We start from the raw sequence: 72089 nt of genomic DNA on the forward strand, positions 1-72089 counted from the left end.
TTTCCCCATCCCCTCCCTTCCTTCTAAATAATGCATAAATAAAATTTCTGCGATAAAAAAGCATGTTATCTGTTAGTGGGGGGGGGGGGGCGGGTGGGGGGGGGGGGTTGTGGTGTTGAATTTACTTATAAAGAAACTTTTCCAAAAGATTTGACCATGGACCTACGAAATATTGGAACAATTACATTTTCAACAAAACATATCTGCACTCTCACGTAGGTAATTTCAAGGGAAAGGGATGAGAGAATGGCCGATAAATTGATGTACATTGTACAGTACATCCACAATAATGAATCACAAAATTATCCCCTTTAGTAAATTAAAATTAGTTTGAACACTCAACTTAATGAATCAATTAATACAAATTCACTGGAGTCCCTAAAGTTGTTATGCTAACGAATAAGAAAACGTTAATAGAAAACTTTTTGGACTAGTCAATAAACAGTCTATTGTCCCCTCTCTCTATAAATAATTCCACAAAATTGCTTTAAAAAATATTTAGGTACTAAGCATATATAAATATATTTTATCACTAACGGCTACGCCCTTAGAGGCATCAAAGAGGTTGTGGGGGGTTGAATTCGACCAATATTAGATTTTAGTTCCGAAAAATGTAGGAGGAGATTTTTTTTAACCTTCCCAGTAGAGAAGCTACACTGTAAAGGAGAACTGTATCGGTTCAGTGGTTAGCTAGATCCATCGGTAAACACACATAAAGATCATGTTACTTTTATTTAGGAATTCATTATTTCTCTTATGATGGTTTGATATCCCTAACAAATTATCAAACTAATATGAATCTTCGATGAAATTTGTAAAAGAAATAAGAGAAATACCTAATTATTGTTCTGATAGCTGCACTCATAGCCTCTAGAGGCTGTATATTCAAAGATACAGGGAGAGGGAAAATGGCGTCAAATCATCCCAAAGAATTCATAGTCTAGAGAGAGTGGTGGTACACTCCCCAAAATAGTTATAAACCTTCCCCGGACCTATGTGAAACTAAACTGTAAAGGAGAACCATATCGATTCAGCGGATAGCGAGATTCTTTGGTACAGACTGATGGACATCCTATTACTTTTATAGAAAGATTATATTTTCAGATATAAAAATGAAAACAACGATAATGTGTTACTTGCTTTTATAGAAAGATTATATTTTCAGATATAAAAATGAAAACAACGATAATGTGTTACTTGCTTTTAATTTTGTTTCTTCCAGGTAAGATTTTTAAGGCTTTTGATTCATAAAAATATCACACTGACTTTCATAAGAATATTACACTGAACATAATATGAGGCTGATATTGCTTTTTTAAAGCAAAGTTTTGGAGGAGGTTAAATTTCTCTAAACAGATATAACTTATTTAGTACATTCAGGCCGACTAATATAGTAAGTAATATCAACCATAGCCCAAAAAATTTTATGTTCTATCTACAGTATAATCACAGGCGGCTACTTAAAATATATAATTTGAGAAAAGGTTGTCTATGTTACGATCACCCGTATCTATGACACATTCGCCGCCTGGTGGCAATTTTATTTGTATTTTTGAAGATTTCTCTTGGGAGGGTGGAGGTAATCTCCCACAAAATAGTTATAAAGCTTCTAATGACCTATGAGAAGATACCCTGTAAATGAGAACCAAATCAGTTCAGCGGTTAGCGATATCCTTTGGTACAGACAAACATAGATCCTGTTACTTTATTATCGGGCCCCAATTCCCACCTTAATAGATCGGGGGGGGGGGGGGGGGCTCAAAGAGCCCCCCCTCTATCTCGGCTCCTGGTACAGATAAAGACGTGATTTTTTTTTCTGGTGGTTCATGTGTATTTTTAGAGAAAATTACTTTTTCTTGTCATAGCAGTCAGACCGCTCCTTAGCCGCTTTTTAGCGGCCAGCCGCTAAATTTTAAAACAGCTGTAGAGCGGCCAATTTTGCAGCTAGGATGACCAAATTTTAGGACGAACTTTTATTTTTCATAACAAAAAAATTACTTTTTCTGATCATCGCCGAAAAACGGCAAATAACGGAAACCGCCATTTTCGGCGGTTACGGCGGTAAAACGGCGATTGGCGGCGCAAATTAATATTTTTATTTCTTTATTATTGCTTAAGGATTTACCAAAAAAAATTATAGGTCTCTAGCTGTAATAGAAGCCACGATATTCATGATATATGTCTGTAGTAAAAGCCGGACAAAAATCGGTCATAAAGTCGGTCAGGGAGCGGTCAAACGATCATAACACCACTTTTCTCAGATGGTCATTGATATCTAAGTATTCACCAAAAAAATTTTAGGTTTCTACCTTATACACAAAAGTCATAATGTAGAAATTAAGATTTATTTAGAATTTTTTATAATTTTTTTTGCTACCCAACCGACTTTGACCGGACACCACGACCGACACAGACCAGATATCCTAATAAAATCAACTCTTGCCGACGTATAATCACTAAACTTAAAAAGTCATGAAGTTACAGCTCTCCATCTTACCTACAAAAAAAATGAGATTGAAAAAAACTAGAGGGGGGGGGGGCTCTTTGAGCCCTCCCCCCCCCGATCTGGAAGGGTTAAATAAGGAATTACTTAAATAAATAGATAGATCTAATGTTATTTTTTTTCAACTATTGTTTATTAAAAGAACTCCAGTTAAAGAAAAATCAAGGTGAAGGAATATTTTTCCAGGATTTATAGGATAAAGTTATTAATATTTTTTTTCTTTTTGGACATTTTGTGATATTCTTCTTAATCTTAAATAAGGCTAGATCTAATAAGATTTGAGGAGAAATTGTTTTTATGTATTTTTTCTTCTAAATGATTCAAAAATGTCTAATTTGGTGAAAAAACGAGAAAAAAGAACTTGGTGGATTTAGGCGGAAGCAGCGGTTCATCCGCCGTTTTTCACAAATCCACGTTATACTCCATTAAAGCAACTGCCATACCAAATTCTAGAGATCTACTCCTTTTTTAAAGTCTTAAAAGTAAAACGCACACGCAAAAAGAAAAAATTCTTCATTTTATTTTTAAAATAATTACTCCTTAAATTCCTGATTTTTGCAAAGAAATGTTAAAAAATTCTAACTATCAATCAAACAGAAAACAATAATTTTTATCGCAAATTATTTGCAATTTTTTTTTACCAAAGGTTACACAATTCTTAAATCATTATTAACAACAATTTGCATTTTATGTTCAATTTTAGTAATGAGGCTACCCTATAACAGTAAGTGTCCGTCCTTCTGACTGTCTGCTGGCAGATAGAGAGAGGGGAAAATGAGCTGTTTATTTTACTGGTCCCCAAAGTTTTATAATAACGATTTCTTATTACTTGGTTTAAACAACTTTGGGGTCTTAAATCAATTTTGATTGGTTGTTTCATTTAGTTGACTGTCCAAACTTTTCTACCACTAATTTTAATCTACAGAAGTGGTAATTTTATGTATAATCATTAAGGCAAAGAAAATGTGCAAAATAATAGAAAAATAAAAATGTATAGGACATGATGTCTATTTATTGTAAAATTTATGTCTTTGTCAGGGATCTAAAAGGATAAGATAATGACTGATAAATTGATGTACATCCCCATGATGATTACCCCTTCTGTAAATTAATAATTAGTGTTTGAAACGTTTGGACACATAACTAAATGAACCATCCAATCAAAATACAATAGAAGTCCCCAAGGTTGTTAAGCCAACGAATAAAAAAAACTTTGGGGACTACTGTATAAACAATTTAATGTCCCTGAGTGATTGTATGGTTTTAGGATACGTATCTGCTCCCCATTATTCAAATACAAAAAAAAAAAATTAAGCTAAAGGCGTGGCCGCGACTACCTTTTATAAGCCTATTGAAAGTACTGTGTAAAATTATAAATAAGGAAAATATGAAGAATGTACCCATAGTTGGTGACTTGAAATAATAAAACAGGACAGACATAAAATACAAAACAAGGATGGCAACATCCATAAAAGCGAAGCTCTAAAATGGTAGAACAAACGAACATAATCACTTGAGAGAACTGAATAAGCAGAAATTAATTGTATAGATCTAACAAAATTGCAAGTAAATTATTACAAAACTGTTTAAATACAGAATACTATTTGTTCATGGACATACTTACATTTTTAGATGTTTTTGTTTTGAATTCTTAATAAAAAACATGAAAAATATCATTACTGCACTGTTTTTGTTTAATATCCATACTCTAGTATGTTCATGGTTTAAGAATGGTTGTCATTGTTATACATACATAGAGTCCATAGAGATATAACTAAAAGAGGGGGATATTTGATAACACAGCTAAATAATGTGGTCAAACTATGGTTGTCATTATCCTATTTTATATAGAAGTAAGCTTTTTTGTCTGTGGCAAAGGATCTTGTTAACTGCTGAACCAATAGGATTCTCCTTTAGAATGAAGCTTCTTACAGGTCTCTGGATGGTTTTAGGCTGTTTTTTTGCCCTTCTATATATCTATATAATAGGGATGCTACGGGCAGTTGTAGAATAATATACATGTATACTATAGTTTGTGTGGATATTTCATACAATATTAATCCAATGAAATTTTTTTTAAATGCTAATTTAGCTCTAAAGATGATTAAAATGCAAAACCATACTTGGATATTCAACCAATAACGCCAGCTGCACTGTTTTCAAACATTTTGCTGCCACAGCCACCAAAATTGGTGGTTAAAAGAAATTATATAGAAAGTTATCTGCTGCTGTAATCGATTAGGCCTGAATATGTATAACTTCCAGGGCTTGGCAGCCACATGACAGCTGTGAATAAGCCTTAAATTTACACCTGTTGGGATGTTTTGAAAAGAGGGATTTCCATATTTGGGTCAGGTTTTTGCTTCCAGTTTTTTTTAAAATTGTAATTGGTTGATTTCTATGAGGCTTACAGGCTTCAGCAAGCTGCTTCTGAGCTTTGAAATGTTTATAGATGGGAAAAGATAATTCCTCTATGACTAATAAGTCATTTACATGATAATAATAAACTATGCAGTATCACCATACAAATATGTAGACAATAGGAAAATATGTTTATCATATTTATACCTATCAACTATCAATGAAGTCTTTTCCTTCTAAGGATGTAAAGCAACCCATATTTTATTCTACCTGTAAATTGTGAATATACAAAAAAATACTATTAATATTTGACTAGTGTAATTGAAAATGAAATGATTAGTGAAATGCGTTTATAAAGATAAAAATGGACCTCTTGTCTGAGATTTTTAAAAATACCAATATTACATTCAACTATGTCAAAGCTTTCTTTACCATAGGGGTTATATTGTCCTGGGGTTTATTATCACCCTCTGACTTTTTCTGCACAAAGGCAAACAAAGGGTAATAAAACTTACCTATTCAATCCGGGGCATCCAAACTTTTTTATTTGGGGGGGGGGGGGAGGGGGGTAATTACCCTTTTACCCCCTCCCCCTTTGACGTCCTTGTATCCAATAAAATCTTTCACCTTGGGGTTATATTGTCATATGGTTTATAATTAACACTGTGGATTTTGATATTCAACATTCCCTATATTGACAAATTCTTCTCATTATCTAGTTGAATTTTTCATTTAAATCTACAACTATGTCACACTAATCTTTGTAAATATTCAAGCAATATTGGAGAAAAATTTAAAACCTTTTTACCTCTTAACCTACATAGTCATGTTAACTTATTTAAAACATTTAGGAAATTCTAAGAAAAGTACAACATTACAAATAGTTAGGTTTATCTTGAAATTAGAGAAAATTGGAATACATGCTAGTGTCGTATACTTTGTAGACATGTTAATTGTTGACAAATTTTTAGGCAACATTGGAGAAAATTTGAATACCAACTAGTATCTTATACTTCTTTCTTATTTTACCTTTGACAAATTTTTAGGCAATATTTGAGAAAATTGGAATACCAATTAGTATCTTATACTTGGAGAAAAATGGAATACCTGCTAGTATCTTATACTTGTTTCTCATGCTAACCTTTGAAATTTTTTAATTTAACCTACATAGTCATGTTAACTAATTTAAAACATTTAGGAAATTCTAAGAAAAGTACAACATTTCAAATAGTTAGGTTTTTCTTGAAATTAGAGAAAATTTGAATACATGCTAGTGTCGTATACTTCTTAGACATGTTAATTTTTGACAAATATTTAGGCAACATTGAGGAAAATTTGAATACCAACTAGTATCTTATACTTCTTTTTCATGTTTACCTTTGAAAATTTTTTATATTTGAGAAAATTGGAATACTAATAGTATAGTATCTTATACTTGTTTCTCATGCTAACCTTTGACAAATTTTTAGGCAATATTGGAGAAAATTGGAATACCAATTAGTATCTTATACTTGGAGAAAAATGGAATACACGCTAGTATCTTATACTTTTTTCTCATGCTAACCTTTGACATTTTTTTGCAATATTTGAGAAATTTGAATACCAATTAATATCTCATACTTGTTTCTCATGTTAACATTTGACAAATCTTTAGGCAATATTTGAGAAAAAAAGGAATACCTGCTAGTATCTTATACTTGTTTCTCATGCTAACCTTTGAAAAATTTTTAGGCAATATTGGAGAAAATTCGAATCCTCTGGACTTGAGCAGTCTTCTTGGTAATTCAGGTCATACATCTTCTCATACACAATATAGATTCAGGGATATAAAGAGATAAGACAATGGCCGATAAATTGATGTACATCCCAAAAATTAACCCTTGTAGGTTAAAATTGGTGGTTGAAACGTTTAACACTCAACTTAATAAATCAACCAATCAAAATTCCATTAAATTCCCCAAGGTTTTTAACTCAACAAATAAGATATTATAAGTTATTATAAGACTTTGGGGACGAGTGTAATAAACAGCCTAATGTTTCCTCCCTCCCTTTTTTTTATCTTTTATCCAGTTTTTATTTTACTACGTCAAAGGTTGAAAAATTTGAAATTCATGTTAATTTAGAGCAACATCATTTTGAATGGCACACTAATAAAATAAATAAAATTTTGATATAATTTATTTTAGGTTACCCAGGGGTAAAGATAGAGAATAAAAATCGTGAGATTGGACAGCCCTACTTTGATCTGGATATGAGAACTAATGTTACCGCAGAGGTATATTTATTTGGACAGCCCTGCTTTGATCTATATATGAGAACAAATGTTACAGAAGAGGTATATTTATTTGGACAGCCCTGCTTTGATCTATATATGAGAACAAATGTTACAGAAGAGGTATATTTATTTGGACAGCCCTATTTTGATCTATATATATATGAGAACAAATATTACAGAAGAGGTATATTTATTTGGACAGCCCTATTTTGATCTATATATGTGAGAACTAATGTTACAGCAGGGGTATATTTATTTGGACAGCCCTATTTTGATCTATATATATATGAGAACAAATGTTACAGAAGAGGTTTATTTATTTGGACAACCCTATTTTTATCTATATATGTGAGAACTAATGTTACAGCAGGGGTATATTTATTTGGACAACCCTACTTTGATCTTTATATTTTTTATTTTTGACGATATCTCTTTGAAAAGAATGGTACCCTTCCCATAAATAGTCATAAACCTGGTCCGGACCTATTAGGGCTACGCTGTAAAGGAGAACCGTATCGGCTGAGCACTTAGGAAGACCCTTCGTACACACAGACAGACAAACAGAGATCCTGTTTTTACAGCTGTTCCTATAAAATTGTAAAAATATTATATTTTCAGCATTTTCTCATTTTTCTGAGAATAGTAATTTTTCGCATCGTATTATAAACAGCTTTCTGCTTACATTAAAATGAAAAATTATAAGATTAAAATCAGTTTTGTAAGCCACGTGGTGCCGAAGGTCCAGGTTAACAAATTGGTATTAATTTTTTGATTTTGATTTTTAAAATTTTTTTTTGTTTACTTTTGTTAGAACACTAAAGATCATATCATTACTTTAATCCTATTTTAGATTGAAGTAGATACTATAATTTCTTAAATCTTTCTCTCAAGCCTTGAATAATTTCATAAACATTTATGTGTCATTCTAGACCTGCGAATGTGGTTCAACACGTAGCGCAATCGCTCGTCGTCAGAGAGGTGATAGGTTCAATTTTTGGCCGGACACCATCTCATCACTAAAGACGTTAAAAATAGTTTCTACTGCTGCTATGTCATTCACGTGACATAAATACTTAGAAAATGCTTTGGACCATAAACAGGGGCAACTCATTGCCATGCACAGTTAGGACTTCTCAGACAAATGTCGCGCAATCCTTTCGTTGTCTCTAGGATCCCATTTATCATACAAGCTGATGATGCTCTGGATCACTTTAAAATCGAAGGAGAATCTATGTCTAAATATCTTTATATCTATTATCTATCTATCTATCTAGATTGGAGAGGATGCTATAATCTCGTGTGTAGTGAGACAGATAGGATCAAAAACGGTAATTTCTTTTATTTTTATTTTAAACATCACCAATAAAAGCCTGGATTCAGGGATCCTTGTCATAAAGTAACAGGATGTGTGTTTGTCTGTCTGTTTGTTTGTACCGAAGAATCTCGCTAAAATATAGGAATACTAGAGTTGGCTCGATATAATTATCTCCCTATTGGCTAGTTTTCTATATGCATATCTATTTCTCAATAAATCTATTTTCCTCACCCGGCATTACTATCTAAAAGAAAGTAAATATTTAATAATTTAAATGATTTTAAAAAGATTTTTTAAATTATATTTTTTTCTTTACATTACCATCACTAAAGGGTTAATGATGCTGATTACAATTTTAGTTTAATATTTGACCACACAAAATGTCGCCACAATCGAATTCTTTTAAAACAGAGTTTTCTTAAATTTATTATATTATAAATTTAAATTTTCTCTTTTATGATTAGAAATTAAATACATCAATATAAGGTAAATAGCTACATGAAATAAAAAAAAGGAATTTATTTTTTATAAAGTAAAATAATGAGTCTTATCGTTCTGGGCAATGAGAGTTTATTATGGATTATTGGAGCACTAAGAGTTTTAGTCATATATTCCTTGGAAAACTTGAGCTTGTTTGTAGACATTTATTTCCTATATAGATCTGACATGGATCTTGAAGCAAGTAAGCAGGCCGTTTTGTACATGTTAAAAATTGGAAGATTTCATTAAATAAAAGTTATCGCAAATATACTTAGTAAATAAAAGGATAAATATTTTGTATTCGTATTGGCAGTTAAATACACTTTGAAAATAGTTTTACAAAGCTCTTTACAGTACCTATAAAAAAATGACACCATACAATACAAATGACTAATGATAGGGCAGTACACAGACTAAATTACCAATAACCTGCCAGAATACATTTATGACTTGACCCGCTATCTCATGAGAGCTACTCATTATTACCTCACCCTCGCCGAGTATGGCAGGTGTCCCAAATTTAATGAATGACGCTCTCCGCAGAGGAGCTTGGGATCAGCTCATATTAATAACGAAATTAATTCGTAAAAAAATCACGAAACCTATACGTGTTTTTCAGCTGTCGTTGGGGGGCAACATATCGTAAAATTGACGACCTCTCCATTTGCCCCCCAAATATTATTTTAGATTTAATTCCCTTGTTGATTATACCTTATTCCTGGCTTGGGATAAGGGTAGTACTGATATTATGTACGTGACTATTGAGTATCCAAACTTACTCAATTATCCCTTTCTTACACAACCAGGGGAAGTTGCGTGAATGTATTCAACTGAGAAATTCGAGTTGCCACATGGGGACTAGAACTCGAACTCTCATCACCGTAACTCAGTGCGTTACCACTGAGCTACGACGCCCCTCTTAACTTTCTCCTCTAATTGTTTGGCTATTTAAAGATCTTACTGGGCATACAGATAAACGGCCACTATAAATTTTACAATTGGTCAATTACAGTGTATACTAGCCTCTCATTGCATAGACGTCCAAGGGGGGGGTAATGGGGCGATTACCCCCTCCCCCCCCCCATTTAAAATTTACCCCTACCCTGGGAGTGCCGTAGGCACCCCAAACCATTTACCAAATCTCTTATAAAAAAAAAATTTAATACTAAATATTTAATAAAATTTAAATTACCCCCCCAAAAAATTTTACCCGGCGTATCAAAACTTGTATTGATTTTATTATTTTTATTTCAATATTCATGGAATATTGCCTTTAATTCGATGCTATACATGTTTTTTTTCAAGATGGCTAAAAATCGGTTCTAATCCACCGGATATTAATCGGTTTTGAAGCCATAATGGAAAATTTATTATTGATTTTCGTCCTTGTCATATTTTTGCACAAGACAAGACAAATTCAATTAATTTATCCAATTATAAAACACTTATATCAGCAGGAAATTGATAACATTGAAATTTATATCTCAGTTTGTCAGAGATAAGACAATTGCCGATAAATTGATGTGTATCCCCAATAATGCAACACAAAATATCCCTTCTGTAGATTAAAACTTTTGAACACTCAACTTAATAAAATAACCAATCAAAATAAACTTAAGTCCCCAAAGTTGTTAAGCCAACAAATAATAAAACGTTATTATAAAACTTTGGGGACTAGTGTAATAAACAGCCCATTGTCCCCTCTTTCTATGTAATTTTGTACTTTTTTGCCAATAAATAATATGTAATTTTTAAATAAAAAAATATGAAGCTTTTAATGGCGCCTACCATTAATTAATTAAAATGTATACTGGCCTGCTATTGGTAATTTTGTCTGTATATTGGCTTATCAATGATCACTTGTATGAAGTTATTTTTCATAGGCACTACAAAGAGCTTCATAAAAGAAGCTACTTTATAAGCTAACCTAAATATATATAAAATTAATTGATATACTATTGAGGTAAAGAGCAGCTTCGCTTTTGAAACTGTACAACTTTAATAAGCACATATTTCAATATCACAGGGATCTAAAGGGATAAGACAATGACCGATAAATTGATGTGTATCCCCAATAATTGCAACACAAAATTATACCTTCTGTAGATTACAATTAGTGGTTGAAACGTGTAGAAACGTGAAAAGTTGTTGAGTTAACGAATAAGAAAATGTTATTATAAACTTAGAAGACTAGTGTCCCCTCCCTCCCATATACCTGGGACAATATTTTTATAATTCATAACTTCTACAATTAGGGTCGATCCGTCCGTACGCTCAGAACGGATAGTCTTTTCGTTAATTTAGGCCTGTTAGAATTGTCCTATCGATTTCAAACTTTGCATGATGATTCTTGTAGTAGTTAGGTACGATTTAGTAGCAACTCTATAATCGTTACCAGAATGTCCGTACGTCCAATTTAAACATGTTGATTTTTAACTTTGTTAAAAAACATTTTTTATGTGATATAATCATCTGATTGATCTGTTTTTTTGGTTTACTGATTCCTATTTCAATAAGGTACAATGTAATAAGCGAAGCATCTCTATAATCAAGTCCTAAAAATGTTAGTATGTCCTTAACAGTATTCTGTTTTTAGGAAATTTTGCAACAAATTTGCTCACAATTTTTTTTTAGACTTAAGCATTAAGTTTCTCCCTCTTCAGTTCTGTCACTCTAGAAGTTTAATTGTTCGTGTGTCCTACCATTTCAGAGGTTCGCTTTTAAGGATGCTGTCATCCTTGTTTTTTATGAAAAATCCATTAACTTTAGGTAATATTTTCAAATTAATGAGAATATTTTGAAAATGGATATTAAACATAAATCAGTCTCCTCCTGTATTTAGTTATTAGCAGAATAAATTTATAGTATAAATGTATAACCAGACAACTACGTGAATCCCCCTGTTGGAGACCTTTTTAGTCTGTTAGCAAATTTATTTCTGCTCTTTTGTAGCGACTTGGCTGTGTTACTATTCCCAACGCTATTGGTAGTTTTTCAAAGACCCAATTGAAAGACGGTACAGGGTCCTCGGTAAGGGGAAATACATTTAACCGCTTCTCTCTTTATTGTTTTACTCTAATATTAGCCGAATACTTTTCAAAAGCACAGTTTTTTTCAAGCTTTTTCACTTTTGGAGTATTGTTTATCCATAACCAATTTTGAATTATTTTTCCCCATTTAAATGTAGTACCTATTTGGACCACCACCCTGGGACCTATAAAAAGATTTACTCTAAAGGAGAACCATATCGGTTTAGCGGTTAGCGAGATCCTTCGCTAAAGACAAAAAAAGCTTACTACTTTATATAATAGGATATATCAACTTTTTTGCTCACGGTTTACGAGCTTCTGGCACCTAGTACCCACCACTCCCCTTTGGGTACATACTACAGAAGTTTTAATCATTTCAAATATTTTATTTAGGTGTCTTGGGTAAGAAAAAGAGATTCCGCCATACTCTCTGTTGATAATGTAGTTTTTTCATCCGAAGATAAGATAGCCCTAGAAGTTAACACTGAATACAACGCCTGGAATATTATCATAAGGTAGACAATTTTATCTATTTATCTTTCTATATATATATATACATTTATCTATCTATCTATAAAATAAGATAGCCCTAGAAGTTAACACTGAATATAACGCCTGGAATATTATCATAAGGTACACATTTTTATCTTTCTATAAATATATATTTATCTATCTATAAGATAAGATAGCCCTAGAGGTTAATACGGAATATAACGCCTGGAATATTATCATAAGGTACACATTTTTATCTTTCTATAAATATATATTTATCTATCTATAAGATAAGATAGCCCTAGAGGTTAACACTGAATATAACGCCTGGAATATTATCATAAGGTACACATTTTTATCTTTCTATAAATATATATTTATCTATCTATAAGATAAGATAGCCCTAGAGGTTAATACGGAATATAACGCCTGGAATATTATCATAAGGAACATAATTTTATATTTATCATTTCCCCCCTCTATTTTTTAAGGTTTATTAATGGATAATGTAAATCATTACACATAGCCTGTATTTTTGTCTGTAGCGATGGATCTCTCTAACCGCTGAACCGATACGGTTCTCCTTTACAGTGTATGCTTCGCACATATCCTGGGAAGGTTTATGGCTACGTTGAAACTAAAAAATAGCTTAATCTATCTATATATCTATCTATCTATCTATCTATCTTTCTTTCTATCTATCTATCTATCTATCTATCTATCTATCTATCTATCTATCTATCTATCTATCTATCTATCTATCTATCTATCTATCTATCTATCTATCTATCTATCTATCTATCTATCTATCTATCTATCTATCTATCTATCTATCTATCTATCTATCTATCTATCTATCTATCTATCTATCTATCTATCTATCTATCTATCTATCTATCTATCTATCTATCTATCTATCTATCTATCTATCTATCTATCTATCTATCTATCTATCTATCTATCTATCTATCTATCTATCTATCTATCTATCTATCTATCTATCTATCTATCTATCTATCTATCTATCTATCTATCTATCTATCTATCTATCTATCTATCTATCTATCTATCTATCTATCTATCTATCTATCTATCTATCTATCTATCTATCTATCTATCTATCTATCTATCTATCTATCTATCTATCTATCTATCTATCTATCTATATATCTATCTATCTATCTATCTATCTATCTATCTATCTATCTATCTATCTATCTATCTATCTATCTATCTATCTATCTATCTATCTATCTATCTATCTATCTATCTATCTATCTATCTATCTATCTATCTATCTATCTATCTATCTATCTATCTATCTATCTATCTATCTATCTATCTATCTATCTATCTATCTATCTATCTATCTATCTATCTATCTATCTATCTATCTATCTATCTATCTATCTATCTATCTATCTATCTATCTATCTATTTATCTATATATCTATCTAGAAATGCTCAAGAAGGTGACTCTGGTATATATGAATGTCAAGTGAGCACAGATCCAAAAATGAGCAAACTCATACATCTCAAAGTCACAGGTATGTATCTTAGGGAGGGAGGGGACATGGGACTGTTGATTACACGAGTCCCTAAAGTTTTATACCAAGGTTTTCCTTTTTGTTGACAACCCTGGGGACTTTCATTGAATTTTGAGTGTCCAAATGTATCAAACACTTATGCCAATCTACAGAATTTATCGGCCATTACCGTATCCCTTTAGCTCCATACGAAAAAGAAGCGTTGTTATAAAACTTTAGGGACTAGTGCAATAAACAGCTCATTGTTATATATACCACTTTATTTATTTAGGTCATATTATGAACTACTTGTTACAATGATCTATTAAACACTTTGCAAAAGTCAAACTGTATGAAATAATGGCTTATTTAAAATAGGTTTTAGGTAATGAGTAACCACGAATTTGTGCAAGAATTGATAAAATAAAAGGTCAATATAGGTTAACTAAAATTATGTCAATTGAAATAAACTCTGCACTGTTTTAACAAAACATGTCAGGTTTGACTTTAAAAATATTTTTTAATGCATTTTTTAAACAAGGTAAAATTAACATTCCCCGTTAAAAAAATACTCGGTTAATTTTAGAGTTGGTTATTTGGGATGTATTTAATTTTTCTTCCTCTATATGTTTAGAGGCGAAAAAATGTCTTGAGTTGAGTTAAAAGTAACGTTGATAACACGATGCAGTTTTTTAGTGAATGTGGTAAAATATTTTACTATTTCCCTTCTTGTCCAACATAGAAATTCTATAGGATAATAGCAATGTAAATTATATTTTACAACTCACATGCTAAGAATCTTTTTAAGTGCTAGTGGTCCGTCAATGAAGCCCCATACTTCATTTTTTAAAAGCAAAGCTTTTCCGTCTGTCCGTCACTAGCGGATAGCTTTTTTAGGCATGTTAAAATTGTCCTATCGATTTCAATCTTTGCATGGTGATTCCTGTAGTAGTTAGGTACGATTTAGAAAGCGTAACAACTCTATAACTTTTACAAGAATTTCCGTACATCCATTTTAAACATGTTGATTTTTTAAAACTTTTTTAACAACAAATTTTTATGTGATCTAATAATCTGATTGATCTGATTTTTGGTATGTTGATTTCTGGGACAACAAAGTATAATGTTATAAGCAAAGCAACTCTATAATCAAGTCCTAAAATGTAAGTATGTCCATAAACATTACCCTGCATCAAGCAGTTTTTCAACAAATTTACTTACAATTTTGCTCCAATTCTTATACATTTATATTCTGATTATTCAGTTCTGATACTATATAAGTGATAACGTCCGTTTGTCCTACCGTTTCAGTGCTTCGCTTTTATGAATGTTGTCATCCTTGTTTAAAAACGTTTTAGCTTTTGCTACCAACATACAATGCTAGGTATTATTTAACCTTATCGGAAAGAAGGATGACAACATTCATAAAGCGAAGTCCTGAAACGGTAGGACAAACGAACATTAATACTTATAGAAAGCCAGAACTGAATACGCAGAATATTAATGCATAAGTCTATTTTTTTGCAAAACGTCTTAAATACAGGATACTGTTAAAGGACATACGTACCTAATTGTTATAGGAATTATCATGCAAAGTTTGAAATCGATTACAGAATTCTAACCTGTTTGATTTAACAAAAAGAGGACGGACGGACGAACAGACCCCTATAATAGAAAAGCTTCACCTTTAAAAATAAAAGATATGTTTGTTTAAGTTTAAAGAAATTTTTCGTATTCATACGAATCCGGTGGATAGGAACCGGTTCTCATCCATGATTGTAAATTCTATATCCGCGGAAAGCCGTTTATAATACTATGCGAGAAATAACCATTATTACGATTAGTCAACTGGTTAAATAAGAGTTTTTGCCAATTTTTTACATGCATATTTTTTCATCTTAGCTATTTTGGGGAAGAGTAACACCACCCTCCCAAGATACATCGCAAAAATATATAACTAACCCTATATAGTGGCTGAAAAAAAAAACAGTTTGCATGCCCCTACAAGCCTCTAGGGGCGTAGCCACTAGTATATCAATAAAAAATTACATCTGCTATCCATGAGTTTATCTCCTTCCAGGATCTGTAAATAAATTGTTAATGTGAATTTAGAGATTAATGAACGTTTTAACCTTTGCTTTACATTTAATTATATTTTTTTTCTCAGAAGAATGGATGGAGTTATGTAATGCAAAATTTCTGCAAGCGGAAATTTGCGTGTTTTGTAATTTTCTAAATGTTGTAAATCTTTTTGTTGTTGTTGAAAATGCAAATATTGTTATTTAAAGCTTAGATTCACTTCAGAATCAATTAAGCAAAAATAGTTAGAAAGGGGCTGAAAGCTAAATATTTTACGAAAAGGGTTCAAAAACAATGTGTAATCATTTGTATTTTCAAAATCAGCAAAGGAATCTTTTTGATAAATTACTTTTAGAGTCTGTAATAATGACAAATTGCACTTCGTGCACAATTTAATTATGTTAATTATGTAGAAAGTGGACATTTAAGGAGGGTGTATACATTTTTCAAAGATTTACAACAACACCCCCTTGTGGTCTATAATACAACCACTTCGATTTGGGATTAAGGAAGAAAGTAAAAATTTTCGCGTTCGCTTCCTTCACCCTGTGCACGCCACTGCTCTAAATCTTTCAATGTTCCTCCATATGGTTTGTATCCTCCAAGGGTTGTATCCTCCATGGGTTGTATCCTCAATGGGTTGTATTCTCCATGGGTTGTATCCTCCATGGGTTGTATCCTCCATGGGTTGTATCCTCAATGGGTTGTATTTTCCATTGGTTGTATCCTCCATGGATTGTATCCTCCGTGATTGTATCCTCCATGGGTTGTATCTTCTATGGGTTGTATCCTCCATGGGTTGTACCTCAATGGGTTGTATTTTCCATTGGTTGTATCCTCCATGGATTGTATCCTCCGTTATTGTATCCTCCATGGGTTGTATCCTCTATGGGTTGTATCCTCCATGGGTTGTATCCTCCATGGGTTGTATCGTCCCTGTTTTAGCTAAAAGCGCTAACCCTGCATTTTAATTTTGTCAAGTACCTTTAATGGCTCTTTAAACAAGGATAATTTAGTACATTATGAGCACAGCACAAATATATGGTAATAATTTTGAACTAGTTTTTTATCGCATTGCATTACAGACAGCTTTCCGCGAATATTAAATAATAATTTTAAGATTTAGCCCCAACAGGCTAAATAAATTTTAACTAACTATTTTTAATTATATGATTTTTATATTAATATTCGTAAAAAATTGTCTGTAATGCGATGCTATTCATGATTTTTAGTATGGCTGAGAACCCGTTCTAATCCAGCGGATATTTATCGGTTTCGAAACCATACTAAAAAATTACATACTAGGAATGTTGTAGCGTTGAAAATAGTATATTAATAGTAATACGCATAATTTATTTTGATTTATTAAAATCAGAATTCCTCAACATTTTCCCCCCATTTCTTTTCTATTTTCAATATTGAAATAAGATTTTTTCTTTACATTAACACATGATGATGATTATGGGCCAAGGCATTCCCTCTTATCTGACTGTTGATGTCACGCGCCTGACAGAGCAGCAGTAGGTATTTTTAACGTTTCTAGTATGTCTTGGTGAGGTCCAGTCTCGACACCTCCCCAAACGTGACTAACTACGTTAATGCCCTTTCACATACTAATTAATATAAAAAAATATTGATATTTTCTTTTGTTTTGTAGATTGTGTTCATTTTATGCTCATTAAGTTAATCAAGAAATATTTATCATTTTTCATTTACAGAAGGATATTTGGGTATAGTCCCTTTCGTGACATCGCACCTCAAGGGTAGGTTTTCTCCTATTTCTAGCCCCTGCGGGGCCAATTACCTAACCCTGTGGTGCAATCACCTAACCCAATATAACCTAACCTAAAATAACCTATAAAAAGCCATTTTAAAAATATGAAAAATCGCCCCTTGAGGTGCGATGTCGCGAAAGGGACTATTCCCGGATATTTTAATTAAAACGTACATAAGAATCTAATCTTCATGAAAATGCGATTTCTATTTTTATACTTTCAATTTTTAATCAATCTTCTCAACGTTTAGGTATCGACATTTTATAGCTAAGAATATTTATTAGCCTGATCCAAATATATAAATTATGATAATCTCAAACCTAAAAAAACATATCTTGAATACAAATAACACTCCGGATAATTTTAATAATAATTTTGTTTTGTATCCAAATAACTTAAAGTTTGATTTCTAGAGTCAACCTATTTCTTTTTGACTAGCGGATTGCTTTATTACAAAAACAATGCATTTCCTTTAGGTAGCTTATAATAACACCTTTCTTGATGCCCCTTCAAGTGTCATCAAAAAAGTATAATCTGATTTAATAGTAGAAATACTGCATTGTCTACGTATAAGAGTAGGATGACGGTCTACAAGTTTTTATGTAGAAAAATAATAAATATATACAATTTATATTTTAAATAAAATTGATCACTTACTTTTAATTTGTCTTTCTGAGAAAACCTAAAAGCAATATATTTCTTATTTCTTATTTCCGTATGCGAATGCCATGCCAAACTAATAATTACTATTCAAACATATCCTACCCTCCACACATTTTAACAAAATCAATAATTTGAACTAAAAATAAAAAGGTTTAAACTTTTAAGTCTCAAAAGGCTCAAAGTAATCAAGTATGCCAGTGACCATAAGTCATGGTATTCTAAATGTTAAGTTTGGAATTATTAGTGAAGTGTTGATTAAAATTTGAAATTTAAAGTCACCTGGGAAAAAGATTGTTTTAATTTATCACAAGTATTTAATTTAGTTCACTCTATGTAAACACTTTCGTACATATTCAAATTATCTTAAAAGGTAAAAATATCTCTAACTGGCTAAGTATATGACCCTGGAGACTATTAAATATTCTAGATCTCACATAATTTGTTTTAAGGTTAAATGTTCTTTCCTTTTGGAAAGCTCATTATTTCTTTTAGGATTAGATATACATTAAAAGAAAGGATATGTGGGGAAAAATTTATTTGTTTACTTAAAATTTCATTCCCATATAAACAACCCCTTAAATAGTGGATGTAAATATTCATTCCCATATAAACAACCCCTTAAATAGTGGATGTAAATATTCATTTATTTCCCTGGTATCTCATTTATATCCCTGGTATGATTTTAGAAGATTTTTAATTTTTTTTGGAAGATTTTAGAATTTTTATTAATTACTAAAAGAAAGAAAAATTATACCAGGGAAATAAATGAAATTTAAAAACCAAAATTAAACCACATTTTACTAGCATAAAAATGAGTTTTTGTTTAAATGAGAATGATATTCCTGTCCAGTTTTTTGTTTAGGAATGAATATTTTTTACCCTCGTGAATAAATGATGACCTATCGGTCCATCATTTATTCCCTCGGGTAAGAAATATTCATTCCTAAACAAAAAACTGGACAGGAATACCCCATTTATTTCCCTGGTATCTCATTTATATCCCTGGTATGATTTTAGAAGATTTTTTATTTTTTTTGGAAGATTTTAGAATTTTTATTAATTACTAAAAGAAAGAAAATAAATATATATAAATCATAGCCGGGAAATAAATGAAAATTAAAAACCAAAATTAAACCACATTTTAGCATAAAAAAATGAGTTTTTTGTTTAAATGAGAATGATATTCCTGTCCAGTTTTTTGTTTAGGAATGAATATTTCTTACCCTCGTGAATAAATGATGACCTATCGGTCCATCATTTATTCCCTTCGGGTAAGAAATATTCATTCCTAAACAAAAAACTGGACAGGAATACCCCATTTAGAACTATGATGGTTATTAAACTTGTTATTTTGGTGTAACCTTGTTACAATTGTGTGATTATTTGTGTGCAAATTTGAGAGTTAGGTAAAATACAATAATTTACAAATGTTCCCCCCCAGCAGTGTCCTTCGGGTTAGTCAAGTAGGTAGGTTTTTCATAAATCTCAACCTAATTCCAAATCTGAACTGAATACATTAGAATTGTTCATAGAATTATGGGAAATCTTGGGTCAAAATTGTAGCTGGATAAAGTGTCCTAAAAATCAGCCATGTGACGTCATAAAAATGAGGGAGATGAGAGGAGAAGTGTGAAAGAAAACCCCTAAAAAATAATGAATAATCCCTCATTTTTATTTAAAATAAAAGCGAAGCACTGAAACGGTAGGACATTAACACTTGTATAGTGTCAGAACTGAATAATCAGAATATAAATGTATAAGAGTAAAAGCAAAATTGTAAGTAAATTGTTGAAAAACTGCTTGATACAGGATAATGTTTATGGACATACTTACATTTGTAGGACTTGATTATAGAGTTGCTTCGCTTATATTATTATATTTTGTTGTCCCAGGAATCAATATACCAAAATTCAGATCAATCGGATGATTAGATCACATAAAAATTTGTTGGTAAAAAGGTAAAAAAATCAATAGTTTAAAATGGACGTACGGACATTTTGGTAATGATTATAGAGTTGTTACTCTTTCTAAATCGTACCTAACTACTAAAGGAATCACCATGCACGGACCGACCCTAATTAAAGAAAAGCTTCGCTTTAAAAAAATATGGAGGGGGAATGTGTGGATAGTCTGAAAGTGGGGAATTGATTGTAACTCTTCAATTGTGTAATTTTGTTCATAATTTATACAAATTTGAAATTACATGTTGGCAGTACTTGATAAATTGCCAGGCTATTTTGCAGTTCGATCCTTACAAATTTTCAGACTTGTCTTAAGATTAAACCTATCAAGAACGAACATTTGATAATATTTTTAAAGATCAAACTTTGAAAAATTAGTTGAATTGGAAAATCCTACTTTTTAGCTAAAATATATATTAACAGAATAATAAAAATGTATCATTAAAATAATTAATACAAATCTGTTACAGTAATTACTGTGAATTTTGGCGTTTTTTTGTTGTAAATTAGGGGGAAAGAATGGGATGAAGATTATTTCATCTCACATTGTCCTAAACAGTCTTACTTTAATATCTTATGTTAAACATAGACTATTAGGCAATCAATTATATTAGTTGATGAATGAAAGTACCATAAGTACATCAAAACTAATTGAAAACTGAATACTAATAAGTAACATTTATGCTAAAGGGATATGATATAAGAGGTCTTCCATTTTTGTGTTGTGGAAAGTAAACCCTCAAGGAGTCTTACTTTTCATAAGGACAATTCTAGCTGTTTATTGGATACACATTTAACTATTTTATGAAAATTTTCCCAATTCACTGTTGATATAATTTGACATCCTACATTGTAAAAAGTAAATAATTGCCTCTACACTAAAAATGAGACCTAACAATGTTCATTTGATTTACAATACAAATTATATCCTCAGGGGTAAATGTACCAACAAACTTATTTTTTTATGATATACTGATTCACTGGAACTATAAAATAAAGAAATTTTTTTTGTCCAAAGCTAAAGATCTCGGAAATTGGTGGTCCGAATGGGTTGTGATTTTTATAGATCCTTTATTAAAATCTTGAGTAGGTTTTAGGTTATTAGTTGCTAGGGGCGAAGCAACTAGTTTTTAAGAAATGGACATTATGTTTGTTTCTTCGAGATTAAAAAAAATAAATATGTAGGTTTTGAAACCGTATACTAAAGTGTGATACCTTTTTTATGTTTTATTATTATTTGGCCACAACTTGGTCAAAAACGCTCACAAATCAGACCTTTTTCGACCGAAGATACTCAAATGTTTCCTTTACAAGCCCAATCAATCAGTTTTAAGATATCTTTATATTTCAAGAAAAATTTATGAAAATACTAAAAAACAGCAAATTTGGGTGTTACCTTTTATATGCACAGATACCATAAAATCAACAGAAAAAATATTTATTTTTACTTTTCTGTCATTTTTAAAGTTTGATTCTGTTAAATTGGCTATTCTTGAAGGGATTTATGGATTGAAATATACTGAAGCATAATATTGGACAGAAATTAATGTATTTCAAAGAGAGAAAATTTTGAAAATAAGAAATTCAACCTCTATCACTTCAGAGGACAGCTGCCAACCTCCAGTTGACAGGATATAGTTAAATACTTGTTAGCAATAATAATTATCCCAAAAAGTAAAACAAAAAGTTTTTTAATATGGTAAAAAAATGATAATCTAAATCTTAATTTTGGGGACGATGATCTGAAGGACGCTCTTACTGGTGGTGATGATGACCCTGATGGTATCCAAGTACATGAGCGTTATGACAACTCATCTATTGAACTATGGTCCAATTTTTGTATTTGTAGCAGCCTCCAATTAAAAGTTGTAACAAGAAATATATCCATCTTTTAAAAACTACTATATTTACCTTATGAATTGGAGAATTTAAAAACCATGATTGTATGTTTTGGGATTTCTCTTGATTGGAGAATGCTACAAATACAAAAATCGGACCATAGTTTAATAGATAAGTTGTCATAATGCTCATGTATTTGGATACCATCTGGGTCATCATCACCAACAGCAAGAGCGTCTTTAAGATCATCATCCCCAAAATTAAGATTTAAATTATCATTTTTTTAACATATTAAAAAACTTTTTGTTTTACTTTTTGGGCTAATTATTATTGCTAACAAGTATTTAACTACATCCTGTCAACTGGAGGTTGGCAGCTGTCCTCTAAAGTGATAGAGGTCAAATTTCTTTTTTCCAAAATTTCTTTCTTTGTAATACATTAATTTCTGTCCAATATTATGTTTCAGTATAATCAATGCATAAATCCCTTCAAGAATAGCCAATTTAACAGAATCAAACTTTAAAAATGACAGAAAAGTAAAAATAAGTATTTTTTCTGTTGATTTTATGGTATCTGTGCATATAAAAGGTAACACCCAAATTTGCCATTTTTTAATATTTTCATCAATTTTTCTTGAAATATAAAGATATCTTAAAACTGATTGATTGGGCTTGTAAAGGAACCATTTGAGTATCTTCGGTCGAAAAAGGTCTAATTTGTGATCATTTTTGACCAAGTTGTGGCCAAATAATAACAAAACATAAAAAACGGTAACACACTTTACAATTGCACCTATTAAAAGCGAAGCTTTTCTATAATTAGGGTCGGTCCGTCCGTCCGTCCGTCCGTCCGTACGTCTAAGATGAATAGCTTTTTTCATTAATTTAGGCATGTTAGAATTGTCCTATCGATTTCAAATTTTGCATGGTGATTCCTGTAGTAGTTAGGTACGGTTTAGAAAGCGTAGCAACTCTATAATCATTATTAGAATGTCCGTACGTCTATTTAAACAAGTTGATTTTTTACATTTTTAACAACTAATTTCTATGTGATCTAATTATCCGATTGTTCTGATTTTTGGTATACTGATTTCTAGGACAACAAAGGACAATATTATAAGCAAAGCAACTCTTTAATTAAGTCCTAAAAATATAAGTATGTCCGTAAACATTGTATCAAACAGTTTTTCAACAAATTTACTTACAATTTTGCTTTAACTCTTATACTGATTATTCAGTTCAGACACCTACAAGTGTTAATGTCCGTTTGTCCTACCGTTTCAGGGCTTCGCTTTTATGGATGTTGTCATCCTTGTTTTAAATGATTTCTATTGGATAGTTATAAAATTAAGGTTCTCGAAGGGTTGTGGAAATTTAATGGAACACATTTACAGTATTTTAGATAAAAAAAATCAGTCAAAATAAATATTTTACATTTATTTTATTCCTGATTTTACGAAAATATTTGCAATGTACTGGTATAACAAATTAACAATGCTTTAGTTTGCACATACTTACCTATAAAACAAAAGACATATTGACAAGTTCAAATATAACAATATATAAAGCAGAAATAATAAGGTACTATATAGATAAACTTTGACAGTTTTTTTTAGTAGCGAAGCTACTCTATAATTCGAAATGTCCGTCTGTCTGTCCGTCCGTCTGAGACAAAGTGGGGAAACGTGATTTTCTTGGCTCACATAAAAGACAGACAGCTGAAATTTTTAGTGAAGATTCTCATAACATATGCCCATCTAATCTATACATTGTTTTGTCCACCTGACTGTTATTTGGGATGCTAGATCGATTCCTAGATTTTCATTTTGTCTCGATTTTCTCAACTCCTTTCTAAGATAATGGGCTGAAATTTTCAGGGATTGCTTAGATATTCTACATAAGTTCCTTAAGCTTTATTGCGATTTATTTAATAATTGTTGTGCTAGATTGATTCCTAGATTTTTAGGTTTTCTATGTTTTTTTTATTCCTATTCAGGATTGGCGGCAGAAATTATCAGGGATTGAATATGCTCATATTCTACATATTTTTATCAAGTTTCATTAAGATTTGTCTATAAATTGCGGTGCTAGATCGATTTCTAGATTTCCCTATTGTATCAAGATTAATGTTTATTGTATGACACTGCTTTATAGTAATTTTTCCCGATATTCATTCATAATTTTTGAGCTTCGCTACTTATGGATGTTGTCATCCTTGTTTATAAATAAGTATTATCTAGTAGATTTTCAGGAAAAATCTTTATTGAATTTGAAAAATTTTAAAAATATTTTATATTAAACAAAACGTAGTAGTTTAGAATTTTGTACATTATAGAGTAGCCTGGCTACTAGCAATATATACTTACAATAAAACAAGGATGACAACATCCACAAAAGTGAAGCTCCGAAACGGATGTACAAAATCTAATCAACAAAATATATATATTTACAAGCACATTATTAGTAGAAGAAACGCAGCCATTCTTCATATAGGTCTGTCCGCTACTCTTGGATGCAGTGGAATTGGTTTGAAGCTAAATTTCATATTTAAATGCAATATACTAGGCAAAACAAATTGTATGAATTAGTTAAAACAGTTAATTGTTTTATTTTGTTTTTTTAGTTCCACAACTGCGAATCCATGGGGAACGAGAGGTGTTTGCCAAGAGTGGGAGTGACGTCATCTTTACCTGTACTGTGGACAGTAATCAACAACATAGATGGAATATTCAGTGGTAAGTATGACGTCATCTTTACCTGTACTGTGGACAGTAATCAACAACATAGATGGAATATTCAGTGGTAAGTGTGACGTCATCTTTACCTGTACTGTGGACAGTAATCAACAACATAGATGGAATATTTAGTGGTAAGTGTGATGTCATCTTTACCTGTACTGTGGACAGTAATCAACAACATAGATGGAATATTCAGTGGTAAGTGTGACGTAATCTTTACCTGTACTGTGGACAGTAATCATCAACATAGATGGAATATTCAGTGGTAAGTATGACGTCATCTTTACCTGTACTGTGGACAGTAATCAACAACATAGATGGAATATTCAGTGGTAAGTGTGACGTCATCTTTACCTGTACTGTGGACAGTAATCAACAACATAGATGGAATATTCAGTGGTAAGTGTGACGTCATCTTTACCTGTACTGTTGACAGTAATCAACAACATAGATGGAATATTCAGTGGTAAGTATGACGTCATCTTTACCTGTACTGTGGACAGTAATCAACAATATAGATGGAATATTCAGTGGTAAGTGTGACGTCATCTTTACCTGTACTGTGGACAGTAATCAACAAAATAGATGGAATATTCAGTGGTAAGTGTGACGTCATCTTTACCTGTACTGTTGACAGTAATCAACAACATAGATGGAATATTCAGTGGTAAGTATGACGTCATCTTTACCTGTACTGTGGACAGTAATCAACAACATAGATGGAATATTCAGTGGTAAGTGTGACGTCATCTTTACCTGTACTGTGGACAGTAATCAACAACTTAGATGAAATATTCAGTGGTAAGTAATCTACCACCCCCCCCCTAAAAAAACGAATTTGGGGTTGCCTACACAAGCATATTTTATCTGCCCTTATTATTATATTTGATGTTGAGTTTTTATAAACTTCCAACCCCTCCCAAAAAAAATATACAATATTAGATAAAAAGCCTAGACGTCCTTATCGACTGTACAAGTTTTGCAAGTCTTCATGTATCTTCACAAAATCTTAGAGGAAAGACTAGCTAAGTTAAAAAGAAATATGTTTTAAGAGCAGTGTTTCAAACAAGGGCGGGCTATGTATGTTTTATGAGGTCACTGTCACATAAAAGCAATGCTATCATATGTATAAACTAGCGGCTACGCCCCTAGAGGCCTCTAGGGGCAGTTGAGGAGGGGGGAGTCGAATTTGATAACCCAATTTCTTATTTTAGATTTTAAAAGAAAAAGTAAAAAAAAATATTTTTTTTTTGTGGGGGAGTATTTTTAATATTTTGGGGGATGAGGGTGTCCCAACCCCCAAGAAAATAGTTAAAAACCTTCCCGGGACCTATGAGATGCTACCCTGTTTAGAAGAACCCGATCAGTTTAGGGGTTAGCAAGATCCTTTGGTACAGACACACAGATACACAAACAGACAAACATCCTGTTACTTTAGTATAGGGATAAACGAGAGTTTGAAAGATGTTATAATGAAGAATTTACATTCAATCTTTGGTCTAGGTTGACTATTTCTACTTTTCAAGGCCTGGGCTGTCAAAACTGGAATTAATTCTATGTGTGTTATTTAATATTTAATACGACACTATGCATGGTTTTTAAATATGGCTGAGAACTGGTTCTAATCCTGTGGATATTTATCGGTTTCGAAGCCATACTGGAAAGTCTTTGGTATGTGTGATAGTTTAAATTTCACTGTAAATCACATCTGAAATATGGGACAGCGGAAAGTGTCATGTGTGACGTTATAAAAATACGTCTAAAAGAAAGGATGAGAGGAGACTTGGGAAAGGAAACTCATAAAGAAGAGATAAGTAATAGACGTATTTTAATGACGTCAAACATGACACTTTCTGCTATCCTCTGAAATACGCCAAAAGTTGTAAAATTTTCTAAGAAAACTTTTCTCTTACTTTTTTTTACCTAAAATTTGATATTAAAGAATTAACATTTAATCTCTGCAGACGTTGGATATGTTTTGAAATCTTTTGAATATATTATGTAGACATATTTTTCAGGGAGGGAGGGGACCTAGGCTGTTTATTACACTTGTCCTAAAAGTTTTATAATAACCTTTTCATATTAAATGGCTTATCAACTTCTATTGAATTTTTGGTTGGTTCATTTTTAGGTTTATTCAAATTTTTTAATTTTAATCTGCAGGAGGGGTAATTTTGTGTATCATCATTAGGGATGTACATCAATAAATCGGCCATTGTCTTATCCCTTTAAATCCCTGCATATATTAGATAAATATTGAACATATAGTAGCTATCTATCTATTAACAAGGATGACAACATTCTTAAAAGTGAGGCTATGAAATGGAACATTAACACTTGTAGAATATAGATGTTTAAAAGTTGAAAACAAATTGTAGGTAAATTTGTAAAAACTGTTTAATTACCTAACTACTAAAGAAATCGTCAAGTAAAGTTTGAAATTGATATGCCAATTCTAACATGCCTAAATTAACAAAATTAACTATCCGCTCCGGACGTACGTACGGACTGACCATAATTATAGAAAAGCTTCGCTTTTAAAAACAACATTGAATATGAAATTTATTTTATCAAAGTATAGACATGTGGTATTTTTCTTGCATTAATCCTATTCCGCGGGGGGATCGTAAAAATACCCGTATTACCCTAAGTTGCATGGAAGATTGCTTTATCAAACTAAAATCGGCTTCGCCCCTAGTCTCTAGGGGCTTTGCCCCAAAGGGTATAATAGGAAGTTTTCCGTAAGTTGAATCGTTCTTACAGCTATAGAGATATTATTATAAAATTTTTCTTTTTAAAAGTACTCTTTGGCAAAATTAAACCTAAGATATACCAAGGATACTGAAATTTTGTAATTTGGAATTTTAAAAAAAGGAGGTGGATTTTTTCATGGGATCTTAGCCTATTGGTGCCCCACCCCCTTTATTTATTTCTACAAAAAAATTGCAGAAGAGATTTTTTTAAACAAAAATACAGACAAATCAGATAATTTCAGATTTTCCTCAAAGTTTCAAGTTCTTGCAAGATTCTCCATAAGTTGAAAAGCCTTTATTCTACCTTCTTTGCATCCTACGGTGTGGCTATTGTGTAGTTCATTGTTTACTTGATCTTGTCTTAACAAGTTATTGTCTCAATACAAAAACAGGTTTTTAAAGAAGCTTTTCATAGTTCCTAAAAAAATGACGTCATTCTGGCCTACCATTGGTCAATTAAAATATGCATGACGTCACCATAAATATCTTCGTTTTTAACGTTTCTGTGGTCAAGTGTGCCAAAACAAGGGGGTAATGATAAATTAATGTTTTTCACATTTTCTTTCAACAGTATAGAAAATAAATAAAAAAATTAAAAACAGGGTGTCAAGGACAATAAGCTAAAAACAAACCAATTATAAAACTTTTATTACTTATTTTAGCAGTCATATAATTGTTTAAATATATAAATGATTTCTAAAATACACGTGATTAATTGCATTACCATTACATTTTTATAGAGGTTCATAAGTAAAATAGTCCTAGAAATTGAAAGTTTAAAAAATAAGCTTTAGTACACAGTAATCAATGCTAAAATACTTTATCTATTCTGCATTTCTTTGTTTTATAACTTCATCGAGGTTTTTACAAGTTTTTAAGAAAGACAAATGTACAAGGAGGAAAAACATTGAATTTCCTTAAATTTAATGAGGTATCTGAAGTATATATTGCATTCAGTTATTTATTTAAAAATCCTGCATTTCAATGAAAAATAATGGACTATACATTGTTTCATCCCTGATTTTTTCATACAAAATGTAGTTAGCTGCGCTATTTATAGACATATGGTTGTTTTGACTCTCGTGTTTTGGACGTAAGCTGCTGACAAGACGGACAGACGTTACTCGGTTTAAACTGCAGAGAAGCTTAGCTCCTATTCCTAATAACGAGACAGCGTAAATGCCTCCATGCAAAAAAGATCAATTTATGATATATGAAACTAAAATACTTAAAATAATGCTTTTATTAATAAATTGTATACATTTCCATTACAGTGTTTACTGGCCTCTCATTGGACATATCCCCAATATCTATAATACAAAGTAGCTTGATGTTTGTCCGGCTGTCCATCCATCCGTCCGTCCGTCCATCTGAAGCTTAAGATCTCGGTAACGACTGAACCGATCGGATTCTACTCTTCAGGGAATATACCTACTGGTTGAAGATTTCCTAGGTCCTTTTTTTTTGTTGTTGAAGATTTCCTAGTCACATATAAAGGAATCAACAATTAAATATTTTTAAAAAATTTAAGTCATGATCAACTTAAATAGACATTTTTACAAGTACATTAAAAGGAACTCATTCTTAAATAACTGTTAATTATTTATTATTATTCAATTGGTTCAAGGGCAAAATAGGTTCAAGAGAAGCTTGAAGAAATTATAAAAGTCAGCACAATTGTCAAAATTGTACTGGATAGACAGCTCATTCAAAACAGTAAATAATGTATTGTGGTATCTTGTCGAGGGAAGGGTTATTACTATTTTAATGGAGGTTAACTCCACTCTCCATTGCTAAAAATTGATGCCTTAAATGTTAAATTTAATTTCTTGAAGAATCTTAGAAAGAAATCACAGTTTTACAGAATTTTTTCTGCTTGTTTACTCGAACATAGGAATGTTCACAGCTTTGGATCAAAACAAAAAATAAAATTGGAAATATCACGATATCTGATCGACCATCAAAAAGTGTTATTTTTATCTTCTAATTTCATAAAGTGCAATAGGTTACAGTTATGTAAGGACGTACTAACGTATTCATTAGACCAAAACAATTTTGTAATTAAACAAATTTTGAAATAATGACAATGAAAATTTAATTTTCAAGATTTATGTAAATTTTTAGTCAAGAATGTTTTTTTCCTTTTTCACCCAAAAATGTTATCCCGGCTCAACATCGCTACAAATTAGGGATCTAAAGGGATAAGACAATGGCCGATAAATTAATGAACATCCACAATGAAGATACCTTAACTTACCCCTACTTTAGATTGCAATTAGTAGTTGAAACGTTTGAACACTCAACTTTATGACATAACCAATCAAAAGTTCCCAAAGTTGTATAGCCAACGAATAAGAAAAATTCTGTTATAAAACTTTGGGGACTGGTTTAATAAGCAGCGCAATGTCCCCTTCCTCGGCCCTGGCACTCAAGTAACCAATTATAATAATGTCTTATTTATATATCTTATAGATTTATATTATTTTGTAAGATACTCTTTATATAAAATACTAAATTCATTATAGAAAAGATTTTGCATATTATATTTGAACTAGAATCACTTATAATGTTACTTATACTCAAGTAAACTTTAATTTCATTTTAAAATTTCTTAACTTAAAACAAATCACAATTATGTAAATGTCTTCTGAAGGTTAAAATCATAAACTTATAAAATTTTGGCAAATAAATAAGTGGGGTTTCAGCAAAGAAATAAATAAGACAAGGATGACAACATCTATAAAAGCAAAGCTCTTTAAATTGACGCACGGCTTTTTAAATTGTACCTAATTGTTAAAAAATATATATGCAAAGTTATATATCGATATGAAAATTCTAACATGCGAAAATAACAAAAAGAGCTAATGGTTAAAGACGGACCTACCCTAATTATAGAGAAGCTTCGCTACTAACAACAAGTATAGTTATACCCAGAAGTGGTAGGACACAAACACTGATACTGTATATAAGTATTAATATCTTATTTTGATAGCCATTTATATAAAGTATAGTCATGCTTTTGGTTTGCCCGTTAAGATATTGTCAAAAACTTAACCGATTTGGTTCTTCATTTTGGAAAGGCTTCATATAGGTCTTGGGTTTTAAATTACAATTTTAAAGATGGTTTTAGATATTTTTTCAGTCCCTTCTAAACTTTCAAATACAAAGACCCCTTGATTTTTTGGGCGGAGCCGCCATTGCTAGAATTATAAAGAAGCAATGTTCAAGAAATTGGCAATATAAAAATTCACTGCACTCCCACCCTCTCCCCCTACCACACACACGCACACAATCACACACACACATACACACACACACACATACACACACACACAAACACACACATACCCACATATAACACACACACACACACATACACTAACTCAAGTAATGCAGCTACTTTATCATTCACTTAATGTGTACACACAAAAATTGGGACTTTATCCATTATTTTCTCGAAGGATCTTAACTAACTGCCCCACCCCCCCACCCTCCACATTACCCAATTCGTTTGTTTACTTTTTCTTTTAAAAATTAACTCTTTGGTGGAGGGTCAAATCCCCCCCCATCCCCTTTTTTTAAAGTGCCTCTTCAGGGGCTAGCTGCTAGTATCATTGAACAGGGATCGTTAGCCCCACCCAAACACCTTGGACTGGGGGAAGTGTCAGCCCTTAATTAGTTTTAAAACATTTTAAAAACTTATTTTCGAAAAAAGAAGGCGGTACGTTATGTGTCAGAGTAAAAACTGCAGTCATGTAATCATTATTAAGTCTGGACGTCCAAGGTACCCATTTGCTGGCCCCTCAAAAACCCACAAACAAACCCCCTAGGTGGTTTGTTCTCCTAGAGGAATACAGGATTATATCAAATTATTTATGTTTATAGGTTCCGCATTACATAATGAATTCTGCAACACTGCAACTTACCAACAGTTTACTACCAAAAACAAAATTTTTCCTTTTCAAAATTTTAAAAAGTGTTATACCTCCCTTGCACACAAAAAAAATTAATTCTAATATAAGTAATAAGTTACAGGATCCATGTCTGGTGTCTGTTTGTTTTTTCGCTGTGTGTCTGTTTGTAATTTGTCTAATTTGGGGTGGATACCATCCGTGACCACCCTCCCAAAAGAAATAGCCCCTCTCCCCAAGTTATTTAAAACTAAAATTTAAAATAGGGAGTTGGGAGGGTGGGAGGGGGGGGGGTGTTAACGACCACTTTGAGGCCTCGACGAGCGTAGCCGATAGATAATTATTAAAACGAACTTTTCTTGTAAACCATGAAGCTCCAACTCGGTCTTATTTTTAAAATTGATTTTCTTTTGTCAGTTTATAATTCTTAAAAGTATAGCTTTCATCTTTGGGGGCTATTCCAATATTTTGAATTAGTTCAAAAGTCAGATATTTTATATTTGAGGGTTTTTTTCTGAATATCTAGCCCGAACCTAGTTTTAAATGTTTCAACATTGAATTGATGTTGCAATACCACATTGTGTGTGTGTGTGTTTTTGTATGTGTCCGTGTGGATCAAGGGAGGGGTGTGAAATCTGAAGAAATTAATACAATGATCACAACATCCATAAAAGCAAAACCCTGAAATCGTAGGACAAACGGACAGTAACACACACAGTCAGAGGGTCATGACTGAATACGCAGTATATTAATGCATAAGAAAAAACAAATTTGTAAGTAAATTTGTTGCAAAACTTTAAAGACGTACTTACAATTACACCTTTAGGACTTGATTTTAGATGTGCTTTGGTTTAAACATTGAACTTTGTTGCAATAGGAATCAGTGTTCGAAAAATAAGATGAATAGGATAATTATAACATACAAAAATTAGTTGTCGAAAAATTTTAAAATCAGCAATAGCATGTTTTAAATGGACGTACGGAATTTTTGAAAACGATTATAGATTTGCTACTCTTCCTAAATAGTACCTAATGATCAAATCGATAGGACAGTTCTAACCTGTTGGCATTAGCCAACGAACTAACTATAGAAAAACTTCGCCTTATGAAAACTAAATGTTTAACCTATAACAATGTAAAAAAATGAATCTTACCTAAATGTTAAATCTCTATTGTATAATTTACTAAAAACCTTTTAGATAAATTAATTCTAAATGCTTCTAGTTCTTAGTTTCTAAATGAATTAATTTCTTGTAAAATATGAAAAGTACATCTCATAAATATTATAAACTATCTAACTTTACATCTAATTGAAGATATGTTTTGGAGAAAACTTCATAAGTATACTTATGACTAAATGAATGCAAAAGACAAAGACGCCCAAAGCACGATAATATTATTTTTTATCCGTTTAAACCCCCGGGGTGAAATTTGTTTGAAGGGGGTAATTACCCCCCTAAATTTGTTGATGGGGGGGGGGGGGAATAACCATTTTTTAATCTGTTAAGGGGGTTAATTACCACCTTAACCATAAAATACCCACCAACCATTTATGGAGGGTGTATTTTTAAGGACTTATTCACGTTGTATTTTTACGTACCTGATCCAACGTACATACCTAAACGTTTAGAGTAGCAGTGCTTCTTAAAACTGGTTAAAATGGCAAATAAAACAGATGAACTGAAATTAGTTTCCGAATGTGAACACATTTTCCTAGGTGTTTCCCAATCCTATCTCAATATTTGCTACTAGCTAAAAAACCTTCAAACTTCAAAAAAAAATTAAAATTTGAATGTATTAACGATTTATACATTATACATTTAAAGTTTTAATTTTTCAAATTTTGATTTTTTTTTGGAAGTTTGAAGGTTTTTTAGCTAGTAGCAAATATTGAGATAGGATTGGGAAACACCTAGAAAATGTGTTCACATTCGGAAACTAATTTCAGTTCACCATAAAACAGTAAATCCTCCCAGGGATCTAAAGGGATAAGACAATGGCCGATAAATTGATGTACATCCCAAACGATGATACACAAAATTACCCCTTGTGTAGATAACAATTAGAAGTTGCAACGTTGGACACTTAACCTAAAGAACTAACCAATCAAAATTCAATAAAGTCCCCAAGGTTGTTAAGCCATCGAATAAGAAAACGTTATTATAAGACTTTGGGGACTAGTGTAATAAACAGCCCATTGGTATCTCACTCCCTGAAAGGAAAAGCGAACAATTGACAATAAAAAAAACAAGATAAATAGATAAAATTAGAGAAAATAAGGCAGGATTTATTGAACCTATATAGTTTTGAACCTTTACAGATACAGTTTCCCGATTAAAGTAAATCAATAGAGGGGATAGGGGTTTAATATCTGCATGTCTCCACCCCAAGGACCCTGTGTCGACTTTCAATTGGGTCTTTGAAAATCAACCAATAGGGTCAGGAATATCAAGACAGCAATGTTAAGAAAGTAATTTGTAAGCAGACGAAAAAGATCACAAACAGGGGATCCAGGTAATTGTCTGGTTATACATCTATATTTATACATTTTTTGTTTAATGTGAAATTGTTATGCTGTTCATATACTAACATGAGACTTTAACTATTTAGAGTAATATACTATCAATATTATATGATATGTAGTCTAAGACGCAAGGATCTAGGATAAGACAATGGCCGATAAATTTATATACATCCCTAATGTTAATACACAAAATTACCCCTTCTGTATATTAAAATTAGTAGTTGAAACGTTTGAACACTCAACTTAATGAATCAACCAATCAAAAGTCACTTAAGTCCCCAAATTTGTTACGCCAAAGAATATTATATTATATTACTTTGGGGACTAGTGTACTAAACAGCCCATTGTCCCCTCTCTATCTCCCTGGGTTCTGTTTTTTTTTTAATAATAATTTCAATTTTTCAGGTATTTTCGCGGCAAAGACGAGAAAAGCTACCAAGTATATCCAACATTAAATCAAGATAACCCAGGTAGGCTGTGCTAATTAAGATCTCAGGAAGGGCGACCAAGCGAAGGAAAGAATTGTCATATCGATTTCAAACATGGAACATATTAAATTGGACTTTACTTAAAAATTCCTCTAATGGGTGCATTTAATTTTTATAACAAACCATTTTAAGTTTTTGCATTACAAATGTAATTTCAAAAGATTATTATAATCTTTTTTTCTTCATGTTAATATACTGTTTGTGTTACAATTAATGAATGCTATACTATCATGAATAGGTCAGATGAATTTGAGTTGCCGATTGTGTACACAGTTTCCTCATCTTATATCAATATTTACTACTAGCTAAAAAACTTAAAACTTAAAAAAAAAATACAAATTTGAATGTATAAACGATATATACAATATACATTCAAAATTTTATTTTTCAAATTTAGATTTTTTTGGAAGTTTGAAGTTTTTTAGCTAGTAGTAAATATTGAGATAGGATGAGGAAACACCGAGGAAACTGTGTACACAATCGGCAACTTAAATTCAGCTGACCCACGAATATGTTTATAGATGAACTGAATTTTAGTTTCCGAAAGTGTGCTAAATCTAAATTTGAAAAATTTTAATTTTTGAATGTATAATGTATAAATCGTTAATACATTAAATCGCTTTTCCATTTGACCGGAGTCGCTTAAAATAATTGGGTTATCTGCTGTACACTTTAGGAAACTAGGGCTCGAATAGGAAATCCATTTTCAGCTGATCTGTTTATAGTAATTATTATGCTAATAATAATAAGAACATGCATAGTATGATTACTTATATTATTAACAAGGATGACAACATTCATAAAAGCGAAACTCTGAAACGGTATGACGAACGAATATTAACACTTGCAGAGTGTCAACACTGAATAATCATAATATAAATGTATAAGTATAAACAAAATTGTAAGTATAGCTGTTGCAAAACTGCTTAAATACTTGTTTAAGGCCATACTTACATTTGTAGGACTTGATTATAGAGATATTCATAAAATTATACCTTGTTCTAATAGAAATCAGTATACAAAAATTAGACGAATCGTATAATTTTAACAAACAAAATATGTTGTGAAAAAGTTTCTAAAAATCAGCGTGTTTTAAATGGACGTACGGACTTTCTGGTAATGATTACAGAGTTGCTACGATTTCTAAAGCGTACCTAACTACTACAGGAATCACCATGCAAAGTTTGAAATCGATAGGACAATTCTAATATGCCTAAATTAACGAAAAAAGCTATCTGTTACGGACGGACGCTCGTACCGACCCTAATTATAGAAAAGCTTCACTTTTAACAAAATTGAGGCAATCCATAGTTAGCAAAGCTCATAAGCTAAATAAAAATTATTGAAAAAGGGGAGGTATATTGCGCTAAAATTTCGTAAAGGTGTGAGTTTAAAGGCTTAAAACAGAAGTAGAACGATAGAATTTATGTAAACTTAAAAAAAATTGTCTATAGTTTTTTTTCAATAAGGAATTCAAATATTTAGTGAATACTATCGTTCTACAACTGTTTGTATGCCTTAAAACTCACACTTTTACTGAATTTTAGCACCCCCCACCCCCCCCCCTCTTTATATCACGTTAATAGACAGTTTTAGGAGGACTTGAGTTAGCATATTATTATCCAAATGTATCTGTCAGAGAAATGCTTATAATAAAGTAACAGGATGTCTGTTTGTCTTTACTGAATGATCTCTCTTACCAATGAACCGGTATGGTTCTCCTTTGCAGGGTAGCTTCTCATAGGTCCTGGAAAGGTTGATAATTTTTTTGAGATAGGGTACCACCGCCCTCCTAAGAGAATTCACCCCAAGAAAAAATTACCCCCCCCAATAAAATTTATTTTATTATAATTATTATTTTCTTTATAATCTTAATTATAAATTGGGTTATCGAATTCAACTCCCCCTTCTTCAAGTGCCCCTAGAGGCCTCTATGGGCGTAGCTGCAATTACTAATTATAGAGAAGCTTCAATATTCCCGCAACAAATGTACAACCAAAGATAGTTTACTCATTAGTTTGAGAGCATTTTCATGTTGAAGATTTTACACAGAAAATGTTCTGCTAATTTATGTGTCTCTTATTTGTTCACAGTTTTAAGTTGCATAAAATAAAATGAAGAAAAAAATGTATTTATAATTGATTACTATATACTAACTTATTCAGAATTGTATGTACAAGAATACAGGAAGTAAAACTAATTAATATTAAGATATAATACAAAAATGCTATTATGATTATAAATGTCCTTGTTAAGTTGAGATATTATATTAATCATTATAAATTTATATCTCTGACAATTATAAATATTCAGGAGTTTGGTTTCTTGGATCAGTCAGTGACAGAGATTCTGGGGAATACCTATGTACGGCAAATCCTCTAGAACCGGTCTCAATAGATCTTACAGTTTTGCCAGGTATGTATTATAAAATCTCTAGAACCAGTTTCACTTACATTATTACCAGGTAAAATCCTATAATGTACTGTAAATTCTCTAGAACCGGTTTAATAGATCTTACACTATTACTAGGTAGAAAGTTCTTTTAAAATCCTATTATGTACTGCAAATTCTCTAGAACCGGTTTTAATAGATCTTACAGTTTTGACAGGTATGTACTATAAAATGTCTAGAACCAGTTTCACTAGATCTTACATTATTACCAGGTAAAATCCTATTATGTACTGTAAATTCTCTAGAACCGGTTTAATAGATCTTACATTATTACTAGGTAGAAAGTTCTTTTAAAATCCTATTATGTACTGCAAATTCTCTAGAACCGGTTTCAATAGATCTTACAGTTTTGACAGGTATGTACTATAAAATTTCTAGAACCAGTTTCACTAGATCTTACATTATTACCAGGTAAAATCCTATTATGTACTGTAAATTCTCTAGAACCGGTTTAATAGATCTTACATTATTACTAGGTAGAAAGTTCTTTTAAAATCCTATTATGTACTGCAAATCCTCTAGAACCGGTTTCAATAGATCTTACAGTATTACCAGGTAGCTAATTCTTTTAAAATCCTATTATGTATAGCAAATCCTCTAGAACCGGTTTTATTAGATCTTACAGTTTTGACAGGTATGTACTATAAAATGTCTAGAACCAGTTTCACTAGATCTTACATTATTACACTATTATGTACTGTAAATTCTCTAGAACCGGTTTAATAGATCTTACAGTATTACTAGGTAGAAAGTTCTTCTAAAATCCTATTATGGATCTTACAGTATTATCAGGTAGATAGTTGTTTTAAAATCCTATAATGTACTGCAAATCCTCTAGAACCGGTTTTATTGTACCTTACAGTATTTCCAGGTAGATAGTTCTTTAAATCCTATTATGTACAGTAAATCCTCCAGAACCAGTTTCACTAGATCTTACAGTATTACCAGGTAGAAAGTTCTTTTAAAATCCTATTTTACCAGGTAGATAGTTCGTTTAAAATCCTATTACAGTAAATAATCTAGAAGAGGTTTCAATAGATCTTACAGTATTACCAGGTAGCTAGTTCTTTTAAAATCCTATTATGTACAGTAAATCCTCTGGAACCAGTTTCAATACAGCCTACATTTTTACCAGGTAGTAAAAAAACAAATATTTACTGAAAACCTTTAGAACCAGTTACAATAGACCTTTCAGTTCTATTACATCCCCTTGTTTAAAAATGATTTAATAGAAAATCATTTAGTAGAAAATTGAATAAATTATATACTGCATAGTTTGTTTTAAAGCTAATTACTTCCTTAAAAATTGTTAATTATTAGGTATAGCTATTTCGAAAGTTAAAAGTTTAAAAACATTATATAATCTTACAGGGACACCTAGTTATTAAAGTAATTAAATTAATGAGGGACACTTGGCATCATATTGTTTGCCATCTAATTGACCCAAATATTATATAACCCCTCTTGGATCAAAACATGGTTTCTTTATCTAAGTAAGAAGATCATTATTCTAAAAACAGCACAGATCCAAGTGTTTAGCACAATAGAGTAATAAACCTTATTGGATAAAATCAGAAATAAATAGTAAACAATCGAACAAAAGTAATTTTCATACTTTAAGCTAAGAATTTCTTTTTTGTCAAATCTTTCTTTTTTTTACATCTGTTTTTGCTAAAAGTAAAGAGAGTGTTTGAATACTTAATCATGTCTTCATCTAAATTTTAATTACAATATATCCCCTATATATCTTTTTGTTGTTTTTATTTAATACCTTTCCTAGCCTTTTGTTTAAAAGAAATCTGTTCATTTTCCCTGATTTTTGGTGGCTAGGGATTTACTTAGTTGCATAATAAAACATAAGTTGCATTGATCAGGGAGTAGCTAAGCTCCCAGATAAAACAAGGATAACAATAGTTGTTGTGAAACTATTAAAATGTGATTTTTTAAAAATGAACATCCTCCCTTCCCCTCCCCACACACAAAAAAATTATGTAAAATAAATTATCCAAGTTGTTGATGGTAAGGGGTGCCTGACTTTATATTGATCATTTTTTTACCCTCTAATGGCAAAAAAAACTCAATAGTTACACGTTTTTTACCTCTTTTGATTTGAAACACTTTTTTATATAAAAATTCAACATTAAAAAAACACCTACTTTATTTAAATACAATACATTATTTTTTTCTTTTCTAGGGGCAATTTATATTGGGAGGTTGTGGTACCCTTCCCTTTTCCCAGGGCCCAAGAAAAGGAGAACCATATTGGTTCAGTATACATATACTTTTACTTTATTATAAGGATAAACAAGTTACACAGACATTGAAAATTCTTGAAAAGATTTGCTAGTTCCAAACTTGCACTAACTTGTAAATAGTTGTGTTTGGCTTTATCCCCCTGCATCGTATGCTCTCCTCGGGGAAAGGGATGTGGCAATGGTAGAAAAAATCATACATTTTCTACCAGACGCATATAAACAAGTTTGAAAAAGTGGATAATTTTTTCACGTATTTTACGTAAAGTTGTGTGTAAGCTTTCAGTCAAATGCGCTTATAAATAACAGTTTGACTTAACAACAGTTTGACTTGAAAACAGTTTGACTTGAGAACAGTTTGACTTAAGAACAGTTTGACTTGAAAACAGTTTGACTTGAGAACAGTTTGACTTGAGAACAGTTTAACTTAAAAACAAATTGACGTAAGAACAGTTTTAATTAAGGACAGTTTCACTTAAGAACAGTTTGACTTGAGAACAGTTTGTCGTAAGAACAGTTTGACTTGAGAACAGTTTGACATGAGAACTGTTTGACATGAGAACTGTTTGACTAAAGAACAGTTTGACTTGAGAACAGTTTGACTTGAGAACAGTTTGACTTAAGAACAGTTTGACCTAAGAACAGTTTGACTTGAGAACAGTTTGACTTAATACCAGTTTGACTTGAGAACAGTTTGACATGAGAACAGTTTGACATGAGAACAGTTTGACTTGAGAACAGTTTGACTTAAGAACAGTTTGACTTAGGTACAGTTTGACTTAATACGTGCATTTGACACACAACTTTTTGGAAAAATAACCCCCTTTGTATTGTAGTAACGTTGCTAATCTTTTACATATCAGATCAGCAATGCTAACAATCTAACAATCATTCATTTTTAAAGGTGGTAGTAATGTGAAACATATTTTTGAAAATTGACTTGGCTAGCTCACAGTGTTGTAGGGCCTAATAGGTTAGTTTACAATGGACATTCACATGAATAAAAAAAGACAGAAATCTCAAGACAAGATAGCTGATGGTCTTGTAGTTTTTATTTTGAGAATCCCTATCCCTGTGCCATGCTCTTGTATGTGCCAATATATGAGAAATGGCACAAAGGGCAACCAACTACCCTCTTCTCATTATTTCAAGAAATAAAAAGAACTTCCTTTTTTTAGATTTTAAGAAAACTTAAAATTTATGTGTTAAAATGCTATCCCAGAAAACTAAAACAAAATTGCAAACGTATTTCAATAAATATAAAAATGATTCATAAAAATGAGGAATTATCCATCTCTTTTTTTAGGGGTTTTCTTTTCCACTTCTCTCATTTCCCTTATTTTTATGACGTCACATGGATTATTTTTGACACAATTTGGATTTTGTCCTTATGATTTTCAGAAAAATTGTAAAAATTATAAAATTGAAGAAGTTATCTTTTTTCATACTGATGTTTAAATCTTATTGTCGGATAAAAAAGATAAAAAAAAAACAAGAAAATTGCACCAGAGAGTTAACCAAAATTCTGAAAGAAAATGTTTAAATTTTAAAAAGTTTGCCCAATAAATAATTGGAGATACCCAGTAACAGAAATTGTGCTCAACTTTTAAAAAGATCAAGAACATTTGAAATTATATATCAATTTAAGGTTTAATAGTCAGTAGTTTGGAAGATAATGAAGGGGGTCATTTTTTGTGTATTTTCCGTAACCTTTTAGTCAAATGCGCTTATTAATTACAGTTGTATAAACAGTTTGACTTAATAAGCGCATTTGACTAAACCGTCACACACAACTTTGCAGAAAATACGCGAAAAAATTATCCCCGTTTGCAGAAAATATAACCCTCTCCCTGTGAGTAATAACAATATGTGGTGATAGTCAGAGAGAAAGAGAGGGGATAATGGGCTGTTTACTACCCTAGTCCCCAAAGTTATTCGTTTGCTTAACCACTTTGGGAACGTTTAATGAATTTGGATTGGTTGGTTTATTAAGTTGAGTGTCCAAATGTTCCAACCACTAATTGTACTACAGAAGGGGTAATCTTTAGTATTAACATTTGGGATGTTCATTAATTTATCGGACATTGTCTTAACCCTTTAACTCCCAAGTTTATAGTAATATCTCCTTTGCAAAAAAATAAGATGTAATAACTACTAGAATCTAAATAGAAATGTTGGATACACAAAAAAAATGTATGCCACGTGTCAAATCCTTATGAATATGTCAAGAACGGGCCCATGACCCTTATAGAAATGTCTAAAATTGTTGGATCTTGGACAAAGTAGCTTCGGACAAAGTAGCTTCAGACAAAGTAGCTTCGGACAAAGTAGCCTCAGGACAAAGTAGCTTCAGGACATTTACTTAAGAAAAGTAGCTTACTAAGAAAAATAGTCTCCAATAGTAATAAAGGTCATGGCCGCAGCGCTCAGCCCCCTGTCCTGCCTAGCCGCGGACGCTCGGCCCCCTGGCCTATAACCTAACCTAACCTAACCTATGTTAGCCTCGGAACATTTATTTAAGTAAAATATCCTCAACTGATAATACATAGGTGGTTTGGATTTTACAAAAAGTGGTTAGCAGATTTTTACAATTTTTAATATTGTTTTTACAATTTTTAAAATGATGTTTTTACAATTTTTAGGTAAGGTTAGGTTAGGTTATAGGCCAGGGAGCCGAGCGCTCGCGGCTAGGCAGGCCAGGGGGCCGAGCGCTGCGGCCATGACCTTTATTAACAGTGGAGGCTACTTTGTCCGAAGCTACTTTGTCCGAAGCTACTTTGTCCTGAAGCTACTTTGATCTGAAGCTACTTTGTCTGAAGCTACTTTTTCCGAAGCTACTTTGTCCAAGATCCAAAATTGTTGCCTCTTTTTTAGATTGTTACATGTTAGATATGGTAAAGGAGAACGTTATGTTAAATGTTAAACTGATAGTTTAATAATAAATTTATTGGAAATGCATAATTAATAAACTTATTATACGAATAAAAAGAAGAAGAAAATCTGTGCAGAAAAAAAGAAACTATTACAAATATTATAGAAACAAGTGAAAACATACAGGTTGGGCCGGGTGGGTTGACTAAATTTGGCAAAGCTATGACCTACTAATTATTTTGCTGTATAAGCCAAAACAGATTAAATTATTAATCAAATTAAAAGTATAAAGGTATTAGCTAGATTCTCATTAAATTTTTTAAAACATATTAGAGGGTTGTTGTATTATGAATATAGGACGTCCAAGGACCTTGTACCTACCTTGAGTTTATCAATTCCTATTAAATTTTCTATGTGGTGGATACACCCCTCTAGTCCCCAGAGTTTTATGATAACGTTTTCTTATTCGTTGGCTTAACAACTTTGGGGACTTTTAATTGGTTGTTTCATTTTGTTAAATGTTCAAACGTTTCAACTACAGAAGGGGTAATTTTATTGCATTATCCTTGGAGATGTAATTGTACAACAATTTATCGGCTATTGTCTTATCCCTTTAGATTCCTGGTCTTTATTTGTGGATTTGATTTTAATATCTTATTTTTTTTTCAAGGTGAACGGTTTGCAGAGTCGATGGTGAAAGAGGGAACTCCAAGCTCCAAATCAGAGAAGCTTCACACAACAATTTTATTCTCCATTGCACTATGCACATTCATTATTTATGTAATCTAATTTATGGCAGCATTACTTATTTCACAAGTTGTCCACTAATAAACCACTCCGATACCCACAGTGACAATTCTTAATAGTTATTTCTCGCATCGTATTATAAACGGCTTTCCGCGGATATAGAATGTACAACTATAAGATTAAAAGCCCCAAGGTGCCGAAGGCACGGGCTAAAAAAACTGGTTTTAATCTTATGATTGTACATTTTTATATTCGTAGAAAGCTGGATATAATACGATGCTAGACATAGTTTTTACTTATGGATGAGAACCGGTTCCTATCCACCGGATTCGAATGAATACGAGAAAATTATTTAAAGCTTTTTATAGTGCCTTTAAAAAAATGACGTTATACTGGCCTACCATTGGTCAATCAAAATGTATACTGCCCTGCCATTGGTAAAATAGTCTGATTATTGGCCTATCATTGGTCATTTGTATTGTAAGACGTCATTTTTTATAGGCACTATAAATAGATTCACAGAACAAGCATAACAAAGTAATGGAGTCCAAGAAAATGTCAATTCTCGCGGTCGTACGCCGTCATGCGTCATGTTGGAAGGGTGACGCAAATTTTATATCCCAGAATTCGCGATTTATCTTTATAATATAGCGAATTAAATATTCTTGCAAGCACCGCTTTTATCTTATTTAGAAAAATACTAAATCAATAGCGAAAACTGAGATCTGAAATTTGCGTCACCCATTCAACATAACGCATGAACGGCTACGATCGCGATAAACGGCATTTACATCTAAAAAAAATATTTTTGGATCAAGGATAAAAGGAGGGGGTTATTGGTTATCCGCTGAAGAAATGGGAGATCTAATTTAATTATCTTCATACAATCTCACTAAAATATACATAAATGTTAATGAAATAGAAAAATGATTCAAAGCACAAAATACCTTTCTAACAATTATTGATAAAATATGAAACTATTTTAAATAATAATTTTTTATCGACAAATCCCCAAATTGTGTCAAAATTGTCAAAAGGGATTATCTTTTTTTTAAAGGTTTTTTTCTATCCTTCTTCTTCTCTCATCTCCCTCATTTTTATGACGTCACATTGATCATTTTTGACACAATTTTGGCTTTGTCATTTTTATCGACAGTAGATCAACATTACTTGACCCCATTTTTAAAATTTTAATATTCAAAAAATTGCTATACTTAAAATTTTGACTAAAAATGTATTTTGAAAACATCTAATTTAATTTGATATTGCATTTCAGATGAACTTAGTTTTGACTCTTATTTACTTAATAATATTTTATTAAGCTTAGACTTAAAAAAAAATGTAATCAAATATGAGAATAATTGAAATACTGAAGCGATGGAAAGTGTAATGTGTGACGTCATAAAAACACGTCTAAAAAGGAGGGATGAGAGGAGAAGTTGGAAAGGAAACCCCTAAAAAATTACAATGTTATAAGCGATGCATCTCTATAAACCAATCCTAAAAATGTAAGTATGTCCCTTCTTCCCCCTTTACCCAATCTGCTTCCCTCCTTCTGGATGAGCGAACTTACCAATAAACGAATTCCATGTTAGCAATCTAACTTACCAACAATTCATCCTGTTTCATAATATCCACTTATATTCTACATATTAATTCAAATATCAAAGTAAAATATTCCAGCTGTAAAAAAAGTGGAAAACAGGAATCAAAACTAAGTTCATCGCTATTTATATCTATTTTATTATCTAGGGGATTAATTTAACATATGTAAAAGCTCTAGAATTATTTAAATCATTAAATTTTAAGTTGAAAAAATGCTTTTATACTAACAAAACCCCTACATTTGTGAAAATTTTAACAAATAATATCAATTTTAATTATAATGCTTAAAATTTTTACTTCTAAATTTAAACAAAATAAAAACATCTTTAGGTAAAATTTAAACAAGATTTAGATTGTCTTAAATTGTTATTTATGGGAAGATTTATGGTAAGCTTTTTATAATGCCTATATAAAATGGCGCCATACTGGCCTGACATTGGTCGATTGAAATGTATACTTGCCTGACATTGGTAATGTACTCTCTTTGGTCTATCATTGGTTATTTGTATTGTATGACGTCATTTTTACACTGGCATTATAACGAGCTCTATTTATGGTAATACATTTTCAGTAATGGAGAACAAACTGCCTCCAAATTTTCTGACAAAATTACAATTATTTTAAAAATTTATATTCTAGAAAGAATACTCAATTTACTATTATTTGCAGGGCTCGACAGCCGCGCGTAAGCCGCGAATAAGCTTTAACTTCAAAATTCAGATGGATGTAAAAAACCTGCTTCTAAACAGAGAATCCAATTTTTCGGATTTTTTTTCCCACATAAGCGAGTTTGAATTTGAGGCTTATGTGCGGATGCCGAGCCCTGATTATTTGACTTGTGTAATTCTGAAATTTTGTAAGTAATTGATTTAAACAATCTTGCACAAATTGAATGTAAATTGTACATATATTCTTTAATGATGGTGTGAACAAATAAATTTTCTATTTTTATCTGTTTCTATATCATTAGCAAAGCTAGAATACCTAAAAACACCAAAAACCAATAGGTCTAGAATACAAAGTATATATTAAACATTATACGTACAGTGGAATGCTTTAAATGTGACCGAATAGTAAATCCAATTTTTTGTACTTTGCCGGGTCCCCGTGGCCGGAGCTACAGTAGACCAATCTTGGATGTTAACAGAAGAGCAAAAGTGGCATAGATACGAGAAAAAACGGTAACCTTAAGAGCATCCCAGCGCATTAAGTAGTATGTCTTTTCTGTTTGTCCCCTTGATTCTTGTCGCTAACCATTGATCTTATTAAGTTCTTCATTTTTTGATCATTTAAGTCTTGGAGATGTCTTATGCTATATATTACCTTACCCTGCAAATAGAGAGGATCTAAAGGTTTAGAGCGCACGCAGCCTCTACTATTTAATACCAGTGATCTAAAGGGATATGACAATGGTCGATAAAATGGTCCCCAAAGTTCTTCAGCCAGCTAATAAGATAATGTTAAAATAAAACTTTGGGAGCTAGTTTAATGAACAATGTCCCCTCCCTCCCCGATTTAATACAGACCCTCACTGTTGTTTTAAAGCTGCATATAGATGAAGATGAAAATATTAGTTTGTTGTACTTTTTTCTACCAACAGAGTAGAAATTCATTTTCAAATAAATTTTATATTTAAATCAAGAAACAGGTTCAATGGGAAGCTCTTAAAAGTGCCTATAAAAAAGGGGAAAATTTAAAAACTTTTGGTCATATTAGAATAGGCTATCATTCTAATATGACGTCATTCGGGATACTTTAGCCAAAAGTATTTAAATTTATCGGTTTTTATTTGCACTTTAAAGAGAATCGTTCAACGGTAGATAAAGTTGACTTTCTTAAGCATAGTTACCGGAAAGAGAGGAGACAATGGCCTGTAAATTAAACTCGTTCCCAGAGTTTAATAAATAAACTCTCTCATTCACACACAAAGACGATATTTTGCTTATTGGCTTTGATTATCGTGAAATTAAATATTATATTTACCTTTCTCTGTCTCCCTGTATTTATATTGATATAGAGGTCAGCTGAATCTTAGTTTCCGATTTTGTACGTATCACCCTCATCCTATCTCAATATTTACTACCAACTAAAAAAGCTTCAAACTTCAAAAAAAATCAAAATTTGAAAAATTAAAATTTTGAATGTATTCTGTATTATAACTTGTCTTATTATTTATTTTTAGATTAATGATGATGTAGCTGAAAAAAGCTTTTGAAATAGTTGGGTTATCTGTCGTACAACTTCGGAAATTAAGGAATAAATGGGAAAACAATTTTCAGTTGATCGATATAGATACTTGTGGTAACTCAACAGTGAAATTAAATAGAAACAAAATTCAAGACTTAAATATTTTCTTTTGCAAGAAAGTTTCATAATTTCTTTTTTTACATCAGTGGCTACGAACCTGAGAGTCAACTCCCCACCCTTTACTTTAAATTTTAGTTTAAATTTTAGGGTACCCTCCCTCAAAATTGTTTTAAACCTTCTAAGGACCATTTACCTTTTGTAATAATCATGGTGGTAGGAGGAGTAACATTAAATGCTCTAAAACTATGGGTATTTAATAATAAATCTAGGAAAGCCGAAAATGCTGCTGAAATGTCATGTGTGACGTCATAAAAATTCATCCCTTTTTGGGGGTTTCCTTTCCCACTTCTCCTCTAATCCTCTAATTCTTATAACGTCACACGTAACATTTTAGCAGCATTTAGGCTTTCTCAAAAATCTTGGCTTGATTTTACATCTTTAATCTGCTTTATCATTATTAAATTTAAATTTGTTTATCAATATTGTATAATTTTCTTATACATTACTATGGGATAAGCCACTAGAGGCCTCTAGGGGCACTTGAGGTGGGTGTTCAGTTCAGTGGTTGGCAATACCATTCAATACAGACAGACACACACAAAGATAGACATCCTGTTATTTTTATAATTGGTTTATTAAGATAGAATTATGAATATCTTAAAATTTATTTTCTTTAATAAAGATTAAATCAAAGCAAGCCTACCTAGACTGCTTAAAATTAAACAGCTACAATTGTTTTGTTGATTCCGACAATTCCTTGAAAAAAAAATAAAATTTTTCTTGTAAAATAAGTGCAAAAGTAACAGAGATAAAGGGATAAAAATATTAAAGACAGCTTTCCGCGGACATAGAAATGTTCAATTATAAGATTAAAACCAGTTTTGTTAGCCAAAGGGTCTCCCCACCAACATGTCCAACATCCAACATACAGGCTTTTATTGGTGATTTTGGTCTCTCAGAAAAGAAGCTTTTAATGGCGCTTTTAAAAACAGGCCTACCATTGGTCAATTTTAATATATGTACATGCCATTGGTACTTTAGTATGTGTATTGGCCCATTATTTGTCATTTGTTTTGTATGGCGAGATTTTTAAAAGCGAAGCTTTTCTATAATTAGGGTCGGTACGTCCGTACGTCCGTCCGTCACAGAGAGATAGCTCTTTTCGTTAATTTAGGCATTTTAGATTTCAAACTTTGCATGGTGATTCCTATAATAGTTAGGTACGATTTAGAAAGCGTAGCAACTCTATAAGCATTACCAGAATGTCCGTACATCCATTTTAAACATGTTGATTTTTTTACTTTTTAAGAACAAATTTTTATGTGATCTAATCATCCGATTTACCTGATTTTTGGTATATTGATTCCTGGGACATCAAAGTATAATGTTATAAGCGAAGCAACTCTATAATCAAGTCCTAAAAATGTAAGTATGTCCATAAACATTATCCTGTATCAAGCAGTTTTTTAACAAATTTACTTAGAATTTTACTTTGACTCTTATACATTTATATTCTGTCTATTCAGTTCTGACACTATACAAGTATTAATGTCCGTTTGTCCTACCGTTTCAGTGCTTCGCTTTTATGGATGTTGTCATCCTTGTTTACTATAAAAATATTTTTAAGGCTAGTTATGCTACATAATACATCAATAAAATTATTGTTTTATCCTTGTTTCCCTGGTACAAAAAATCATGGAACACTTTTCTTTATGAAAATCCAATAATTTCAATAATAACAAGAGATAGTAAAATCATTTATCGGCATTTATTTTCAAAAGAAAAATAAAGAGTTGAAGGTGCTTAGTTTAAACCTTAGAATTACTATCAGGGATCTGAAGGGATAAGACAATAGCCGACAAATTGATATACAGCCCCAATGATGTTACACAGAATTACCCCTTCTATAGCGTAAACGTTTAACACTCAACTTAATAAACCAACCAATCACTAAAGTCCCCGAAGTTGGTAAGACAACAAATCAGAAAACGTTACTGTAAAACTTGGGGGGCTAGTGTAATAAACAGCCCAATGTCCCCTCCCTCCCTGTTTAATATACTTCCTAAAAAATTTAATCGAATCTTTACTATAATTAGAGTGGGTCCGTCCGTCTGTACGTAACGGATAGCTCTTATTGTTAATTTAGGCATGCTATCATTGTCCTATCGATTTTAAACTATGCACGATAATTCTTATAACCGTTAGGTACGATTTATAAGGCGTACCAACCCTATAATCGTTAACAGATAGTTTGTACGTCCATTAAAATCATGCTGATTTTTTGTATGCTATAACTATCCTATTCACCTAATTTTTGGAATATCAATTCCTATAAGAACAAGGTATTTTTTACTATTCGCGGAAAGCTGTATATAGTATGATGCGATATATAACTATTTTCAAGTAGGTCATAGTGACCTTTAAATGCGAATTTCTTTATTATTTATTAGCTTTACTACATAAACTACGAGAAATTACCAATCAATTATCAATAAATCTAAAAAAAATACTCTTTCATATATGATAAATGGAATGGAAGGCAAAAGTTTCAACTTTATATGTGTCCAAAAGCAATTGTTGAATGTTTGTAGAGGCATCTAAACAAATTTGGAAGATAAATGACCTTAATATTTAAGATTTAAGCAGGGATCTAAAGGGATAAGACACTGGCTGATAAATTGATGTACATCGCAATGATGATACACAAAATTCCCTCTTTTATAGATTATAATTATTAGTTGAAATGTTTGGATACTCAACTTAATGAATCAACTAATCCAATGCATTAAAAGTCCCCAAAATTGTTATGCCAACGAATAAGACGTTATTAAAAATCTTGGAGACTAGTGTAATAAACATCCCATTGTCCCCTTTTTTCCTGGATTTAAGCCAGGTATTAAACTAGCAAAAAAGACAAACAAATATCAGGGAGAGAGGGGACATTTGGTTGTATATTACACTAGTCCCCAAAGCTTTACAATAACGTTTTCTTATTCGTTGCCATGCCAACTTAGGATATTTTTATTGAATTTTGATTTGTTGGTTCATAAAGTTGAGTGGCCAAAACGTGATTTACAGAAGGGGCAATTTCGTTTATCTTAATAGGGATGTACATCGATTCATTTGCCTTATCCCTTTAGATCCCTGAATACCCTATAAAACTGGAAGCATATAATGTTAAAAGAAGTTTATATCGACTTTTCAGCATTAAAAAAGAGATAGCTAACAATATTTTGATATTTTGCTAGAATTTGTAGGAAACATTATCTTATATTATAACAAGGATGACAACATCCATTAGTAGGGAAGCACATAATGCCATGTATCAGGAAACATATGAAAAACACACTAATAATTTATAGTGCCGTTAAATAAAAGACATCATAATACTATACTAAAGAAAGTCCAGTATACATTTTAATTAACCAATGGTGAAATGTATACTGGTCTATAATTGGTCGTTTGTATCGTATGATGGCATTTTTATAGGCACTAAAAGCTGCTTCCACTTATAAGTGAGCATAAATGGTTTAATTCACAAAAAAAAATCTACACAAAAAAAACTACAGGACAACTTGGATGTTTCTTTCCCCCTTCTGGTGGAAACTGGGAGAGAGAAAGACCCAAAGTCCTTTAGAGTTTTATCTTTGTTATGCCAATAGCTTATTATAGACATCGAAAACTTTGGTTTAGCATTTGGTCACCTTGAAAGCATCCCACTCATGTGAACATTGTCTTATGTCGATATAATAGGAGAACAAATGTCTATCAGGAATCAACAATTGTAAAGAACAATATTTTTAAAAATCAGCAAAAAGGTTTGAAGTGATTTTACTGTGAAAAATCTTTTCTTTTTTAAATGTAAAGTTGTTTATAAGGTATTCATATCATACATGAAAAATACAATAATCTCTTAGATTTCTTGTAAAGCTTCCCAAAAAATGGAAAACTCAATCAATTAAAAAATCAAAGATCTTAATTTTTAGACAATTTTTCTGCTCTTTAATATAAAGTATCCGGCCTAGTTTTGGAGAAGCTATATGTTTTCCTCCTACCATGACGCATATTAAAGATATATATAAAGAGAGCAAGAAACATTTTCTGAAAATTAGATAGATAGATAGATAGATAGATAGATAGAGAGAGAGAGAGAGAGAGAGAGAGGCTGAGAATTCGAGACAGCGAGAAAAAGAAAAATAGATCAAGAGACAGAAGATAAAATCTCATAACAAAGCATCATAAATCATTTCTTCTTAAATATTTATGCCAACCCAGGTTACTTTACCATTTCCTATTCAATATGGTACACAGACAAGTTTTGGAATATGTAAAGAAGACGAAGTTTTTCTGAACAGGGTCAGAAATTTTCTTCCAAAGATGGGCTAAGTACGAACTATAATCTGGGCTGAATTATGTGGGTTGAATCCTGTGTGGGCTGAAATCCTTTAGAATTTGGAACCCAAGGTTGCTTTATCATTTGAGTATTGAATTCTACTGATTTGCTCCAAACTAGTAATCTAAAAACTTTTTTGTATTCATTAGAAACCGATAATATCCGGTGGATAAGAACCGGTTCTCATCCATACAAAAAAAAACTATGTCTAGCATCTCAGGGCTAAAAAAATGGTTTTAATCTATAATTGCACATTTTATATCTGCAGAAAGCTGTTTATGATATATAGGTAGAAATAACTATTCTATCATTAATTTTTATTGACTGAACGATAAATTTGTTTATTAGCAATGGGTTTGAATAACAATTTATCATCCATTGTCTTATCTCTTCAGATTCTTACATTTTTAGATTAATGAACATATGAAATTATTTTTAGATATATTTGTCTACGTTCCAATGCTAGAAAAGAAATAAGCACTAAACACACAATTTGAATAAATGAAAAATTATTTTTCTAAACATCTTTGACACAATACATTTAAACTTTTATGATACATATTTCTTGACAAACAATCTTTAACAAACTGCATTTTCAAATGTACAAAAAGTACACGACAAAATAAATGCATTAAAGTAAGGTGTTAGAAAGAATTGAAATAGATATGTGCTTAAACGAGATATTCTTTTCAAATGGGGGCGGGGGGGGGGGGTTAACCCAGCTATGTAGATATCACCCCAAAGTAGAACAATTCATATATTGAGATTTGGAATATGAAAACAAAGTAAACTTTTTCAATAAAATATGTTAACTTATAAAAAGGGATGGTAACTTGTAATATTGTTTATTAGTGTTCTTACGTAATTTACAGCATTTAAGTAGGTTTTGGCGTGTTATTTTATTTGAATCTTTGAACTCAACAAAGCATTTGTAATATTTCATGAAAAAATGCTTAAAATTACAAAGTTTTATTCATAGAATACCATGGTGAAACTTAATTTTTTAGTTGGTACAATTATATCAAACATAAAATTCTTAAAAAACTATTTATAATCACACTGCAGAAAGGTGCTTAGAATCACTTGCTCTCGTTCGTGCATATTCCCTTTTAAATTGAATAGCTAGTGGTAAATTTACTGAGTAAAAAGGCTTTGATAATTCCCAGCTATTTATTGAAATATATTTCGGTGGACATTGCACCCTCTTCAGTCTAAATGACATAAATCATATTAATTTAATTTACATATTAAAAGATAGGTAAAAATAAAGAAATTTGTTGAATAGCTAGTAGTTTGACGTTCTTGAGTTTTTTCTTTCACCTTTGTATAACTAACTTAAATGTATTATCTAAATACAGTTAATTTTTATTTTAAAAATCTTTTTTTTTAGTTTCCTTAATGTGTAATTTTTAAGATACAATAAAGTACATAAAATATTAGAACTGGATATTATTCTTTTAATCCAGGAATCTAAAAGGGATAAGACTATGGCCGATTTTATTGCCCAAACATGATACATTAAACTACTCCTTCTAAAGATTACTATTAGTGGTTAAAACTTTAACACACTCAACTTAATGAACAAACTAATCAAAATTCAATAAAAGTTTCAAAGTTGATGAGTCAACAAATAAGAAAACGTAATCATAAAACTTTGGGGACGAGTGTAATAAACAGCCCAATGTCCCCTCCCTTCCTGCTTTTAAAGCATATTCTCCCAGATCTATATTGATGATAAAGTATATCTAAAGTTGGGTTCTAATATTATTGTATACCATGAAATAACAGTAAAACACATATATGACCGAAAATTTTGTATTATTCAAAATTTTTCTAAAATTCTAATAATAATTTCTACAATCATAATTAATTCGTATTGAGCTAGCGGCTACTCTCTTAGAAGCTTTCAGGGGCACTTATGGATGGGGAAAGGTGACCCAACCCCCAATTTTCAATTAAAGTTTTAGAAAAAAAAATTAAAAAATTTTTTTTGCAATGGAATTTTTTTTCTAGGGGTGATACATTTTAGGTGGGTGGATATATCCTCTTCCAAATTAGGTATAAACATTATCTTGCTTAATCCTTATACTAAAGTAACAGGATGTCTGTGTGTCTGTCTGTGTGTACCGAAGGATCTCGCTAACCGCTAAACCGATCGGGTTCTCCTTAACAGGGTAGATTCTCATATGTCCTGGGAAGGTTTTTAACTATTTTGGGGGAGGGTACTACCACCCTCCCAAGAAAAATGACAAAAAATTGAAATTTTAAAAAAATTATGGGAGACTTCAACGTCAAATAAAGAGGTATCGTACGTAAAAAATTATCGTAGAAACTTTAACAAACAAAAACATTTAAAGTGCCACTAGAGGCCTCTAGGGGCGTAGCCGCTAGTAATAATAAGAGCAACGGACAAAAATATCTTTATACTACTATTTATTCTTTTAGTACATGTGTTTTTTTAAACTGAAAATTTGATAAAAATGGTTGATAATAACATCACCAAACAATAAATAATTGTTCTTAAACTTCTTTTGTAACAAAAAGGTCAAGATAGTCACATTTCATACAATACTAATTGTAGTGGGTTTTAAAAAATTCTCCACAAGGGCTAGGTCTTGAGCTGTAGTGTTCTGGAGAGGTGAGTAGATTCAAAATTCAATAAAAATTTCTTGATGTCATTGATTGAGCATTAATTGGACTATTTTTATAATAGTTGTTGACCAAAACTGAAGGGTTTATATTGAAATAGTAAAGCGATTGTTTTTTTGTTTTTGTTTTTTAAATCAACCCTTATTCTGAAATGTTATAACTGATAATGAAAGACTTCCAACCCCGCCACAAAGTGATGGATGAGAATGTATTTTCAAATTTTACACAAGGGGGTCAATTTCACTTCTTTTAGAACTTGTTAAAAGAAAATATGCATTGCTTTAAACTTTAAAACTGAGAAGAAACATTTCGGGAATAGTCCCTTTCGTAGCAACGCCTCTTAAGGGGTGTTTCGACGTATTTTTACAGTAGCTTTTTATAGGTTAGGTAAATTTAGGTGAAGTATTGTCCCGAAGGATTAGGCAATTGGCCCCACAGGATTAAAGCCCCTCACAGGGGCTATAAATAGGGGTAAAGCTACTGTTAAAATACGACGAAACGCCCCTTAAGAGGCGTTACCACAAAAAGAAATATACCCAACATTTCTTCAGAGATCTATAGCCATTAATGATGTCATTAGAAATGCGTTACAAGTAAAACCAATGAAGCAGTTTATAGTGCCTAAGAAGATTGTCGCATCCTATTATAAACAGCTTTCCGCGGATAAGAAAATGAAAAATTATTAAGTAATTATTTATATTCTATTACATAACCCTATATCCATGTTTAAAAAGACAATATTGCTCTACGTAGGATTATTCTATTACATATCCCTGTATCCATGTTTATAAATTCAATATTGCTCTACGTAGGATTATTCTATTACATATCCCTGTATCCATGTTTATAAATACAATATTGCTCTACGTAGGATATTCTATTACATATCCCTGTATCCATGTTTATAAAGACAATATTGCTCTATGTAGGATTATTCTATCACATATCCCTGTATCCATGTTTATAAAGACAATATTGGTCTACGTAGGATTATTCTATTACATATCCCTGTATCCATGTTTATAAAGACAATATTGCTCTATGTAAGATTATTCTATTACATATCCCTGTATCCATGTTTATAAAGACAATATTGCTCTACTTAGGATTATTCTATTACATATCCCTGTATCCATGTTTATAAAGACAATATTGCTCTACTTAGGATTATTCTATTACATATCCCTGTATCCATGTTTATAAATACAATATTGCTCTACGTAGGATATTCTATTACATATCCCTGTATCCATGTTTATAAAGACAATATTGCTCTATGTAGGATTATTCTATCACATATCCCTGTATCCATGTTTATAAAGACAATATTGCTCTACGTAGGATTATTCTATCACATATCCCTGTATCCATGTTTATAAAGACAATATTGCTCTACGTAGGATTATTCTATCACATATCCCTGTATCCATGTTTATAAAGACAATATTGCTCTACTTAGGATTATTCTATTACATATCCATGTACCCATGTTTATAAAGACAATATTGCTCTATGTAAGATTATTCTATTACATATCCCTGTATCCATATTTATAAAGACAATATTGCTCTACTTAGGATTATTCTATTACATATCCCTGTATCCATGTTTATAAAGACAATATTGCTCTACTTAGGATTATTCTATTACATATCCCTGTATCCATGTTTATAAAGACAATATTACTCTACGTAGGATTATTCTATTACATATCCCTGTATCCATGTTTATAAAGACAATATTACTCTACGTAGGATTATTCTATTACATATCCCTGTATCCATGTTTATAAAGACAATATTGCTCTACGTAGGATTATTCTATTACATATCCCTGTATCCATGTTTATAAAGACAATATTGGTCTACGTAGGATTATTATATTACATATCTCTGTATCCATGTTTATAAAGACAATATTACTCTACGTAGGATTATTCTATTACATATCCCTGTATCCATGTTTATAAATACAATATTGCTCTACGTAGAATTATTCTATCAAATATCCCTGTATCCATGTTTATAAAGACAATATTGCTCTACGTAGGATTTTTCTATTACATATCCCTGTATCCATGTTTATAAAGACAATATTACTCTACGTAGGATTATTCTATCACATATCCCTGTATCCATGTTTATAAAGACAATATTGCTCTACGTAGGATTATTCTATCACATATCCCTGTATCCATGTTTATAAAGACAATATTGCTCTACTTAGGATTATTCTATTACATATCCATGTACCCATGTTTATAAAGACAATATTGCTCTATGTAAGATTATTCTATTACATATCCCTGTATCCATATTTATAAAGACAATATTGCTCTACTTAGGATTATTCTATTACATATCCCTGTATCCATGTTTATAAAGACAATATTGCTCTACTTAGGATTATTCTATTACATATCCCTGTATCCATGTTTATAAAGACAATATTACTCTACGTAGGATTATTCTATTACATATCCCTGTATCCATGTTTATAAAGACAATATTACTCTACGTAGGATTATTCTATTACATATCCCTGTATCCATGTTTATAAAGACAATATTGCTCTACGTAGGATTATTCTATTACATATCCCTGTATCCATGTTTATAAAGACAATATTGGTCTACGTAGGATTATTATATTACATATCTCTGTATCCATGTTTATAAAGACAATATTACTCTACGTAGGATTATTCTATTACATATCCCTGTATCCATGTTTATAAATACAATATTGCTCTACGTAGAATTATTCTATCAAATATCCCTGTATCCATGTTTATAAAGACAATATTGCTCTACGTAGGATTTTTCTATTACATATCCCTGTATCCATGTTTATAAAGACAATATTACTCTACGTAGGATTATTCTTTTACATATCCCTGTATCCATGTTTATAAATACAATATTGCTATACGTAGGATTATTCTATCACATATCCCTGTATCCATGTTTATAAAGACAATATTACTCTACGTAGGATTATTCTATCACATATCCCTGTATCCATGTTTATAAAGACAATATTACTCTACGTGGGATTATTCTATTACATATCCCTGTATCCATGTTTATAAAGACAATATTGCTCTACGTAGGATTGTGACTATTACATATCCCTGTATCCATGTTTATAAAGACAATATTGCTCTACGTAGGATTGTGAAGGGTCTAAAGATTAATTATCCTCTAGTAAGAGAGGATGCTTTTAGAGGAGAGATAGAAAGATATATCACAAAGATTTTTCAAGCGAAGGTTTTCTCTAATTAGGGTCAGTGCTTCCGTACAGATAGCTTTTTTCGTTAATTCAGGCATGTTTGAACTATCCTTTCGATTTCAAACTTTACATGATGATTCCTATAACAGTAAGGTACGAGGTAGCAACTCTATAATAATGATTCTTAGGACAACAAGGTAATGTTTTATAAGCGAGGCAACTCTATAATCAAATCCTGAAAAAAAGTATATCCTTTTATTGTTTTATTGTTCGCTTGTCCTTCCTTTTGATTTTAGAACTTCGCTTTTGGATGTTGTCATCCTTGTTATTTGTATGATGTAGGTTAGACATCATAGAGAGAGAGGGTATAATGGGCTGTTTATTACACTAGTCCCCAAAGTTTTATAATAACATTTTCTTCTTTATTGGGTTAACAAATTTTGGAGTTTAATTGAATTTTGATTGTTTGGTATGTTAAGTTGAGTGCCCAAACCACAAATTTTAATCTACAGAAGGGGTAATTTTGTGTATTAACATTCGGGATGTACATTAATTTATCATTTATTCTCTTATCCCTTTAGATACCTAGGTAGATATATGTTTTTGCTAAACACGCCAAATATTTTGTTAACTCCATGCATGAGCATAAAATTTTAAATCCAGAAGGGGGGGGGGGGGATTACAGGGATATTGACAGATCAGAATAGTTGAACTGAAATGTTGTAAGATTGTTCACACATAGCTTCCTTTAATTTATTAAATTTTGATAAGGTGGCCCAAACCAACCTAACTACCTCATCAATTACCTCATACAGGCAAAGTTGATGTCCAAACACCTGGGGCATTAGTTTAAGTAACACCTATCAGCCAAGAAACTCTTTGATTGCACGTGCTTTGGCTGGAAGTCCTAACTGTGCAACTTTACTAACAAGCCCTTGGATAAAATATATGCTTACATTTTATTAAGTTAGATTATACGATACAAATAGTTAACCATCTTAAGCTAATATTATTCAAGCTACCTTTAAATTATTCAATTTGACTTAATAAGAGCATTTGACTACAAACCAACACCCCCAACTTTACAAAATTACGCAAAAAAGATGGACTGTCCCAGTTTTGAGCAAGACGATTCCTGTGACGTCAAATAAAAAGGGAAGGGGGGAAGAAAATATCTTCCCTTTTCTCCCATCTCTTTTGAAGATATTTTCTTCCCCCTTCCCTTTTTCTTTCCCGAAACGTATATGACGTAACTGGAATCGTCTTGCTCAAAACTGGGACAAAAGGGGGTTCGTCAAAAGATGACCCTTTAAAAGTTTTATTAACATTTAAAAACGAAATATATAGCAGAAGAGTGGAAGTAAAAAAGTATAATAGTATAAACTACCACTGCTATTGATGTGAAAACCCGTGTATTGAAGTAATATTTTCTAACACTAATTATTCTTACATGTGTATTTTTGTTTCTTTCACCACTTCTATATAAATCGGTGTGCATATAATGCCGCATAATTTTTGTGTGCTATTTCTGATAGTTAATTTAGGTATGTTAGAATTATTCTAGTGATTTAAAACTTTAAAATGATTCCTGTAACAGTAAGGTATACTTCTTTTTTAAGCAACTCTATAATCCTTAATGTAAAATCTGTAAGTTGAACATAATTAACTTGTCTAATTTGTGGAAATTATAATACACTTATTGAATGTATGGCAGTTTTTTTGGTATAAGTGCTATCAAGATTGATTCTATCTTAGAAAAATGTATATTAGAATAATATTTTATATTATACTGAAAAATGATTTCTTCAAATATGATGTTTTTTGTCCAAATGTCTTGTTTATTTAAACAAGTTTTTGTTGAACTAACAAGTTAAAAAAAAACTACCTGACCACTAATCTATCTAGAGTTGTCTTTGGTTTCTACCTATTCCATGAATAAGTGTTCTGGTGTACTTTTCTATAGACTGTAGGTAAGGGGATTGTTAATAAAAGTTTTAGTTGTGATATAAAGTACTAGTGGTTACTACTGATGACACCCTTTTTTTATTTTAGATTTAAAAAGAGTAAGTAAAATATTTCAGTTATTTTTAGGGGGGGGGGGAGATCTGCAATATTTTTTTTTTAATTACCTCTTGGGGCAAAGCCCCTGGTGGCTAGGGGCGAAGCCGCTAGTTGTTAATAAAGAGAAAAATTACGTATTACTATTAGGGAATGTCATACTCATTAACTGATTAAAAGATTTTGGATATTTATTTTTTAACGAAATCAATACATATCCTTTATTCTGCAGACTTCCGTATTGGATTGAGACAAAAGTGGCTGATAAATAAACATATAATGGATAATCTCTATATATACTGTCAACCTTGAATCAAGGGGTCATATATCAGGGATCTAAAGAGATAAGACAATGGCCGATAAATTGATGTACATCCCCAATGATGATACACTATGTTATCACATCTGTAGATTGAAATTAGTGGTTGAAAATTTTACTTTTGAACACTAAACTTCATGAATCAACCAATTAAAATTCAATAAAGTCCCAAAAGTTGTTAAACCAACGAATAATAAAACGTTATTGTAAAACTTTGGGGACTAGTGTTCAAATAGCCCAATGTCCCCTTCCTCACTGGGTCAAATATAAGAACAAGGATGACAACATCCATAAAAGCAAAGCTATGAAATGGAAGGACAAACGAACGTTTACACAAGTAGATTGTCAGAACTGAATTAGCAGAATATTAAATGCATCAGTACAAACAATATTGTAAGTAAATTTGTTGCAAAACTGCATAAATAGATGACACTGTTTAAGGACATACTTACATTTTAGGACTTGTTTATAGAGATGGTTCGCTTATAACATTGTACATTGTTGAAATAGGAATCAGTTTTAAAAAAATCAGAAGAATCGGATAATTTTAACATACAAAAATTTATTGTCAAAAAAGTTAAAAATCGACAAGTTTAAAATGGACGTAAGGTCATTCTGGTATTGATTAGAGTTGTTACGCTTTCTAAATTTTACCTAACTACTACAGGAATCATCATGCAAAGTTTGGAATCGATAGGACAATTCTAACCTGTTTAAATTAACGAAAAGAGCTAACCGTGACGTATTACGGACGGACGGACCGACCCTAATTACAGAAAAGCTTTGCTTTTAATAAATGTGTCTGTAAAACGAAGTACATCACAATCTAATATTGCAAAAATCAAATGCTCTTACTAAGTCAATGCCATTTCATATATAGAGATTTCTTAATAATTAAGAACAATTTGACTTAATGAGAGCATTTGACTAACAACCAACACTTATACCTCAACTGTCTATCTATCTATCTTATCTGTCTATCTATCTATCTATCTATCAAAATATATGATGATATGTGAACAATTCTGGTTTCCAATTCAATATGACAGCTACTAGTGCACACACAAAAAAAAACATTATCCCACAAGCTTCAAGTTGAGTAAAACGTGTCACCCTTGGTACATAAAGTCTTAACTGTGCTGCACCTGTTTTGGGGTCAGGGCACTCTACTCACGCTATTTATGTCGTGCACCTTATATAGCAGCATTTATACAACCGTTTTTAACGTCTTTTGGTGATGATTATGACTATTAGTTGGCTTGGCGTCGCTTCATGTTAAAGACCTCACCATACCTCCCCCATTTTCAATTTTAGTATTGAAAAGAAAAAGTTTGGAAGGTCGTTTGTTTCTAGGAGCGATTTATCTTGTGATGGTGGTGGTACCCTCCCCCAAAGTAGTTGTAAACGTTGCCAGGATCTAAGAGAAGCTACATATGATTAAGTATAATATCTAAAAGGGGGTCCATATAAAACTTATGATTTTCCTCACACAGGTTTCATATTACATTGGTGTGTAACATTAAAATGTCAAGTTGTGGTAAAATTATGGCAGGTGCATGGGTGTGGGTGGGTGTAAGTGTGTGTGTGTTTATATGTGTATGGTAGTTACATGGCTGTGGGTGTGTTTATGTGTTTGTGTATAGCAGGTGCATGGGTGTGGGTGTGAGCGTGTGTATCGGTGTGTTCTCTTGCAGGGAGGGAGGGGACATTGGACTATTTAATACACTAGTCCCCTAAGTTTTATAATGACGTTTTTTTTAATTCGTTGAATTAAAAACTTTGTGGACTTGACTTGAATTTGATTGGATTGTTTATTAAGTTGAGTGTTTAAACGTTACAACCATTATATGTAATCTACAGAAGGGGTAATTTTCTGTATTATCATTGGGGACGTACATCAATTTATCAGCCATTGTCTTATCCCCTTAAATCCCTGGTGTTCTCTTGAGTCTGTTCGGTGCTAACAGAACTGTTTTTTTATATATGGTTTTTATTTTTGATATCCGTGGAAGGCTGTATATTGTACGATGCGATAATGTACTAATATATCCTTGATCATAAGTGTTTTTATCTTCAGATTGTTTATTAAGATACAAAACAAAATTCTAAAAACAATAATTTTAATCTACTATGGTTCTTTATATACGGAGGATAAAACATCGATAAAAGTGAAGCTCTGAAATGGAAGGACAAACATACATTAAAACGTGTAGAGTGTCAGAACAGAATAACATGAATATTAATGCATAGTGTATATACAAAATTGTAAGTAAATTAGTTGCAAAACTAATTAAATACATGATACTGTTTAAGGACATACTGACGTTTTTAGGGCTTTATTATAGAGATGGTTCTCTTATAACATTGTAACTTGTTGTAATAAGAACCAGTGCTTACAATATAACAATCTAACAGGAATAAGCAAATTGATTGAAACGTTTGAACAATCATCTTAACGATTCAACAAATCAAAATTAATTAAATTCCTCAAATTTGTTTGGCCAACAAATAAGAAAACTTTATTATTAAATTTTGTAATACAGAGCCCAATGCATCCTCTTTTGCGAATCTCTCCAAACAAAATATTTCGAACTCATTTTTTAAATTAAACTAAAAAATTTTATAGAGAATTTTGCACCTTGAAGAATGCGAGTACATAATTAATTACAACTTTGAAGATAAAAAATTCTAGAAAAATATTATTTTTATGTTTCTACTTTGTACTAAACATTTTTAGAAATACAAAGTGAAGCTATTTATAGTGGCTATTATAAAATGACGTCATATAATACAAAGGACCAGTATACATAGTACTATCAGTCAATATAAATGTATACTGGCCTATCATTGGTCATTTCAGCTTCTTCAGTTTTTAAAATTGTGAAAAAACAGGGTCTGTGTTGTATAGGGATTTAAAGATTTTAGATACAATTTTTCTCATTAGTTGGATTAAAAACTATATCATCAAATTTTAATTGGTTGGTGCAAAATAGAAGTGTATAATTTTTCCAATAACTATTCTTTATTCTAAGGAGGGGTAGTAATTTTGATTATTATAACATAGGGATGTTTATCGCCATTAAAGTAAAAAATAGAGGGAGCATTCGCTATGTGTAACTCTGCCCACAGTGTGGAAAACCTGTCCCAATATTGTATTAGGTCTTTTAAATCAGCTAATAGCGTTGGAAATATAAACACAGCAGAGTCCCTACAATTATACTTTGGGTACCAGTGTAATTTACAATGGGTTTGTACTCTTTATTCATTAGTGTTTAAATTTACTCTTTCATAAAATGAATTAATTTATGTTTTTGTATAACACATTTATGTAACACAAGTGCAAGTACAAGCGAAGCAACTCTATAATCAAGTCCTAAAAATTTAAGTATGTCTATAAACATTATCTTGTATCAAGCAGTTTTTCAACAAATTTACTTACAATTTTGCCTCGACTCTTATACTTTTATATTCTGATTATTCAGTTCTGACACTATACAAGTATTAATGTCCGTTTATCCTACCGTTTCAGTGCTTCGCTTTTATGGATGTTGACAGCATACATTGTTAGGTTTTAAGTTGGATATTATAAAATGATTTATAAATGAGTAAAATATTTGCCTTTACTTATCTTTTGCTATATGCTAGTCTTTGTATGGCTTTATTTTAGTTATTACAGACTAATATGTCAGGGATCTAAAAGGATAAATTAATGTACATTCCCAATGATGATACACAAAAGTAGCCCTTCTGTAGATTACAATTAGTTGTTGAAACGATTGGACAACAAGCTTAGTGAGCCAACCAATCAAAATCAAAGTTTTAAAGCCAACGAATAAGAAAGCGTTATTTTAAAACTTTGGGGACTAGTGTAATAAACAGCTTAATGTCCCCTTCTCCCCCTACTAATATATAATTGCATGATATTATTGTCTGTAATGTTATAATCTTTATGCCTGTCTCTGAATTTATTTGGTTAAAACTTGGCTATTACAGACTAATATATAATTGCATGAAATGACTTTTACATACCCTGGAACTCAAGGATCCACACCCCTCCTTAACCGATTTTTATATTAACAAAATGTTTTAGGGCTGTCACACTACAATTAGACTAAAGTTTTCAAAGAAGAGTGAAGTTTGTATCAGGTTATTTAGTGTAATTTGACTTGAAATCTTAAAATGGATATTTCAGGCAAGAAGGAACGGCTAGGATTTTGTTCTCAACTGATTCTAACTACCAATAGGTCCTATTTGAACGCCCAATTGTCCGAATGTTTGGGACATTTTGTTAATATAAAGTTCGGTTAAGGAGGGGTGTGGATCTAAAGGGATAAGACAATAGCCGAAAATTTTATGTACATCCCTTATGATGAAACACAATAATGCCCCTTTCATAGATTACATATAGTGATTAAAACGTTTAGACACTCAACTAAAGGAACCAACCTATCAAAAAGTCCCCAAAGTCGTTAATTCAACAAATAAGAAAACGTGTTTATAAAACTTTGGGGACAAATGCAATAAACCGCCCAACGTGCCGTCCCTCTCTGTCTGCCAGGAACTGCTCAAAGTTCAAAGCTTATATTAGGTAGTTCAGCTTACTTAAACGCACTAAAATAAGCTTGAACTAAGCGAAAAAAAATTAATTGCGACTTTTTAGAGGTTTTTTCCAAGCGTTCTTTAAAAATCATTTATATTTGAGTATTAATTCTTAATCAAGCAAATTATTAATTTCAATATTTTTACATTAGTTAAGCCTTTAATAATATCTATTACACATTGCCAAATTAAAAAATATCCTATATTTACCTTTCTATTTTGTGGTTGAATGTACGTATTAAAACATACTTGCTGCAAACATACCTTGATAAATAAGTGTATATCACCAGGGAGGGAAGGGATATTAGGCCGTTTATTACACTAGTCCCCAAAGTTTTATAATTACGTTTCTTATTTGTCGGCTTAACAACTTTGGGTACTTTAGTGAATTTTGATTGGTTGATTCATTAATTTGAGTGTCCAAACGTTTCAACCATTAATCATAATCTAAAGATGGGGTAATTTTGTGTATCATCGTTTGTGATGTATCCAATTTAATTGTCATTGTCTTACCCCTTTAGAACCCTGGTGTATAGCACTCTATGGCAGACAAACCTAACTAATCTTTGCATGTCAAGTCTCATTTATTCTGCAAACAAACCTTTATTAAAGAATATGCCTTCTGGTGTGCATATAAATCAACCAATATGAGGGTATGGCGTAATTCCGTAAAGTTGGGTGGTGGGTTGCAGTCAAATGCTCTTATTAAGTCAAGCTGTTCTTTATTATAGACCATTTCATATACATACATTTGTTTAAAATTAAGATCACTTTGAACTAATAAGAACATTTGATACAACCCAACACCCAAATTTAGGGAATTATTAGAAAAAAAAATAACCCACTTTTTAAAAGCAAAGCTTTTCTATAATTAGGGTCGGTCCGTCCGTCCGTACGTCTGAGACGGATAGCTTTTTTCGCTAATTTAGGCATGTTAGAATTGTCCTAGCGATTTCAAACTTTGCATGGTGATTTCTGTAGTAGTTAGGTACGATTTAGAAAGCGTAGCAACTCTATAATCATTACCAGAATGTCCGTACGCCCATTTTAAACATGTTGATTTTTCTACTTTTTAATTGATTAATTCAGTGCTTCGCTTTTATGGATGTTGTCATGCTTGTTTTTATTTCTTGCTGGCATTTTTAAGGAAGTCTTATTTTGAAACATCAAGACACCAAATAGTTTGAAATTGGTAATAAATTTCCTAATTTGTTTTTTATGAAAATCACAATAAACCTGAGTTAGTTGGCCTCAGCTGCATCCTAATCTGGATTGAGTTGCAGTGCTTACATTGAGGATTCAAATAAGCCGCAACTGCTTAAAGCAACTCTAAGAATAAGCAAATTTAAGCCTATCAGCCACAACCACCAACTTTAAAAGTCTCAGCCACAAAGTTTTAATTTAGCGGCGGGCTAGTCAAGTAATAAATCTCTTAGTATTCAGAAATTCAGTTTTATTCTCGTTTCGTATAAACATTACATATAATTTTTTTTCAAAAATGTCCGAGTCAGGAGAGTATTTTAGGCTTTAAACATCAAACATTGAAAACAAACTTATAAATCAGGAACAATTTGCTACTACTTTCTAATACAGGGAGAGAGAGGGGATATCCTATTATATAAAGTAGTAAGCGTTTTTTGTCTGTCCCGAAGGATCTCGCTAACTGCTAAACTGTTATTGTTCTCATTTACAGTGAAACTTATTATAGGTCCTGGGAAGGTTTTAAACTATTTTAAGGGAGGGTGTCTTCGCCCCCCTCCCCCCCAATTTTTTTTTACTCTTTTGAAGCTCAAATTTAAAATGGGATGAGGTCAACTTTTCCCTCTTCTACCTTAAGTGCCCTTAGAGGCTTCTAGGGGCGTAGCTGCTAGTTGTACTTCTAATTACATTGGTACCAAAAGTTTCATACCCACATTATCTTTTTATTGGAAAGTTGTTGTATCCCAGCCTTTCAACCAATATTTGTTTTTTTTATCTTTTTATTGCATTTATTGCATCGTATTATAGACAGCTTTCTGCGTATATCAAAATGAAAAATTGAAAGATTAAAACCAGTTTTGTTGACCCCTAAGGGGCTGAATGCCCAGGCTTACTAAATTATTATTAATTTTTATTATTTTCAATTTAATATTCGTGGAAAACTGTATGCAATATGATGCTATACATGATGTTTCAGTATAGCTGAGAATTGAATCTAATCCATCGGATATTAATCGGTTTCGAACCTAGTTATTGTTGCGCTAATTTCGGATTGAGTTATTTTTGTTTTCATTTTTCTATTTCTGCAATTGTCTTAGAGGTAAATATCAGGGCTCGGCAGCAGGGCCAACGCCGCTCAAAAGTCTCAGATTAAAACCAAAGTGGAACCAAAATATTTTTCTCGAAAAGTTGGATTATCTGTTTAGGAACAGGTTGAGACATCCAGCTGATTTTAGAGTTACAATTTGACGATTTTACTGAGGCTTACACGCAGCTGACGAGCGGCTGCAGAGCCTTGGTAAATATAATAAAATTATAGTAGAATATTTCTTGTTTTGTCAAGTCTAGACTAAAATTAATATAAATATTGATCATAATATGCATAGAAACAAGGATGACAACATCCATAAAAGCAAAGCTCTAAAACGTTAGGACAAACAAACATTAACATTTTTGTTTCAGAACTTAAAAATTAGAACATAAATATATAAATGAAAAATCAAAATTTAAAGTAAATTTGTTGAAAAACTGCATAAAAACAGGATAATGTTTAAGAACATACTTACGTTTTTAGGACTTGATTATAGAGATGCTTTGCTCATAATATTGTACTTTGTTGTCCTAGGAATCAGTATTCCAAAAATCAGATCAATCGAATAATATTGTTACATACTACAGGAATCACCATGCAAAGTTTAAAATCGATAGGATAATTTTAACATGCCTACATTAACGGAAAAAGCTATTCTTTCCGGACGTACGGACGGACCGACCCTAATTATATAAAAGCTTTGCTTTTAAAATGGGTAAATTAAGGATAAGAATTACCATGAGTAGCGCAGTGAAAACCTAAAAAATAATGACTAAATATTTAGTAAATTTCCTTTGTATTTATCATTTGTAGTGCCTATAAAAAATGACGTCATACAATACAAATTACCAATGATTGGCCAATTCAGAGACAAAAGAACCAATGGAAGGCCAGTATGCATTTTAATTGACCAATGAGAGGCCAGTATGACGTCATTTTTTATAGGCACTATAAAAAAGCTTCTCATTTGATTGTTCATGTTTATCAATCATTGCATACTTTGATAAAAAGTATAACAATAAAGGTATATATAAATCGCATTTTTAAGAGTATATTAATCGAATACATCTATGCAATAATATATATGTGGAAAACTCACATTGTTTACTTTTTTATATGATGAAAAAAGAATCCTAAATGACGTCATATTAGAATAGATAATCATTTTAATATGACGTTATTCGGGATTTTTCGGTTAAAAGTTTTAAAGTTATACCCTTTTTTCTGATGAAAACTATAATTATATCAATGATACACCCAAGAATAAGCTTTTTATAGCAACAATATATGCTTTTAGCTTAAATCAAAGACATGCATAATTTATTTTACTTTCAACATTAGTCTCTATGGTTTATTGCATTTATATCACTGATCTTTTTGGAAATTGTCCCTAATTTGTCTGTGCATCAAAATAACCCTCAAATAACTTGATTTTATGATAAACATATCCTTATTCCGGGGTGGGAGGAGGGGTTTGGCTGCTCTCATCTATAACTGTCTATGGACATTAAGAGTCTATTTTATTGAGCTTATAAATATTACTTTGTATTTTGCGCAAAAAAAATATTTTTTTAAAATATTTGATACTGGACTTTGGATGGCTTCTGTGGTCGCCTAAACGCATGAATAAATTTTTTTCTCGTATTCATTCGAATCCGGTGGATAGGAACCGGTTCTCATGCATACGAAAAAATTATTATAACTATTACATTGACAGATCAATTGATATACATCGTCAAAGATGATACGCAATAATTCCTTCTTCTGTAAATTAAAATTAGAGGTTAAATCGTTTGAACACTCAACTGAATGAATCAACCAAATAAATTCACCCCCAAAGTTGTGAAGACACAGAATAAGAAAACGTTATTATAAAACTTTACGAACTAGTATACTAAACAGCCCATTGTCCCCTCTCTCTCTCTCTCTAATTATTAATTCTAATATTAATCCTGAAGTGGGTTATTGGTGAGGCAATGACAAAAAAAAATAATTCTACCAATACTTTTATCCAATAGTAAGTACAAATAATTATACTACAGGGCATTGGGAAAACAAAAAATAATAAAGGGATCAGTAAATATACATAAAGGAGTGTTTTCATTATGTTTTAGGTGCCTTTTTAGTGTGCATAATTAGCAAACAGACAAAAAAAACTTACCTACTGGTTAAGCCAAAATCTTAGCTAAAATCTGGTAAATAATGAATTCTTTTTCAGATAGAGAGGGGACAATAGACTGTTTATTATACTAGTCCCAAAAGTTTTATGATAACGTCTTCTTATTCATTGGCTTAACAACTTTATGAACTTTAACTTAATTTTGATTGGTTGGTTTATTAAATGAAATGTTCAAACGTTTCATCAACTAACTCTATTCAACAGAATGGGTAATTTTGTGTGTCATAATTGGGGTGTACAATTTACACCCATTTGTTGGCCATTGTCTTATCCCTTTAGATCCCTGCTTCTTACATTTACCTTATGCTGCTGTCCTGTTAAATATTCTACCAGAAAGAAACTTCCCGTAAATGCTGAATCCGCGCGTTCTAGAAGTTGCTGCCGTTTGCTTCAAGTGGATAGATAGTTAATAATAGTTATTTCTCGCCTCGTATTATAAACAGCTTTCCGCGGATATAGAATGTACAATTATTAAATTGAAACCAATTTTTTTAGACCCGATGTGCCGAAGGCACGGGCTAAAAAAACTGGTTTTAATCTTATGATTGTACATTTTTATATTCGTAGAAAGCTGGATATAATTCGATGCTAGACATAGTTTTTTCGTATGGATGAGAACCGGTTCCCATCCACCGGATTCGAATGAATACGAGAATAGTTATTTCTCGTATCGTATTATAAACGGCTTTCCGCGGATATAGAATGTACAATTATAAGAATAAAACTAGTTTTTTTAGCCCCGTGGTGCCGAAGGCACCGGCTAAAAAAACTGGTTTTAATCTTATGATTGTACATTTCTATATTCGTAGAAAACTGGATATAATACGATGCTAGACATAGTTTTTTCGTATTGATGAGAACCGGTTCCTGTCCACTGGATTCGAATGAATACGAGAAAAAAAATTAACCTTTAATTTCCATTATGGCTTCGAAACCGATTAATATCCGGTGGCTTTGAACCGGTTTTACGCCGTACTGAAAAATTATGTATTGTATCGTTTTATATCAAGTTTTTATACGAATATAAAAATGTACAATCATAATATTAAAACCAGTTTTTTTAGCAGGCGCCTTCGGCACCTCGGGGCTAAAAAAACTAGTTTTAATCTTGTAATTGTACAATTACATTCTATATCCTTCGGCATATGTGGGCTAACAAAACTGGTTTAAATCCTATCATTGTACATTTATATTCGTGAAAGCTGTTTATAATACGATGCGATTAATCTATTCCCTATATTCCTGATTTGTAGTGTATAAAAGTGTATAATCCTGTATTGGGTAGACATTGAGACCAGGGATTTAAAGGGATAAGACAATGGTCGATAAATTAATGTTCAACCCCAATGATGATACACAGAATTACCCCTTCTGTAGATTACAATCAGAGGTTGAAACATTTGGACACTAAACTAAATGTGCTAACTAATTAAAATCAAATAAAAGTCCCCAATGTTTGTATCAACGAATAAGAAATGGTAATTATGAGACATTGGGGACTAGTTTAATAAAAAGCCGAATGGCCCCCATCTATCTCTGTTATTTGACAGACATTGAGACTCAGATTATACAGTGCATTGTTTTATAAACAGGTATAGGCAAATAGGGATTAGCTAATAGGATATAAAATTATATTTAGTTTGAGACAGGGTCCAATAAACTAGTCAAACTTACGCTAGTCGGAAATACACTAGACTAGAGATTATCTTGTGCATTTTTTTCATATAAAGCTTTTTTTGTCTGTAGTGAAGGATCTCGCTAACAGCTTTGGAGTGTAGCTTCTCATAGGTCCTGGGAAGGTTGAGGTTCGGGGAGGGCACCACCTCCTCCCAGGGAAAATTACTCTTTAAAAATGCACCCACATATATCTTTTACTTTTAAAAAAAACTAAATTTAAATCTGTTTTTTTACTCCACTCCCTCCCCCCACCTCATGTGCCTCTAGGGGCGTAGCCGCTATTAAATAATAGAGTATGAATGTAAAAGTTAACTTATTAAATTACATTCGAATTAAAAAAAAACATATAAAATCACATATTAATATTAAAAGATTTTTTTCATGAAAACTATAAAATGTTGAATAAATAATTCATACAATAATTCTATATGTCAATTACTATTCAGAAAAAAATATTAAATTTCTGAGATAAAAAGTTTCATATCATTAAACTTTCATGGATTAAAACACGAAATACGATTTTTTTCTTTTTTATGTATCCTAATAATAAATTAAACGGATGTTTGTTTTTTTGTACCGAAGGATCTCGCTAACAGCTGAATCTGTCGGGTTCTTCTTCACGGGAAGGTTAATAACTGTTTTTGGGGAGGGTACCCTCCCAAGATAAATCGCCCCTAGAAAAAAATTACCCCCCCAATTTTTTTTTAATTTGATTTTTTAACTAAAATTAAAAATGGGGGGTTGGCACCCTTCCCCCCCCCCCACACAAAAAATTTCATCCCCAAAAATATTATTTTTACTTTTTCTTGTAGAAGCTACATTATCTCTCAATCGGTAAATCTGTCTGTTTTATCGAAGCCAACATCGAAGCTTTTCTATAATTATTATTTAGTTATTATTATTAGTAGAAATTAAACAATATAAAACATTAAAGTGCCTGTATAAAGATTTCCTGAAATGAGATTATTTCCATATTAAGAATGCAGAATGAACAAATTACAAGGATAACAACAAAATGTATGAGGCTAAACAAACTTGTAAGTAAATTTTTTGCAAAACTGCTTATTTACAGGATATTTTTTTAAGGGCATTTTTACATTTGTAATCATTATTTTAAAATTCATATAGAAAAGGATAAAACATTCACATAACACATAACTGTCATCATCATGCAAAGGTTGAAATTTATAGGACAATTTTAACTTGTCTAAATTAACGAATACACAAAAAAGCTAACCGTAATGCACGAACGGACAGATCGACTCTAATTATAGAAAAGCTTCAGTTTTAAAAATGACTTCTCAAAGAATTTCATTATCTTATAAATGTATAAAAGAGTATAGACTAATATATTAAGTAGAAATATCTAATATAAGAAGAAACAAGGAAAAACTTTCATTACAATTGAATTGGGCATATAAAGCAACCCCTGCCTAAACAAATTTTAGATAAAAAAAATTCTATTAAATTTGTAAAAAGTTAATTTCTGAAAAAAAAATTTCAATTTTTTCCACGTTTTTTCCATGCTTTTCATTTTTTTCTTCAATACTTTTAAAAATAATGAAAGAAAAAAATCATCAAACTGAAAAACATTGAGAAAAAAATCCTCTGATGAGAAAATCTAATAATGTTTACAGTAATCTTGCTAGTATTCCATGTAAAATTTTAAAAGTTAATGATTTTAAAATGCCAAAAGACGGCAACAGGAAGGAAAGGGGTTGTATTATTCCAGAGAAAGCATAATTATTTTC

The 72089-nt window shown here is 31.5% G+C and overlaps 1 protein-coding gene across 1 annotated transcript; it reads left to right on the forward strand.

The window, feature by feature from the left end:
* Positions 1–1156: 1156 nt before the first annotated feature.
* LOC145312734 (protein amalgam-like) lies at positions 1157–45554 on the forward strand. Its single transcript, XM_080151985.1, has 10 exons — positions 1157–1222; positions 6596–6652; positions 7051–7139; positions 8414–8467; positions 12357–12478; positions 13914–14002; positions 24921–25032; positions 34629–34693; positions 37025–37126; positions 42956–45554. The coding sequence occupies exons 1-10, from the start codon at positions 1174–1176 to the stop codon at positions 43072–43074; spliced, it is 858 nt and encodes a 285-aa protein (XP_080008111.1). The 5' UTR covers positions 1157–1173; the 3' UTR covers positions 43075–45554.
* Positions 45555–72089: the final 26535 nt, after the last annotated feature.

The sequence above is a fragment of the Acartia tonsa genome, chromosome 2 (assembly GCF_053477335.1).
Source record: "Acartia tonsa isolate MP-2025a chromosome 2, ASM5347733v1, whole genome shotgun sequence".
Classification (NCBI taxonomy): domain Eukaryota; kingdom Metazoa; phylum Arthropoda; class Copepoda; order Calanoida; family Acartiidae; genus Acartia; species Acartia tonsa.

Excerpts from the sequence above, each read along its gene's own strand:
- LOC145312734 (XM_080151985.1), top strand. The coding sequence starts at position 1,174 with ATGAAAACAACGATAATGTGTTACTTGCTTTTAATTTTGTTTCTTCCA. Across the intron at positions 8,468-12,356 it reads GACAGATAGGATCAAAAACG|GTGTCTTGGGTAAGAAAAAG; the intron begins GTAATTTCTTTT and ends TATTTTATTTAG. Across the intron at positions 37,127-42,955 it reads AGATCTTACAGTTTTGCCAG|GTGAACGGTTTGCAGAGTCG; the intron begins GTATGTATTATA and ends TTTTTTTTCAAG.